General features: G+C 34.7%; 4 protein-coding genes across 7 annotated transcripts; 2 read left to right on the top strand and 2 right to left on the bottom strand.

The window, feature by feature from the left end:
* Positions 1-17,891: 17,891 nt before the first annotated feature.
* On the top strand, positions 17,892-23,993 carry LOC141666758 (26S proteasome regulatory subunit 7 homolog A-like). The gene is made up of 10 exons (XM_074472933.1): positions 17,892-18,080; positions 18,797-18,878; positions 18,961-19,052; positions 19,128-19,205; positions 19,761-19,822; positions 21,392-21,536; positions 21,635-21,853; positions 21,940-22,121; positions 22,600-22,775; positions 23,678-23,993. Exons 1-10 carry the CDS (start codon positions 17,982-17,984, stop codon positions 23,833-23,835), a joined length of 1,293 nt encoding a protein of 430 aa, XP_074329034.1. The 5' UTR covers positions 17,892-17,981; the 3' UTR covers positions 23,836-23,993.
* A 2,258-nt stretch (positions 23,994-26,251) lies between these two features.
* LOC141667679 (uncharacterized protein C630.12) lies at positions 26,252-36,373 on the bottom strand. 4 transcript variants are annotated; one of them, XM_074474257.1, is made up of 13 exons: positions 36,139-36,368; positions 33,019-33,078; positions 32,742-32,920; positions 32,227-32,362; positions 30,671-30,767; positions 29,346-29,405; positions 29,156-29,256; positions 28,791-28,825; positions 28,612-28,693; positions 27,703-27,777; positions 27,475-27,632; positions 27,129-27,383; positions 26,252-26,915 (listed from the first exon to the last, which is right to left on the bottom strand). In XM_074474257.1, the coding sequence occupies exons 1-13, from the start codon at positions 36,259-36,261 to the stop codon at positions 26,666-26,668; spliced, it is 1,611 nt and encodes a 536-aa protein (XP_074330358.1). In that variant the 5' UTR covers positions 36,262-36,368; the 3' UTR covers positions 26,252-26,665. The 4 variants fall into 4 exon arrangements, with proteins under 4 accessions (XP_074330358.1, XP_074330361.1, XP_074330362.1 ...); XM_074474260.1 differs by having other exon boundaries at positions 28,636-28,693; positions 36,139-36,367; XM_074474261.1 differs by having other exon boundaries at positions 33,000-33,078; positions 36,139-36,195.
* Positions 36,374-45,752: 9,379 nt separating this feature from the next.
* Positions 45,753-48,370, bottom strand: LOC141668959 (DNA-dependent metalloprotease WSS1-like). Its single transcript, XM_074476026.1, has 5 exons — positions 48,210-48,370; positions 47,807-47,971; positions 47,518-47,713; positions 46,311-46,748; positions 45,753-46,197 (listed from the first exon to the last, which is right to left on the bottom strand). Exons 2-5 carry the CDS (start codon positions 47,959-47,961, stop codon positions 46,003-46,005), a joined length of 984 nt encoding a protein of 327 aa, XP_074332127.1. The 5' UTR covers positions 47,962-47,971; positions 48,210-48,370; the 3' UTR covers positions 45,753-46,002.
* Positions 48,371-65,787: 17,417 nt separating this feature from the next.
* Positions 65,788-66,882, top strand: LOC141665192 (uncharacterized). Its single transcript, XM_074471173.1, has one exon. The coding sequence runs from the start codon at positions 65,788-65,790 to the stop codon at positions 66,880-66,882; it is 1,095 nt and encodes a 364-aa protein (XP_074327274.1).
* Positions 66,883-72,089: the final 5,207 nt, after the last annotated feature.

Raw genomic sequence — 72,089 nt, 5'->3', positions numbered from 1 at the left:
ATGCTCTTTTCAAGATAAGCTCAAAATTAATTTTATGTAGTGAAAATATTAATGATGCTGAAATGATTGAAAATACCCTCTCAACCTTTCACCCCAACACTATGATCCTAGCTCAACAATATAGGGAGCATAATTTTCAGAAATATGGCGAGCTGATATCTCTCCTTCTTGTGGCTAAAAAGAATAATGAGTTGCTACTGAAAAATCATTAGATACGTCCCACAGGCTCTGCCCAGTTACCTGAAGTACATAACACGTCATTCCTGAAGAATGAACGTAGGAAAGGGCATAGAGGAGAACGGGGTTATGGACGAAACCATGGACGTGGAAATTTCCGTGTTCAGTTTCGTAATCAATATAATTTTGGACACCTAAAGTGGAAACGTGATGGTTACAAATCTGGCCACCAGAAATGGCAACGTGAAGTGCCAAATAAAAGAAAGGCACTCCAAGAAGGAGAGAACCGAGGCATCTGTCATAGGTGCGGATCTGAGGGGCACTGGCAACGTACTTGTCGCACACCCAAACATCTTGTTGACCTCTACGAGTCATCCAAAAGGAATAATAAAAAGAGAGTAGAAACCAACTTTGCTAATCATAATCTAGTTAATGAACCAATCAATAAGGCCTCAAATAAAATAGACACTGGTGTTAATCTTTATTATGGTTTAGACGACTAGACTTCATTTGTATTGTCTTACTTTACTTATTTCCTTTGTGTTTTACTTATTTCCATTATGTACTCATTTTATGTACTTGTTTCATGTTGTTGTTCTATGTACTCGGTGTGTTTTTAATAAAGATGTTTTTCGTTTATATATGTATAGACATGGAAGATATATGCATTGTTGACTGTGCAACCACACACACTATTTGTTAGGAATATATGTGCATTAGTTTGATGATATGTTTAACAAAACACTTAAGTAGAAATTTAGTGTCTGTAGCCTCAACGGATAAGACCACTTTGGCTATCCGTTGATGGTGTAGCTTTACTTAGAAATAAGTCTAGTATTGTAGCATATTTCAGTCTCTGTATTTAAAATTGTAATTCTTAGAAGTTGAGAGAAACTATGAGTCATGTTGACTACTAGATGATATGCAGATAGGAAGGCCAATTGTAAATATTTCATGCCTTGTAATTTTGTATAAATGAAGTGGTATCAACGGATGATTTAAAAGACCTTCAACGGATGAGAAGCTAAGCTTCAACGGATGTCTCTAAAGCTTCAACGGATAACATCCTTCAACGGATGAGAGCATCAACGGATGAAAGCTTCAACGGATAACATCCTTCAACGGATGAAGTCATCAACGGATGAAAGCTTCAACGGATGTTCTGCTAATCAGCCGTTGATAAGTGGTAGTTGTACCTACAAGCAGAGGCACGTGGGTTGACAGAGAAAACTGAGATGTGGTAGCCGAATTTCAGGATCAACAGAAAAAGCAGCCGTTCTTCTTTTGTACAAAGTTGCAATAGTCAACAAAGTACTTGAGTGAACAGGAAAAGAAGCAAGTGAAGAACTTATTTTACTATTGTAATTTTATATTGTTTTTCACTTGTACACTTGGTAATATATATGAACCAAGAAGAAGCTAGTAATTAGATAGATTTTTCCAGAGCTGTTAAGAAATATCTTGAGAGAAAATTCATCTAGTTTGTACTAGGATGCAGCTGTGATCAACATTGTTGAACACAGATTTTCTAATACACCATCTCTGGTGGAACAACAAATCCACCAGAAAAGTTTTTAAGGTCTGTTGTGTTCTTTACATTTGTGCTTGAATATATATCTGTCTGTATTAGCTTAAAGCAATTCACACACTTGTTCTTCTTGAACACACAACTTTATAAACTGCTCAAAACTTGAAAAAGTTTTGAGATTTACATTCAACCCCCCTTCTGTAAATCTCATTGTTAGTCTTCTAGGAATAACAATTGGTATCAGAGCAGGCTCTTGACACACAAAGAGTTTAAAGATCTTGGAATCTAACAAAGATGAGTAAGAAGGATATTGGAGTAAAGATCCCAGTTCTTGACAAAGACAGTTATCACCACTGGAAGGTGAAAATGCACCTTCATCTACTCTCCCAAGATGAAGGTTATGTCAACTGCATTGTGAATGGTCCTCACATTCCCCACAAAGTAGCCACAGTTGCTACGGCCACAATTGCTGTTGGTCAATCCATTCCAAAACCTAGAGCAGAATGGACAATGGAAGACACAGAAGAAGTCCACAAGGATAAGAAGGCTATGAACATTTTGTTTAATGGTCTTGACAAGGATATGTTTGATAATGTGATAAATTGTTCAACTGCCAAAGAGGTTTGGGACACAGTTCAGCTGCTGTGTGAAGGTACAGAACAAGTAAGAGAGAACAAAATGCAGCTTCTCATTCAACAGTATGAGCACTTTCATTTTGAAGAAAATGAATCTTTAAATGACACATTCAATAGATTCCAAAAACTGTTGAATGGACTGAAGCTGTATGGTAGAGTGTACCAGGTGAAGGATTCAAATCTTAAATTTTTGAGATCCTTACCAAAGGAATGGAAACCCATGACTGTTTCCTTAAGAAACTCTCAAGATTATAAGGACTTTACTCTTGAAAGATTATATGGAATCTTGAAGACTTATGAACTAGAGTTGGAACAGGATGAGGTATTGGAGAGGGGGAGAAAGAAAGGAGGTTCAGTTGCATTGGTAGCTGAAAATGAGAAAGAATGCAGAAAAGAAACTGTGAGATCTACATCAAGCTCCAAAGATGGTGTAAGAAATCCAGAATCAGACAAGGGTAAAGGGCAAGTTGCTGAAAATGAAGACAACTCCAGTCAAGATGACTCTGATGGTATTGATGAGCATCTTGCATTTCTGTCCAGGAGATTTGCAAAGATGAAGTTCAGGAAAAACACTAGAGCCACTAAACCCCATAAGAACATGGTGGACAAATCCAAGTTCAAGTGTTTTAATTGTGGTATGAGTGGACACTTTGCAAGTGAGTGCAGAAAGCCAACCTCTGAAAAGAAGAAATTTGAACAAGTAGATTACAAAAAGAAATATTTTGATCTGCTCAAACAGAAGGAAAGGGCTTTCATTACTCAAGAAAGAGACTGGGCAGCTGATGGAGAAGAAGAGGATGAAGACATGGAATATGTTAACTTGGCTCTCATGGCTGATTCTGAGGAGAATGAAGTTAGTTCATCAAGCAACCAGGTAATTACTACTGATATAACACAGCTTACTAAAGAAGAGTGCAATGATGCTTTTAATGACATGTCTACTGAACTGTATCATTTGCGTGTATCTCTTAAATCTCTTGCTAAAGAAAATAGTAGGATTAAAGAGAACAATCTGTTTTTAAGTAATAGAAATGCTGTGTTAGAAGATAAGTTAATTGACCTAGAAAAGACTAAGCTGCATTGTGTATCTGTTGAAAATGAACTAGCTGAATCTATTAAGAAAGTAGAAATACTTTCCAATCAATTAGAGAAAGAGCAAGAGGTGATTAAAGCCTGGAAAACATCTAGGGATGTAAGTGCTCAAATTGCCAAAGTCCAAGGAATTGAATCATTCTGTGAAACTGCCTGGGATAAAAATAAAAAGAAACTGGAATTAATTGATGGACTGTCAACGGATGTGGAATCAACGGATGATGAAAGTTATCCGTTGAAGGAAGAAAAGGAACATCCGTTGAAGGTTCCTCAATTAAAACAGGCAGATGTTTCTAAAAGAGAAAATCTAAAGAAACTCAACAAAAAGTTTGGTTCAACTTCAAAGAACTTTGTCAAAGAAGGAGCAAGCACATCCAAAGATGTCAGAAAGGTGAATGTAGGGCACATGACCTTAGAACAGTTAAACAATAGGCTCAAGATGGTTGAGGATAAAAAGGAATCCAAAAGGAAATCCAACAGAAATGGGAAGGTAGGAGTTAACAAACATAACAATTACACACCTGACAAGTATGCTCCTAGAAAAAGCTGTGTGCATTGTAGTAGTGTTAATCATCTATCTGCTAACTGTAAATCTATTAAGAAATCTCCCATAACTGTACCCTCTTCCATGCCTAACATGTCTGTATCACCTCTACATGCTCTGCCTGTTATGTCTCAACAAAATCCTTATGCACATTTTGCAAACATGCCATATTTTAACAATTCTTATCTTGCTGCATTCAGTATGCCTCAATTGCCATACAATATGCCAATGTGGAATAACATGTATGCACAATCCATGCCTAATAATACTATAAATGTGCTGGATAATGTTGTGACTAACCCTACACCTCAACCAACCACATCTAAGACCAAGGTTGACTCAAACTCACCTAAGTCTAAAGATGCAGGAGGAATGAAGTCTAGGAGAAAGGCTAACAAGAATGGACCCAAGGAAACTTGGGTACCAAAATCAAATTGATTGATTTTGTGGTGTGCAGGAAAATAGAAGAAATCTATGGTACTTGGACAGTGGCTGTTCAAGACACATGACTGGAGATTTCTCCCTGCTCACAGAGTTTAAAGAGAGAGCTGGCCCCAGCATAACCTTTGGAGATGACAGCAAAGGGTTTACTATGGGATATGGCTTGATTTCAACAAGGAATGTCATCATTGAAGAAGTTGCATTAGTTGATGGTCTCAAGCACAACTTACTGAGTATCAGTCAACTATGTGATAGAGGGAATACAGTTTCCTTCAATTCTGAAGCCTGTGTTGTCACTAGTAAGAAAGACAACAAAGTGGTTCTAACTGGAGTTAGAAAAGGAAATGTGTACTTAGCTGACTTCAACTCTACAGATGCAGAATCTATTACTTGTCTTTTCAGCAAAGCAAGTTCAGTTGAGAGTTGGCTATGGCACAAGAAGCTATCCCATTTGAATTTCAAGACAATGAATGAACTAGTCAAAAAGGACTTAGTAAGAGGAATTCCTCTTGTTGAATTCTCAAGGGATGGTCTGTGTGATGCTTGTCAGAAAGGCAAACAAAGGAAAGCATCATTTCAGAAGAAGCTTGAAACAACAATTGATGAACCATTACAGCTGCTACATATGGATTTGTTTGGACCAGTCAATGTATTGTCAATAGCAAGAAAAAGATATTGCCTAGTGATTGTAGATGATTTCTCAAAGTTCTCATGGGTCTATTTTCTTGGATCAAAGGATGAGGCAAGTGAAATCATTATCAATCACATCAGGCAAGTCAATAATCATCCTGACTTGAAAGTAAGAAACATCAGGAGTGACAATGGAACTGAGTTCAAGAATTTGACATTAAGGCTGTTCTGTGAAGAAAATGGAATCATGCATGAGTTCTCAGCTCCAAGAACACCTCAGCAAAATGGGGTAGTTGAAAGAAAGAACAGATCTTTAATTGAGGCTGCCAGAACAATGCTTGAAGAATCAAAGTTACCAACATATTTTTGGGCTGAAGCTGTTAATTGTGCCTGTTTCACTCAAAATATTTCTCTGATCAATCAAGCTAAAGGCATGACTCCTTATCAGTTGTTCAAGAAAAGAAAACCAACTCTAAACTTTCTTCATGTCTTTGGATGTAAATGTTTTATACTAAGGAATCAATCTGACCATAAAGGGAAGTTTGATGCAAAGGCTGATGAAGGAATATTTGTTGGTTATTCAGCTGGAAAATCTTATAGGGTCTACAATCTAAGAACCAACATTGTTATGGAATCTGTGCATGTTGTGTTTGATGATAAAAAGATTGATGGACTAACAGATGAGGAACATTATGAGAGACTCAAATTTGACAATATTGAAATATATTGTGATGATAGTGAAGAAGAGATTGATGGAGACGACACTTCAAAAGGAATACAAAATTTGCTCCTGGATAATGCACAAAATTCAGCATCCGTTGAAAGACATTGTGCATCATCCGTTGAAGTACTTAATGAAGCATCCGTTGATCATAGCTCATCAACTGATAATCAATTTACATCATTAATTGATGGAACTCCAAGTTCCCTGCAAAGGACCAACAACTCAGGGGGAGTTTCAACTAATCAAAACTCTATCTCACATCATGACAATACTGAGATCACCTCATCTAGAGCTCATCTTCCACCTCAAAGGAAATGGACCAAGAATCATCCCTTTGAACTGATCATTGGTGATGCATCATCTAAAGTGCAAACAAGAAGAGCTACTCAAGATGAATGTCTGTATAGTAGTTTTCTATCTCAGGAGGAACCTAAGAAAGTGGAAGAAGCCTTATTGGATCCAGATTGGATATTAGCTATGCAGGAAGAGCTAAACCAATTTGAGAGAAACCAAGTTTGGAAGCTGGTACCCAAACCAAAGAACAAGAGTCCTATTGATACAAAATGGGTATTCAGAAATAAGATGGATGAAAATGGCATTATCATAAGGAACAAAGCCAGATTGGTTGCTAAAGGCTATTCTCAGCAAGAGGGAATAGATTTTGATGAGACATATGCTCCTGTTGCAAGACTTGAAGCTATCAGAATCTTTCTAGCCTATGCAGCCCATGCCAATTTCAAAGTCTATCAAATGGATGTCAAGAGTGCATTTCTAAATGGGAAATTAGAGGAAGAAGTCTATGTAAGTCAACCTCCAGGATTTGAAGATCCAAATTTTCCAGACTATGTGTATTATCTGTTGAAAGCACTCTATGGACTGAAGCAAGCACCTAGAGCCTGGTATGAAACATTATCAAAATTTCTTTTGGAGAATCACTTCACTAGAGGTACTGTTGATAAAACTCTCTTCTTTAGAAATGTTAATGGCTCTAGTATACTTGTTCAAATTTATGTAGATGACATAATATTTGGTTCTAAAGATAATAATCTTTGTAAGAAGTTTGCTAAGCTAATGCAAAGTAATTATGAAATGAGCCTAATGGGAGAACTAACCTATTTTCTTGGTTTACAAATTAAACAAGTTAGTAATGGAATTTTCATTAGTCAAACTAAATATATTCATGATCTTTTAAAGAAGTTTGACTTAATGGAATGTTCATCTGCAAAAACTCCCATGGCCACTGCCACCAAACTTGAATTAAATAAGACTGAAAGGTCTGTGGACATTACAAGTTATAGAGGCATGGTTGGTTCACTTTTATATTTAACTGCTAGCAGACCAGATATAATGTTTGCTACATGTCTGTGTGCAAGATTTCAAGCTGATCCTAGGGAGTCTCACTTAATTGCTATCAAGAGAATTTTCAGATATCTCAAGGGTACACCAAATTTAGGAATTTGGTATCCTAGAGAATCTGGCTTTGATCTAATTGGTTATTCAGATGCAGACTATGCAGGTTGCAAAATAGACAGGAAAAGTACAACAGGCTCCTGTCAATTCCTGGGAAACAAGCTTGTATCATGGTTTAGCAAAAAGCAAAATTCAGTCTCTACTTCTACAGCTGAGGCTGAATACATTGCTGCTGGAAGTTGCTGTTCTCAAATGTTATGGATGAGGAATCAACTCCTTGATTATGGACTTCATGTTGATAGAATACCTATCTTTTGTGACAACACAAGTGCCATAGCCATAACCGAGAATCCTGTGCAGCACTCAAGGACCAAGCACATTGATATTAAGTACCACTTCATCAGGGAGCATGTCATGAATGGTACAGTGGAACTACATTTTGTTCCAAGTGAACAACAAATTGCTGACATATTTACCAAGCCACTTGATGAATCAACATTCACAAGATTGGTAAGTGAGCTAGGTATGCTTAATTACTCTTAAAATTCATGTCTTCTTTGCAATTTGATGTGGAGCCTGAAATATATTAGTTGCTAGAACAAATTTGACTTTTAACAAAGTTTATTCCATCAACGGATGTTCCCTATCCGTTGAAAGTCAAAATTGCTCTATCAACGGATATTCATTATCCGTTGAAAGACAAGTATATCTCTGGAACTTTTATCCGTCAACGGATAAAGCTGAAGTACCTTTCAACGGATGACAATTTACATTATCCGTTGAAATGTCACATCAGACGTTTGAGGTGTTTCACAGCCGTTGATTCTATTTTCTTAACCGTTGATACCATACATACATCTGTATGTATTGGTTTTAAAGGTAGTTATTAGAATACTTACAGTTTATTCTTAAACGGCTGAAATTCACTAACACCTATTTATTGATTAATCCTTTATTTATTTTTTTTTCTTTGAAAGCATATAAGCCCTTCTGATTGTTCATTATTACTTTACGCTTTCTTAGAATTTCAAGCATTTACCATTTTCTCTCTGCAAAACCCTCAAGTTATTCTCTGCAATTTCTACTCACAACAATGGCACCAGTCGTGAAGATTATGTCTCAATCTGGGTTCATCTACGAGAAGAATAATTTCATAGCTCTGGTAGAGAAGAATGAAGCCCACTCAGATTATCACAAAATGATGGACTTCATCAAAAACTGTAAACTTAGCTATGCAATGCTGGAAGCCCCAACGATTTTCTGTGAAGTAGTTGAGGAAATTTGGACAACTGCTGAGTTCAACTCCATGGATATGACTATCTCCTTCACTCTCAAAGGTAAAAATCACTGTATTAACTGTGATGACTTACAAGCATGTTTTAAATTACCTGAGAACAATGCCATGACACCACACACTGATAGTGATGTATCCAGCATGTTAGATTCCATAGGTTACTCTCTTAACTCTGCTAATTTAGGGGGTATTAGACGAAAAGGCCTTAGGAAAGAATGGAGTTTTCTTGGGGATGCCTTCATAAAGGTTTTCTCTGGGAAAATTAGTAATTTTGATGCCATAACTTCATCTCTTGTTAACATGTTCTATATGCTTGTTTCTGATAGGTACTTTAACTTTAGCAACTATGTGATGCTAGAATTAGGTACTAGATTAGGTAACAAAGCTAATAGACCTAATAACATCTATTATGCTAGATTCTTTATGTTATTGGCTAACCATGTTGCTGAAGGTTTAGTCATAATCAATGAGAATAATAAACTCAAGTGCTGGGCACAAGAGAAAAGAGTTCTTGCAGACTTGAAGAGAATGGATCTTAACAGCAGTGTGCAATTGGTATATTTACCAATCATGAATGCACCCCAGGTAGGTGAGGTAATTGCTTCTACAACTCCTACTTCTTCCAACCCCTCTATTTCTTTATCTTCTAGTGTGGCCATGAAATCTGTGTCAATGCCCCAACAGATTTCTACCAAGGTCACCAAATCTAAACTTTCAAAATCCAAGACAAAGAAAACCACCTCTGTTGTTTCTCAAAAGACAACAGTTGTAACAACAACCATTAACCCTGAGGGAAGTGAACAGGGTGTGAGTGGTGAGGGGAGGGGTGAACATCAAAGAAACCCCCAGGATAAGGAAGGAGAGTTGAGTGCTTCCCAAGCTAGCCAAGCCCCAGTTTCTCAAAAAGCTGTGGTGGTTGAAAAGGTTTTTAGCACATCCCTAGTAGCATCCTCCCAAAAGGATGTTACTATTGAAAAGAGTTCCCAACCAGGAACACAGAACAAAAGAGGGAGGGACACTAAAGCCAAACACTCACCTACAAAAGCCTTTATTAGAAGAAAGAAGGCTAGAACCCAATCTTCTACACAGGGTGCACGCACTGCACAGATACATCCATCTGTCTCTGTGCCTTCTCAAACTCAGTTTGATGTGACTCCAATAAATGTGGAGTCACAGCCCCATTCTCTCACAATAACTACACATCAATCACCAAATACTTCTTCACCATCTCTGGATGTGGATATGCTATTCCCATCAATTCCTGATTCTCCCTCTTTACAACTCAGGGAGGAGCCCCACTCAAATACAGGTGATCATCATCTTTTAGATGATTTGTTGGATCACCCGCAAATTCTTTCAGATATAATTGAAGGATCTGTATCAACACATATCAAATCAATCTATACAGATTCAACAGTTATATCACTTTCAATTTCATCTTCTTTTCCTTCTTCAATGGATATCACTCATCCGTTGACAAGTGGTTGCTCTTCAACGGATAAGCTTAACAGCAGTTATCCGTTGATAACAACAGTTTCAACTTCAACGGATATTCCACATCCGTTGATAGTCTCTACACAAACAACTGAAATGATTCCAAGTGTAGAAGACATGAATACTGTGCAATCACTTTTAGGATTGAGGGCAGGGAGTGAAAATTTGAGTGAGAGGCTGGGTTGCTCCCAGGCAAAAGGAGAGATTGAGAGCACAAAAATGCATGCTATTTCTTCCAGCATGGCAAAAGTCAGTGAGTGGAGTACCACCTTAGAAGGTGAAGGTGAGGGAGTGAGATGTGTGAGCCAGGGGGAGCCCCTGATGCAAGAACATAGAGAAAAAGAGAGAAAAGCAGGTACAGTTGATACAAGGGTGGAACCAGCCATTGCTCATGAGTCAATGATTGTGGATGATGCTGAAAAGGAAAGACAATTTCAGCAACATTACAAAGCTGTAATTGATAACATTTCCTTGGATGCTGACACTTTTACTCATCCTGTGACAGCCTATCAACTGTTGGCTGCTCAGGGCAATGAGGAGGCAGAGAGGACACTACATCTAGTGCACTCAACAGAATCTCTTCAAAGGGATAAAGCTGCTATTAACAGGATGCCTTCTACAGCTGGTGAGCCATCTGAGGAATTTGGAGTAAATTCTGATGATGATGACTCTATTTCTTCTGATGGAAGCATGAACATAGGGGGAGATGAAGACCCTAGTTCCATTCCTAATCTACCTGAATGGGCCCTGACTAAGGAGCATAGAACAGGTGAATTCAATGTCCACCTGGTCAAACAAATCATCACTATTCAACAGGCCATTCAGAACACTTCAAATGCAAATATCAAGGCTATCCTCCAAGCTCACCTGGACTCACTGCATCTCATGAAGTTGCAGAAAGTAAAGCAAGATATGAGTCTAAATGATCTCAGGAAAGATATTGCTGACTTGAAATCCTTCACTTCAGAAAAATTGGATTCAGTCATGCCCTATGGTACTTTGCAGGACTTGGTTTCGAGATTGAAAAAGGAATCAGTTACTGAACAAAGGCTGGCCAAGTTGGAAGACAGAGTTCAAGGAATTGAAGATTCTGTGGCCACCCTTCTTCTCAACCAACAATCTCAAACCAATCTCCTAATGCAGCTGGCAAAAGCACAAGGCTTGACCCCTCTCCTTGATGATAACAAAAAGGGGGAGAATAAAAGGGAAGGGGAAGGAGAGCCCTCTACAAAGATTCAGATATCTAAAGTGCTAGTTCCTGCCATCACTACCTCTCCAATCATTCAAATCAAGGGAAAATCTGATGGAATTGATTTGATTCAGCTAGCAGCAGCTGAAATACAAATGAAAGAACAATGGAGGAGAATTGATGAAAGGTTGCAATTGGTGTTTGGTTCTACACAAAATAAATCAACATCTGTGAAATTTAGCACAAAGATTGAACCAATCAACATGGAGCTCATGCCAGTAGGGAGTCTTAAGGATGGAGAAGCTTCTTCCAAAGAGCTACAAGCTATAATCCTCAAGCCCAATGAAAGATCCAATAAGGACTCAACAAAGAATCCTTTAAAAGAAGTGGACTTTCCTCCTTCAAAAGATGATGAGAACAAGATCTTAGGCAGGAGTATTGCCTATCTCAAAAAGTCCATGGATGAGGCTGTAAGGAGAAATAGAGCTATTATCATTAGAGAGGGAAAGAGCATATGTGTGATGCAAGGACATCCCAAATTCTCAATAGCTAAGAAAGAAGAAGCCAAGCAATTAAAGGCTGACAAAAGAGCACAAGCAAAGCTTGAAAAACAGCTAAAGTCAAGCCAAGTTGAAGAAATGAAAGGAATTGAAGTCAGGGGTGAAGAAAAGATTGCTAACTTAGATGAGGTTCTTGGGAGCATATTTGGTGAAAATATGGAGGAAAGAGAGGAATGGCAGAAGGGAAACAGAAGAAAGGCCAAGGCACACAGAAGGAGTGAAGATAACCCTGAAGATACCAAATCTATATCTAAACCACTACCTTCCATACCTGAACCTTTTGTTACTGATCCCTCTATAAATATCCATGGTGAACCAATCATTCCAAAAGAGGAACCTATTGATTGGGACAACATCACATTGCCTACCTTTCTAACCACTCTTCCACCACCAAAGAAACAGAAAAGAAAACCAAAATCTACACCTCCCACAACCTCTAAGAAATTCACTCAAAAACAAAAACCTAAGCCTAAGTCACCCATTTCTAAAGATGATTATGTTCACATTTGTGACATAAAAGAAATTTCAGACATTGAACTCTATCTGGATGAGCTGGAGGATGTAAGGGGAATAGCTGCCTACAGACAGTTACCAGAAAGATTAGTGTTCAGATATAAAGGAGCTGGGGAAAGAACATGGCCTCTCCACAGGATTCTAAATGAAGGCTACTCTACCTTGATCAGAGTCTTTTCAGCCATCAAAAAGGATTCTGGCTTTACCAGAACAGCCAAGACTGAAATTCTCAACAAGATTGCCAACATAAGGAAGACTTGGAGGGAACCAAATGCTTTGCCCAGAACCTTACTCATACAAGAAAGGGGAACTAAAATTCACAAATCACCTCATTGGTTGATGGAATTTAGAGATGACAAAGGAGTCAGAAGATTTTTCAGACTTGAAGACCAACTCAAGATTGCCAGCAATGAAACTCTCAAGGAAATGCAATCTAAGTTGGATATCAGTGATGAAGATGAAGCTGAATTCTTCAGAAAACTCCAACTCCAAATTGAGGGAAATGACAAAGGGCTAGGAAAGAAAACCAGGGAACAAAGAAGAAAATGATGATTTGCTCAGGCTAGAGGAGCACCCTTGGAAATACTGTAAATCTTCAATTACCTCCTAGTACATACACTTTTGCAGCACTTTTTATATTTCTACTTAGTTTCAATTCAAATATTTGTTAAGTGTTTTGTTATCATCAAGTTAACCCTGAATTTATGCCTACAGTTCTTATAGACATAAATAGGGGGAGATTGTTAGGAATATATGTGCATTAGTTTGATGATATGTTTAACAAAACACTTAAGTAGAAATTTAGTGTCTGTAGCCTCAACGGATAAGACCACTTTGGCTATCCGTTGATGGTGTAGCTTTACTTAGAAATAAGTCTAGTATTGTAGCATATTTCAGTCTCTGTATTTAAAATTGTAATTCTTAGAAGTTGAGAGAAACTATGAGTCATGTTGACTACTAGATGATATGCAGATAGGAAGGCCAATTGTAAATATTTCATGCCTTGTAATTTTGTATAAATGAAGTGGTATCAACGGATGATTTAAAAGACCTTCAACGGATGAGAAGCTAAGCTTCAACGGATGTCTCTAAAGCTTCAACGGATAACATCCTTCAACGGATGAGAGCATCAACGGATGAAAGCTTCAACGGATAACATCCTTCAACGGATGAAGTCATCAACGGATGAAAGCTTCAACGGATGTTCTGCTAATCAGCCGTTGATAAGTGGTAGTTGTACCTACAAGCAGAGGCACGTGGGTTGACAGAGAAAACTGAGATGTGGTAGCCGAATTTCAGGATCAACAGAAAAAGCAGCCGTTCTTCTTTTGTACAAAGTTGCAATAGTCAACAAAGTACTTGAGTGAACAGGAAAAGAAGCAAGTGAAGAACTTATTTTACTATTGTAATTTTATATTGTTTTTCACTTGTACACTTGGTAATATATATGAACCAAGAAGAAGCTAGTAATTAGATAGATTTTTCCAGAGCTGTTAAGAAATATCTTGAGAGAAAATTCATCTAGTTTGTACTAGGATGCAGCTGTGATCAACATTGTTGAACACAGATTTTCTAATACACCATCTCTGGTGGAACAACAAATCCACCAGAAAAGTTTTTAAGGTCTGTTGTGTTCTTTACATTTGTGCTTGAATATATATCTGTCTGTATTAGCTTAAAGCAATTCACACACTTGTTCTTCTTGAACACACAACTTTATAAACTGCTCAAAACTTGAAAAAGTTTTGAGATTTACATTCAACCCCCCTTCTGTAAATCTCATTGTTAGTCTTCTAGGAATAACACTATTTTACAGAGACGGAAATACTTCTCACAGTTGACTAAAACTAACTCACATGTCTGGATGGTATCAGGTACATCAAATATAATAGAAGATTTTGGGAAAGCTAGTTTTCTTCTGCCAAATAAGACACACATACACATACAAGAGGCTCTATAGTCTAGCAAGTCAACTAGAAACCTACTAAGTTTTAAAGATATCCGTCTTAATGGGTTTCACGTTAAAACTACTAATGAAAATGGAAAAGAATACCTTCTCATCACCTCAAACATCGTTGACAATAAAAGGGTCTTAGAAAAATTCCATTCGGTTTTTTCAGGATTATATATTACGAGTATACGAGTTCTTGAATCTCATAATGTCAACATCCCCAAAGTTATAGACCCAAAACTACTTTCCCTTTGGCACGAAAGACTCGGTCATCCAAGAGTATTCATGATGCGTCGTATCGTTGAAAATTCTGTGGGACATCCTCTTAAAACTCAAAAGATGATATCCCAAGATGAAATTCATTGTTCAGCATGTTCCTTAGGAAAATTGATTATCCGACCATCCCCAATTAAGCTTCAAACCGAGTCCCCGAAATTCTTAGAAAGAATTCAAGGTGACATTTGTGGTCCTATTCATCCATCTTCTGGCCCATTTACGTACTTTATGGTTTTAATTGATGCGTCAACTCGATGGTCTCATGTATGTCTACTTACAACCCGAAATACAGCCTTTGCCAAATTACTTGCCCATATAATTAAACTCCGAGCTCAATTTCCTGACCATCCCATTAAATCAATCCGACTAGATAATGCTGCTGAATTTACATCTGCGACTTTTAATGATTATTGTATGTCAGTAGGAATCTTAGTCGAACACCCGGTAGCTCACGTACATACACACAATGGTTTAACAGAATCCTTAATTAAAAGACTTCAACTTATTGCCCGCCCCTTACTCCTAAGAGCAAAGTTACCTATATCTGTTTGGGGTCATGCAATACTTCATGCTGCAAATATAATTAGAATAAGGCCTTCTGCTTACCACAAACAATCCCCTCATGAATTAGTTCTTGGTCAAGTACCTAATATATCTCATTTAAAAGCATTTGGTTGTGTTGTGTATGTTCCTATATCACCACCACAAAGAACTAAAATGAGACCTCAAAGAAGAATTGGTATATATGTTGGTTTTGATTCTCCGTCTATTATAAGGTATCTGGAACCATTAACTGGTGATGTTTTTACTGCTCACTATGTTGATTGTCATTTTGATGAATCCATGTTCCCTAATTTAGGGGAGATAATGATTTGCATAAATTAAATTCCGAAATATCATGGAATGCATCAGGATTAAATTCTATTGATTCACGTACTAATCAATGTGAATCTGAAGTTCAAAAAATTATTCATATGCAAAATATTGCTAATCAAATGCCGGATGCTTTTAGTGACTCTAGACATATTATAAGATCACATATACCTACTGTTAATGCTCCGGCACGAGTTGAAATCCCTACTAAGAAATCAATTCCTGAAGAATTGATTGGTGATTCAAAGCCACGCCAGAAGCGTGGTAGACCTATTGGTGCAAAAGATATTGTACCACGAAAACAGAAATTGATTGGAATTGCCCCAGAACTGGCAAAACTTTCAGAAAATACCCCAGAAGTGGTATTGCCTCTTGAAGAGGTTCAAGCCCCTGAAGTGGCTATAACAAAACTCCCAGACGTGAGATTGCCTCCGGAAGAGAATGTTGCCCCAGAAGTGGCACATGCCCCAGAAGTGGCAAATGCTTCCACAGAAGCAAAGGTACCTGAAAACTATGAAATCACAATGAATTATGTCCATAACGCGAAATTACTGGATTGTGGGAGTATTGAGGTTGATGATGTATATGCTTTTTCCGTGGTATATGATATTATTATGAACTCCGATCCTGAACCACAAAGTGTGGAAGAGTGTCGACACCGAGATGATTGGCCAAAATGAAAAATTGTGATTCAAGAAGAATTGCAATCCTTGCGCAAGAGAAATGTATTTGGACCTGCAGTCCAAACACCAGCTGGTGTAGTCCCCGTCGGGAATATATGGGTATTTGTACGAAAATGAAATGAGAAAAATGAAATTGTGAGATATAAAGCCCGGCTTGTAGCCCATGAATTTTCTCAAATACCTGGTTTTGATTACCAGGAAACGTACTCTCCTATGATGGATGAAGTTACTTTTCGTTTTCTAATGGGTATGGCTTGTATGGAAAAACTAGAAACACATTTGATGGACGTTGTGACAGCATACCTATATGGATCACTTGATAGTGATATTTATGTGAAAATTCTTAAAGGATTAAATATTGAGGACACTAAGTCTCGACATTTATATTCTGTTAAATTACAACGATCATTGTATGCTTTGAAACAATCTGGTCGTATGTGGTACAACAGACTTAGTGAATACTTATTGAATGATGGATATGTTAATAATCAAGTGTGTCCTTGTATTTTCATTAAACGATCATCAACTGGTTTTGTTATTATTGTTGTATATGTGGATGATTTGAATATTATCGGTACTACTGAAGATATTACTAATGCTGCTAACTATTTGAAAAATGAGTTTAAAATGAAAGATCTTGGAAGGACAAGATTTTGTTTAGGTATACAGGTGGAGCACTTATCTTCGGGAATATTTGTTCATCAATCAAACTACACTGAAAAGATTCTTGATCGGTTCTACATGGACAAAGCTCATCCACTAACCACACCAATGGTTGTTCGATCACTCGAGGTTGAAAAGGATCCTTTCCGTCCTAGAAAACAAGATGAAGAGGCTCTTGGACCTGAAGTTCCATATCTCAATGCAATTGGCGCTCTCATATATCTTCCAAACAATACACGACCTGATATTGCATTTGCAGTGAACCTGTTGGCAAGATTTAGTTCTGACCCTACTAAAAGGCATTGGGATGGAATCAAACATATATTCAGATATCTTCGAGGGACAATCGATCTTGGACTATTCTTCCCAAATAATTCAAGATCACGGCTAGTTGGATATGCAGATGCGGGATACATGTCAGATCCTCACTTTGGGCGATCACAAACAAGTTACCTATTTACATATTGTGATACTGCTATCTCTAAGAAGTCTACAAAATAAACTATGGCTGCAACTTCATCAAACCACGCAGAGTTACTAGCAATTCATGAAGCAAGCAGAGAATGTACTTGGCTAAGGTCGGTCATTCAACATATTCGAGAATCATGTGGATTATCAAGTATTTCGGACAGTCCTACAGTTTTATTCGAGGATAACTCGACCTGCATCAACCAACTTAAGGAAGGATATATTAAAGGGGATCAAACAAAACACATATTGCCAAAATTATTCCATACTCATGAACGTCAAGAAAATGGTGATATTGATGTCCAACAAGTTCGCTCAAGCGATAATCTGGCGGATATACTTACAAAGTCACTACCTACATCAACATTTGAGAAGCTGAGAAATAATATGGGTATGCGGAGGTTAAAAAGTTTGCTACATCAAAATGTCAAAATGTGAGACATTTTATTCAGGGGAGGCTATACTCTTTTCCCTTCGGTTATTGAAATCAGACACACTGAAAAACATATTGAAATACAATTCTCCCTTCAACTTCTATTCTCTCTATATGCGTATTTATTAAGTCATACATTATCCAGTAATTCAAGATTTACAACACGTTTTCTTTTCTTCTGTTTTCGTTTTGATTTTATACATTTTAAAATTGGAATGTTTTTAAAATAGAAAGGGAGTTTGGATATCTGGTGCATTGCACGTGATGTACGTCCACATAAGTTCACAACAGTAAAGTAATTCCGACTCGATTCTATTCTGGTTTGTTTTGCAAGATACCTATATACAAAAATAATTGAAGAGAGACGAAGTGAGAGAAGAGAGATATATTTACAGAGAGAGAGATGGCACCACCGGAAGCAGAGTCAATTGAAGATGAAATTAGGAATGAGAAAAACCCTAGGCCTCTCGATGAAGATGACATCGCTCTCCTCAAAACTTATGTATACTCCTCTCTCTCTCTCTCTCTCTCTCTCCCCCCTCTGTCTGTATACATCTCTTTACTCTTACAGTAATTACTATTGTTATGTTCCCGTTCTCGCGTTCTGGATCTTACGCCCTTTGGGATTGAGCTATTTCAGATCCATATTCTTATTAATTTCTCCTTTATATTGTTTTGTGGATTAATTTTTGCTGATATATAATTAGATGAATGCTGTTTACTTCTATTAGCTTGTGGTTATATTGATAAATGGAGTGGAATTGTGTTTTTTACTTGTTTATTTATTAGTATGGCTCAAGAGTTCTTGTTAGGTAAACACTATTTGTTACAACACATTTGTTGTTTCTGATGGTAAAGTAAGTATTTGAATTTGATTTGTTGTTTTAAAAATAGAAAATAGGAAAAGTAAGCATATATGGGAAGTGAAAGGTTTATGTTGGTGATTTTAGAACAGGCTCATTCGTAAGTACCAAGTTTGATATCCTTGGATTATATAAGTAAAGGCTACCTTTTTGATACTAAAATTTTTAATCGGGTTATCTCAGCAAAGTGGAAAATCATTATGAATTTGTATAGTTGCAACAGTAAAATGATTAATTAGCACCGTTTGCTAATAGGTTGTGAACAATACCTGGCATCTGTCGTATCTTAGACATACTGGTTGTTTCTATGTTTTGGTGTGTGAGCTATATTGAACATTTTAATTATCTTCTGCAGGGATTGGGACCTTACTCCAATACCATAAAAAATGCAGAGAAAGAAATCAAAGAAATGGCAAAAAAGATCAATGATCTATGTGGTATGTATCTAATATGCATGCTCCACCCCTGATGCTAATCATTCATTTATTGTTATGTTTAGTCGGTATCATTGTTGCACAGGTATTAAGGAGTCTGACACTGGTTTGGCCGCACCCAGTCAGTGGGATCTTGTTTCTGATAAACAAATGATGCAGGAAGAGCAACCTCTGCAGGTCTGGTTTCTTACAGCCCGACCCCCTTTCAATTCATAAATTTGTTATGAAGAGCTGACTTGTTTTTGCAAGCAGGTAGCAAGATGCACAAAGATAATTAACCCAAACACGGAAGATGCGAAATATGTTATTAACGTTAAACAGATTGCGAAGGTTTGCTTTTGTCCACTATGTAATTTCTTCATTCTTGTTGTGGTAATTTGATGATTGTGGATGTTTCATCTGATCAAACCTGTAAGAAATACTATAAATATATAGTTGCTGCATATATACTCAAAATGCAAACAGATATTAACAAACCAGCTAGATGAGCTATGCCCTCTCTCTTTCTTTGATTCATGTTAACTGTGTCTCTGGCTGTGCTGTGTTAGCTCCTGTAACATATAACTATTGTTGCCTTTGTATTTTCTTGTGGGAACATGCAAATTGGCAATATACCCATAGGAAATGCTCTGTTAGAACATTTGTTCCTAATTTGTAACATCATTGTTGGTAACTCCTGCAACTTTTAAGGACATTTGAATTAAGAAAAATGTAGATATCCCTATATAGTTGATCTTATATAACATTTAATTATTTCAGATGATTGTATGCATTTCTGAATATAACTAATTTCTATTGTATGTTCTGTGTAATTTGACTCTACCAAAATTTAAATCTGTGCGAATCTCTTTGTGTATATTTGTTACATTATTTTTTTGATTGCAGTTTGTCGTTGGGCTGGGTGACAAAGTTTCACCTACTGATATTGAGGAAGGCATGCGTGTTGGGTAATTTACTTATCTTATATTGCTGTTTGATATAACCATTTTAACTATTAAACAGCTTTATGCATGTCCTTATCTTGTGAGACCTGACATGCTAATTTTTCTACTTCTACACGATTTGTAACATGTATGGGTGGATATATTATTGCACTGCTGTAAAGGGCCAATAGAATTTTGAAATTTAGTTTAGTAATGAAGTTAGTCCAAGGTGATAGAAGTTTTTTAGTTGCTTTGTGACTTGCGATGTATTTTCAAAGAAGTATTATTTGAGACTACCTTCGAGTTCGAACAAATGCAGGGGCAATTTTTCAAACTTTATAACTGAAGTGTTTTTCGTTGATTGAAGTTATGGCATTTGGGTGGTGCAATGTTGCAGATGGATTTAGGAAGAGATAAATATATGATATAAAAATGATAAGAAGATAACGTTGCATGGATTAAATGCCATAAATCCATTATCCCAAGGATTTCTCAACCGCAAAAGGTAGAGAAGTTATGGATTGCAACCCACAAAACAGAGACTCAAATCATTCATTGATACTAGCTTATAACCCGTGCGTGCGATGCACGGACTGATTATAATATTTGTAATTTTATTATTTTATTATTTTATAAAAATAAATTTTAAAAGATAATAATTATATATTATTGAGATTAATGAATTTAAAATATTTATGTATTATTTTGTATGTATTATATTATTGAAGAATTCAAAATTAAATAGTTAAAATTTTAAAAAGTTCTCCTACTACAGCGTATCGGTCGCAGGTGCAGAACTTATAAAAAAATGGGAGTCTTGGATAGAAGTGATGTATCTGAATGTTTTGGTATTGTTTTTTAATATTATTTTTCTACTTTTTCTCGGTTTGTTAATTATTTTGTTATATTTTAATTTGAATTACTAAAATTAATTTTGGAAGTGTTTGGTTCTCTACAAAGTTGAGTATAATTAGAAATTAATTTGGCTAATAATTCATAGAGTTTGTAGTAATCTTAAATACATGTTTTAATTTTTTTAATATAAATTATATTTGCTTAAACTTTATTATGGAGGGTGTTAACAAACTTTTTAGGAAGATGTTAACCAACCGACCAAACGAAACCATGTTTCGCTTATAATAGTATAGCATAGATTCCAATAATCAAGCCTTCTATAATATGTGGGGATTATATGACTTATCTAGGGTATATTTCCGTACTAGCATAACCTGATGGATTAAAGCCTAAAAGAATTGGGCTTCGTATAAATAAGCTACAAATTTAATAAACTAATAGCCAGTATATAAAATGTATAAATAAATACATTTATTTCTTCCTACACTAAATAATTATAAACTAAATAATAACATATGTAAAATTTCGCCTCAGTGATCACATCCATTCCCCATCGTGCAACAGTGTATGTACCACTCATCACAATTTTATTTTCTGAACTCCGTTTGTCACAGTAGTGTAGTAAAAAGTACCATATCAACTGACTTTGAGAAGTGCTTAGAATAGTGTTTTTGTGGGGTAGATCAATTTCTTTAGATTTTTGACCTTGACATATTTGTTGTGATACTCCTTTTTCAGTGTTGATCGGAACAAATATCAAATTCAGATTCCTCTGCCTCCAAAAATCGATCCAAGTGTAACCATGATGACAGTAGAAGAGAAGCCTGATGTTACATATAATGATGTAGGTGGATGTAAGGAGCAGATAGAAAAGATGCGAGAGGTACCTAGAATGTTGATATTGATTTTGTCTTTGTGGTCCTCTGCAATGCATGTATTGCAGTTCTGTGATATTACACGGTTCATTTAATTTTGGTTTAGGTCGTTGAGCTCCCTATGCTTCACCCTGAGAAGTTTGTAAAGCTTGGAATCGACCCTCCTAAAGGAGTACTCTGCTATGGTCCTCCCGGAACTGGCAAAACGCTGTTAGCAAGAGCAGTAGCTAATAGAACGGATGCCTGTTTTATTCGTGTTATTGGAAGTGAGCTTGTTCAAAAGTACGTTGGTGAGGGAGCTCGTATGGTTCGCGAACTTTTTCAGGTCAACAATTGTGAGCTGTTACTGTTATCAAAAACCTTTTTTGTGCTTTAGATATATTGGATCTCACTAAAGTTTTTAAATGGCAGATGGCACGATCTAAAAAGGCTTGCATAGTGTTTTTTGATGAAATTGATGCCATCGGAGGTGCACGTTTCGATGATGGTGCAGGTGGAGATAATGAAGTTCAACGCACAATGCTTGAAATTGTAAATCAGCTTGATGGTTTTGATGCTCGTGGAAATATCAAGGTCTTGATGGCAACAAACAGGTTAAGTTTTGCTATTTTGTTCAAGTGTTTGTAACTTATTTCTGTGTAGCTAGTTTCTATTCCAGTTCGACTGATAATGACAACAAATTGTGTGGCTGGGATTTGTTTAGCATGTACCATTATGTGCATAAAGATGTACGTAATACGGTGTTCCATTTTCTAAATGCTTTTGAAAGAAAAAATAGTCGTGGACTCATTTGCTTTCTTATTGACCTCGTATTTTGCCTATATATATATATATTGTTGTTCATTATATGTACCTTGTTTTTTTTCTTCATATATGGTGTTTTGCACTGCTGTATTTAAAGATGCATTATTGTGGTAGGGGTGAGGGCATATTTTCGTTTAGATATTCATGTACTGAAGTTGTCTAAAAATGTTTTTGCCTTGAACCAGAACATAAAATGGTGTAAACGCTGCTGCTGTTACAATTTGCTAACTACTTCCATGTTTTCTGTTGGTTGCATATCTTTTTCAGGCCCGACACACTTGATCCAGCACTGCTACGCCCTGGGAGGTTAGATCGTAAAGTTGAGTTCGGGCTGCCTGATCTGGAAAGTAGAACACAGATATTTAAGATCCATACTCGAACTATGAACTGTGAAAGGGACATTCGATTTGAACTATTAGCTCGACTCTGCCCCAATGCCACTGGTATGTCTTTGCAGTTGGGCCTTTTTATTTCCACATCCAACAACTCCTACACTATGAGATAATAACTGTAATTAAGTCTACTTCTTAGTTTCGTTTTTCTCCCAAGTACGTATAAGTCATACTCTTTATCACTTGGAAAAAAATGGTTGTATAGGCTGCTACTTGAATCACAGAACATGTTTTTTTTAGCAGTCTGCTATTTTATAAATATAGTCAGAATTGGTGAAGAGGGTTCTTAGTTCCGAATTCTTGAAAGAAGTCGCAAAATTCATTAGTCAAGATAGTTTTTTCCCTTTCTTGCCATGCCTGCCATTTTAGTTTTGTGGAAAAGATCTGCATGATAGATTGATTTGTCTAACAACTTATCCAAATTTCCTTGGCACATGCTCCCTTTTTTATTTGCATGTACCATAGTACCTAAGTTCCTTATTTTATATCAGTTGTTTCCTCTTGGTGGGTTCTTAGACGATGCCTGCAATTGTTGTGCCTTTTTTGAGTTGGTGGATGGGGTTTGAGTTCAGACAAATAAAATGTATAATTGTTGAAAGGAGACTAGGGCCAGTAATATTTACAGTTCTGTCTTGGCCCATAAGTTAATGAATTTTATTGTGGGAATATGTTGCACAAGGATTGCAGTGGCATCATAACTTTACTAGTCAGAAAAAAAAACTAAGATGGAGAGGGTTCGCCTTTTTTGTTTTAAAAAGCAATTCATTGTGTCAGTCTGGCATTTAAGAAGTGTCATGTATATCCGCTTTTTATTGTTTTTTTCTCACCATGTATTTGGGTTTTTGTAGTAGAGCGTGGCATTGTTGTCTTAAATTGTAGCGCATAGTTTCTTGATGAAAAAATTTGATTCTGATTTCTTAACAAAGTTATTTTTTCATTTTTCTTAAATTTAGGAGCTGACATAAGAAGTGTATGTACTGAAGCCGGTATGTATGCCATTCGTGCAAGAAGAAAAACTGTTACCGAGAAGGATTTCCTTGATGCTGTCAACAAAGTTATCAAAGGGTATCAAAAGTTTAGTGCCACTCCGAAGTATATGGTGTACAATTGAGTGAGGTTTTTAGAAGGCTTGATGCTGTCTTGACATTTGCTTCTTAGAACTTTAAATTGCTTCCTTTCTTGGTTTTCTCTTTTTTATTCTACCTTTATGTAATCAGTATTAAAGAATCACAGTCATCTGGTTCTATGATATTTTCCTTATCTTTTCAATTGTTTTTATGAACCAAAAAGGTTGTCATGCCAGTAGAAGCAGGTGGACTGTGGAATTTTAAGGTTATTTTGATTAATCTAGTTAAGGTATGTTAGGAAGGAATAAGGATAGATGTGCACAATTTTATACTAAATGTTTGATATCAGAGGTATAATTACAATATCTGGTGCAGGGTGAAAAGACCAGCGAGGTAGACATTATTGGTTGTGTGTGTAGTAACTGTAGTTTGTGTACCCAAGGTGTTTAAACTAAATACTTTCTAGCTAATGAATGGTTATGGCGAGGTAAATAATATTGGTTAATATTTGTTATGCCTTTTGAGTTTTGTATGGTGTGCAGAGAATTAACTGGTAATATGTAGGCTTTGGGAATGCTGATCAAAAAGAAAAATCATAATCATTATTTGGTAATATATTTTCTTATTGGTGCATGTTTTGATGCAAAATATGAAAACACAAGATTTTTGGTGAGGTTTTATTTTGAATTCAGCAGTTTCCGGAAAATTTGTAAAACACTTTTTCCTTAAAAGCATGGGGTTAATTTAATTCATTTTTTTAATATTTTTAAAACCCAAATAAGGAAATTGTTGATCCCTGTAATATAAAAAAGGACGACGCTTAGATTAGGATTTAGAGAGGTCTTAAACTTTTTAATCTTTTTTTTTTCAAATATTCAAGAATATAATCAGCGAAATGTTGAATTCTATAATATTAGAAATTATCGAATTAGGATCAACCCTTAAATTAGGGTTTATATATTTTGCAGATTGCTGCAGTCATTACAACTAGACCCGGCAATTCGGATAATCAGTTCGGTTTCGGATCGGATCAATTTCGGACCGAATCTACTTTCAGATTATGATATATTTGAAGACCATTTGGATCGGATCGGATCGGTTCGGGTCTAATTCGGATTAAAATCGGATAAAATTCGGATTAAGATCGGACAAAATTCTGTTCGGATTAAATTCGGTTCATATATTTTTGGATCATAACTTATTTATATTTTCAATTTTTGAGATTTAAAAATATATTTTTTTATTTAATTTAGTATTTTTAATATAATATATATTTTTTTACAAAAGAAAATAATTAAATAAGTATGCTATCATAAACATAAAAATTTTTAAAGTATAAATTTTGCTTATTTCGGGTCATATTCGGTTCAGGTAATATATTATTCGGTTTTAATCGGTTCGAAGTTATAATCGGATCTTGTATTTCGGATCATTTTCGGTTATATTTTCGGTTCGGGTATTTTTCGGATCGGTTTAAATCATTTTTCAAATAACTATCGGATTGTATGATTTGGATCTCAGATCGAATCTCGATTTCATGAATTTTGGTTCGATTATTCGGATTCAGACTCATTTTATCACTTCAAATTACAACTCATGTGTTGGTATCACATGACGGAGTGATATATAGTTAAACCTATATTAGTAATATCCCATAAAATAATAATTTCACTTAACTAATAAATTTTGTCCGTTCTAATTTGGGCTAGTGTTGTAAAGAAATATTTTTGTTAAAATTATAAGATAATGAAAAATTAGAAAATTATTAAGAGCCTAAGTAATATTAAGAGTAAAATTTTCAAAATTATATATATATATATATACATATATAAACTCAATTCTTTTTAAAGTATAATTATATGGTAGGTTTTTCTACTTTGCACCAAAACTAAAATTAACCTCGTACTTGACTTTAGATAAAGTATAAATAACTTGTAATATGTTTTGTTCATGTTGTAACAACGAGTAATTGCGCTAAAGTGTTAATTACTGAAATACTTCTTTGATGACACGTTTAAATTTATCCGGTTAATGATTAGTCATTCATCAGTGTTAATTACCGACTCAATGATTTTTTTGTTTGTAGGTGATTTCATAACCGCATCATTCTCGGTTGTTTAATTTAAGTGATGATTAACATCCATCACATTCCTATATCGTAATTAGATAACTTCATTTAAACTTTCGATACCTTGATTTATTCCAAGTTTTTGTTTATCATTTTCTTCCGAACAAATCTTGCAATGCCGAAAATAATTTGCTATTGTGATTATTTTCACATCAATATTTAAAGGCATGACAGAAATATACTATAATATCAAGATATTAGTTCGGTAAAGTAATAAAATATTACTTTTTCTATAAAGTAATAAAATATTATTAAATTGATAAAGTAATAAATTCAGTAAAATAATATTTTTTTTCCCCGGTCTCAAGGGTATTATTTTAAAGAGGTTTAAGTGTAGTTTATACTTTTTGAATTTTCTGTAACAATTTGTTAAATCAAACATTCGTTGTAAACTATTTGTACAAGAGGAACCATCACCGGAAGGAGTATTTAGGATTATATCATATTATACAAAATACTGACAAGAAAAAAAGAAAAAGCGGAAAGCAGGAGCATGCCAGAACTTTGAAAACGTACGGAAGGAGTCGAAACTAATTTATGCAGAGGACCAGGCAGAGTCTACAACCAGGAGATGGTTGCAATCTATGTAGCTCACACTCTTTATCGAACAAATGGACTGCACACCAATCTCTTTTACAGGAGGTGGTTGCAATTTATATAGCTCACACTTGGTATAAAAAGAATGGGATTCCACAGGAAGCCCGATCTCCTTCACCATATAGATATCTGGGTCACTTGTGTTGGCATCATTTGTCAATCCAGTCCTTAAACAGCAAAAACATGTAGATAGGTAGGTTCACTGCAGCTACTACTGTGATCACTCGAAGAGTTCTAAAAATTCTCCTGATCGCCATATCTGTCTTTGACTTGTTTGGTCTGGATGCTATCTTTGTTGATGCATCTATCGGCACATATACACTCGCATCTGAAGGTATCAAGACATCTTCATCCTGTATCAACTGTTTTTTGGCTGCTAACCGCATGACAGCATTGCCCCTGTAACCAGATAAGTTTTTTTAGGCAAAACAAAGAAAAGAAAAGTAGATGTATCAACTGCAACCTGAGCAGACTAAGTTTAAAGCTGAACAGGAGGTTACTCATCAGTCATTCCAGAATTTAACCATCGCAGTGGCCAATTTACTCCATGGTAATCTATTTAACCTATTAGGATTCTACCCTATAAAACATAAATTAACATTTGGCACTAACCTTTCCGCTGTACCTTTTTCATTTGATGAAACAACAGCCTTTACGGTTCTCTTGACAAGATGCATTGAACCTTCTGCATCCCAAACCATATCGTACTCACAATTTTCTTCATCAACTTTTTCTTTGGAACCTTTGAAGATATTGAAGTTTAAACTTCTAACGTATACCATGCAATCAACATGTGTCAAGATAGATACACCACTTGTTGGCCAAAATAGGGCAAGAAGTAGGGTAAGAACAAACTGACACAGATACCTGGCAATTTCAGTGAAGGTTTTTTTTATGTTAGAATGCAAGGCATATTTATATATTCAGAATTTATAACATTTACCAATGTAAAAATCACCATATGTAAATGTATGTTTGTACAGGAAGAAAGCACAGTTGAGTTAGAACTGCATCTTTTCCGATTGTTGCATTAGGAAATGAATGGTTCCATGCAGATAATAGCATAAAAGATGGATACAAGTTTCCCTGCTGCCAGCTTATTGTCCCCAGAGTTTGCTGCAAATATATTGTCTATTAAAGTTCACATAAGTAAGAGCAGGATATGCTAATATGGTAAGATTCATACCTCTGTTACTGGCCCGTACTTGGACGTGTGAGCAACTGTACACTGATCATGGTCATGACCAGAAAGAACAAGTACCTGCTCAAACAGATAATTAGTTATATAACAGTGAGTCCACAAAATTTTAAGGTTACCGTTAGGGCTGAGCATTCGGTCGGTTCGGTAGAAACCAAACCGAACCGAATTAACCGAAAACCGAATAGCAAATTTTTTTGTAACCAAACCGAACCGAACTTACTTAAACCGAACTGGAAACCGAACCGAAATATTTTGGTTTATTCGGTTTGGTTTCTAAAATCGAAATGTTTAAAAAACATATATTAACAATTACAAATAAATTTGAAAAATTAAAATAAAAAGATGCAAGGTAGTAATAAAACCTTCCGTACAAATTAAAATATCATTGGCCACAAATTAAACACAAAAGTTAGCTCTTGCACAATGCATTTAGTATTCAGTTGCTTAAGATAAAAAATGTATTACATAATTAGATGAAGAAAAGAATTTAGAATAAGAGTCAATAATAGCTAATTATTGGATGAACTCATGAAAAATCTTTAATATTAAGAATAGATTGCAGGTTGAAAGTCGGATGGACAAGAGAACAAGTATTACAATATTAGTATTAATTAAACTAATAATGTTATTCATATAATAAAAATATATTTGTTTTTAAAATATAATTTAAAAATATATATAAATATAATTCGGTTAAAAACCAAACCGATATACGGAAAACCGAACCAAATCAAATTTATTTCGCTTTAAACTGAAAAACCGAAATAACCCAAATTTCAGGAAAATTCAAATCAAACCGAACCGAAATTAACCGGTTCGGTTCGGTTTTTCGGTTTCGGATCGGTTTTGCTCACCCCTAGTTACCGTGAGAAGAATTTAAGCTTCATGCATTACTGGCGGATGGAAGTATGAACATACAGGTCTGAGAGAATCCAGTAATGTTTCTGTTTTTTCTTCAGTAATATAATTTTGATATCTGTTCACGTCAAACATTAAAATTGTCTATATTAGCAGAAAGATGGTACCAAATTAAATATTGTTAAGAAAGTTATAGAAAGAGATGGAAAATTTACAATATATCCTCATCAAGGTCATCACGACGGACTCTCTGAAGAAAAAACAAATGTATGCATAAGTTCGACTACTGATACAAACATTTTCATCAAGATTCAGAACCCAAAATAACTGACAAGGGTACTACAGAGACCAGCACGTGATCAACATATCTGACATATACGAAATCAAAATCCAATGTTTAATATCATGTAATTTAGAACTTGGAACTCATGGATTTCTGGGCCAGCCATTGTAGGTGATGTGGCATTAGGTTCTGATAAGCCCACGGCTCGGGAGCATTTTAAGATTTATGACTTTTCAGAATAATCCTAATAATTACCCCACAACTGACACAAAGGAAAAAAAATGTGAAAGCGTTTACCTGGTCAATAATTTGTGATGAACGATTTGGACCACAAGAAGTCCCATTTTTCCGATACAGTGGGATGTGAGTCAATAGAACTCTTGGTGTCGAGCTAGAATCTACACATGTAGCAAGGATTTTACGATTACAAAATGATGCAGTGCAAGTACCCACTTAGCAACTTGTTATCAAAGTTAGTATCAGATACCCGTGGAGACATTTTGTACAAAATTCCAGGTAGCAGATGTCAGGTCTCGTTGTGGATGCCCTGCCAATAGAAAAAATATCTTTTTTCAGTTATCAAGTTGTGATACTACTCAAGATTCCTTTGTCAGTAAAACCAGTACAGTTATTACATGCACTAAGAGATGACAGAACATTTGTTTATCATTCTATAGTCTATGACAGGATCATGATTTTGACAAGATCAGGAATACAAGGAATTTTTAAATCTTATAGCTGGTGCAATCCAACTTTAAGAAGACATAGGGAAAACAAAATATATCCAAAGCCAAAGCCAATGGCAATAAATACTAGTCCCTCTCTTCCACAAAAAGTTCCCAACATAGAACTTATAAATTATTTTCGGTTTCCACAAAAAGTTCCCAACATAGAACTTACAAATTATTTTCGGTTACAAAACACAACACAAATATGCTACAAATTATTATCTGTTGATTGTAGTACAAGAAACCATCTCAAGTTTCAAATCAACATGAACTATGCTACAAAACACTACAGAACATAATTTTAGATTAATAATATATGATAATGTCCCTGCTACAGAAATAGTGGCTCAATATCTATAATAAGTATAAAATAAAAGGTCAGAACTTATATTGTAAGAAAAAACATTATACATGTGCAATCTTATAATATAGGATACTCTAACTCGACAATATTACAGCTAAATATGTATAACTGAAGATACTAGGTGGACAAAAGAGAACTACGTCTTCGGAAAGAATCTTGGGTGAGCATGTATGAATGACTATGTTCAAAAAAACTATACTTAGGTGTATGCATTTCTCATTGTATAAGCCAGACGGAGAAGTCACTTAATACATCTCTGAAGTTCGAAATAATGTACATATACATACTTGGGAGTGTATGGTGTTTGTTCCTCTCACTCCTAATAGTACTTGGTAAAAATTGGACTTTTACTATTTAATACCTGCTTCCTGTTTCTTATACCTATCAAGCTAAAGAACTAGTTTTCTTCATTAGAAGGAGGATTCATCCGATATAAATTCATTTAAATTTAGCGGCTAATTCCTCTTTTTGGTATGGGCATAATATACTATTACTCTGTTTGGTTGGGTGGACTGGAATGGAAGTGGGACTGAACTGAAGAAAAATAGAGGTGGAAGAGAGGTGGAAGAGAGGGCGCAGAAGCTGATATTGAAGGGACTGAGAGTGAAGATCACAAACGTTATGTTGTGGGAGACAATAATGAGCATCCATTCGAGTTTTGACCTATCAAAAAATTGGTCACAAGGCAACATAGGGTAAAGATTCGGATATAAAACTGACCATCCAACGTCTGGGCATCAATGGCAATAAAATCAAGTCCTCCAACTTTAAATCGATAATTTCTTGTACCAAATGCATTTTCATATCGTCTGAAAACCTGTACAATATTAAGATATTGTATATAAGAATTAGTAGCTGAGTGAAACTACAAGACAAAAGATTTGCCCACTGTTTGCATGCATTCATATACATATATTATAACATTATTTATTTGAATCCTTTCAACTTCTTAAGTTTTCATGCAAAGGTATTCAAAGCACTACTATATGGATGGATTTACACTGTTCTGAAAGAGCAATCACTCGTAGCATCTAAAAGTGCATTAAGAATGTTAGTCACCAACGCTCCCAAAACTTTAAGGTGTCGGTCGGAGGGCTTTACGCAAATAAATCTGTAACATTTCCCCTCACTCGAGAGACCATTTTGGGATTAACGAGTGGAACACAGGGAGACCATCTTTAGGGAAAGAATCAACCTTACTGTCCAAGTGTCCATATCAGATATTTGAGAATATTGGAGTTTACCAAGGTTCAAATTCTAGACCTGCACTCCATTACCATTTTAAATTACCTAATACAAGAGCCCAATCCGATAGCACTAATATAATTTCATTTTATATATTATGAAAATCGAGTCTAGTTTGAGCCAAATCGAATGGTCACAATCAATCTCATCAAAAACTTGAATTGACTCGGGTTGCTTATTGAATAATACTTGTTCCACTTTAAACCTAGAAAAGAGTTTGAATTAAGTTTATCGAGTTAAGCCTGGTCCCTGCTTCTTTCGCATTACCATCCTATACACATTAGATTTGGGTCATTGGGAGTGTACCCGCTCAAGTACAAACTTAATTGGTTTTTTTCTATCTTCATGTACTTCTATATCTTACTATGACTAAGTTTGAAAGAAACATATTAACTTGTTTAAAGTGACATGGATCTAAAATTCGTAATGCACCATTTCATGATTTTTGTAAATACCATAAAATGCAATTTTGTTTCTCTTATTCTCATACTTCTTCACAAAATGGGAAGGCTAAAAATGATATGCCAACTCAACAATGTTATTTGCAGTCTTCTTACTTGTGCCTCCATGCATCTACCTTATTAGGTTGATGCACTACAAACGGCCACCTCCGAAATATTCTTCCTACCATATCCTTTGACTATAACACACCCATTCTATTAAAAAATATAATATAACATAACAAATGAATCTTCTACAAATGTACATTGGTTATGTATAACTACGTTCTGCTGTACATATCTTGTTGACTCTGTACACACTTTCATGTTGTAATTGTTTGGATGCATATTATGAACAATACACAAGCCCTGTTCAAGGGCTTTACCATTACCTAGCAGTACATGGTTCTAGATCTTAGAAAAGATCAACTGATTATGCACACGATTATTCTTTTCTTGTACTGTTCAACAAATCATGCCAGTGTCATCACCTAAGTAGTAGCTAATTTCTAATCAGCGTCATATCAAAAGATAAATAAGGAGAATTATAAGTAGCTCCATATTTGAAGAATGGAAATCATGATCATGTACCTGCGGTATACGAGAATGGAAAGCTGAGTAGCCAACGTCATGGTTTCCAGGCATATGGTATACTTTGATGTGTTTAACACTATCAAGTGTATCCAGATCAAAAATATGTCTGAGCCGACTTAAAGATTCTTGCCACCTTTTTGATAAAACAAATTATTAATTCCGCTTCAGGGAAAAAAAGTAAACAAAATCGCAAACTTAAACTATAAGAGAAAATTACAAGTAAAAAAAAAATCAACCATATATAATATAAGGACGTAGAAAATGACTACGGAAAGCCGATATTACGAATCCGACAAGTAAACAGATGACCAGCCAACGATTTACAAAGTACTGCCAGCTGTAAACTAGAAATAATAAAACAATATCACTAGTGTAATGAGCTACCGTGTTTTAATTCGTATGTTGTATAATATTGGTTGGTCTTAACTTTCAAGTATAGATAATCATAATTAAGTGGACTTTGTAGAAAACAACTATTTTAACTTTCAAGCATATATATTTCTTGCACTTACTCTTCATCAGATAGATCAGGACCTCCATCAAAATAATCTCCAAGAAACAAAATTACATCAGGTTCGAATGGCAAGACGGATGATAGAAATGCTCTGCGCATGAATACATCTGTATAGAATTGTGCAATCTCAAGAGCTAGCGAATTTGGAGCAACACTAAGGGATGTTCTATCCATGAGCTGTTAAGAATGTGGTATGGCAATACAGAGTTACAGAAATGACAAGACCAATGGTACAGTGTATTACTAAAGAAAATACCTCAGAAAGAAACCAAAACCTGAGGATCAGCCAGAACTGCCACTTTCACAAAGTCATCTGGATACAGTACTCCGTTCATCTGATTTCCATGTACACAGATCGTCAGTAATATTTTTTACAAAATGATTTGGTCCACATACACAGATAGAGTCCATGAGTATGACCTTAAATTTTCCTTCCTCGTAATATGGTCAGTATTGAAAATCATTCTCTTTTACATCCATTTAAACGTTTGTATTAATTTTTTTTACATAATTTATTTTGATGGATAATCAATTAATAATAGAAATTTCGTTCTTGGTTTGTCGATAATGAAAGTTTTATCCATCACAAAGACCTTATTAATCATTATCAAGAAACACACAACTCAAGTTTATAGGAATGCAGTTAAAGCAGGTCTTTAAAGACAGCTTTCTACATCAGGATGTTTGGAGGTAAAAACACAATGTATTTATGTGGGAACGCACACCCCTTTAATCTTCTAATAAATTTTTTAATGCTATGTAATTGTGGCACCTTTTTTGCAGCACCCTTACTCTTTGAAATTATATAAATAAATTGTGGAAGAGATTAAGGATAAAAAGTAAAATAAGAAGTAATTGCCATAACTCAATCATCTATTTCATTACATTTAACCAAGTAAAACCAGAGTTTGTACAATTAACTTTATTTTTTTATTTTATGAAATCTCATTTGCTTTTAATGCAATGTAGATATCTGGAAAATATTATGTGCAGTACCGAGAGTATAAGTTGGGTTTTTGTCATTCAAAAAATAATATAAGTTGGGATTTTGGACTAGTAAATATGTTTTGCACATGCATGCGTATGCATTTTCTCAACTTCTAGACTTGCAGCTAGAGGTGGCCAGTAGTGTGGGCCGTGCGGTCCGGGCCGGGCTGAGAGCGGGTTGGACCCGAAAATAACGAACACTGAACCGGCACGTTAATTAAACGAATCGGGCCGGGCCGGGCTTGAACCGACAGAAGCAAACTCGTACCCGACACTGAGCTCGTGAGCGAGCTGTGCGGGCCACGGGTTGAAGGGTTCGGGCTCCGGGTTTAAATAATCTGTTTGTGAGTCATGGACCCATGTATTAAGTTTGCATGCAAACGTTGTTTGTGAGGTTGACACGTGTTGTTTGTGTAAAGTCTAGAGGCTTATTGGAGTGACACCAGAGGAAAGCTGGGACAGGTGTCAAATGAACAAATACAGGAGAAATATATGTTGTCTTATGTACAGTAAACTCGGCAATACTTACATCACCAAATACAAAAGTGGTTATCATACTTAGATACGAATTAACATACATATCAATTAATATGCTTTAATAAAAAAAATGTAAGACTTTGCCACAAGATTATCAACAGAATTGAAAAAACAAAATTTTATGTTATACTCCTATATATCCTCGTCATCAAACTAGCTATCAATTGATTTAAGCATTAGAACCAAGATGAGAGAAAGAAATATATTGAAGTTGTAGTTGTCCACACTTCATAAATTGTAAAATATAGATACAAGTGGACAGTCTATATTGCTTGCCTGAACTCGTTGTATTACTCATTTGCTTTTCATTGCCAAGTAAACCACACATAATCAATAAAATGTTTAGAATATTAACATATTTAATTGAGAATTGAGATTCAAGCCCGCACACCCGCGAGCCTGTGCGGGTCTGTAACCACGTGCAACTCTCCCGGGTTTCGTGTGGACGGGTTAGTGCGGGCCGGTCCCGGTCCCGGTCCCGGTTCTCCAGTATTACATTCGTAACCGGCTCGATTGATTTAACGAATTGTGCGGGTTTGAACCGGTCCGGTTTGGGCCGAATAATTACGGGTTTCCGTACGAACCGGTCCCGAATGTGCGGTTCAAACCCGCACATTTGGCCAGCTCTACTTGCAGCGGAGTGTTTGCACAAAAGCTATAGACCCTTCTTGACAATTTGGCATGATTGTGCACACTTGTAGCTATGCAATTTTTCAAAGGTGTTGGCAATTTATATTAGAAGTTATTTTCAGTTTTCGATGGTTATTTTTTGATTTTTTGTAAATCTTTTGCATTTATAACATCACTGCATGCATAAGATGGCTAATAAGGATACAGAGGGTTTAAATCTCTAGTCGGAAACAAACATAAGAATGCTTTAATACTGTAAACAAAAATGCATTAGCCTCGGTAGTTGAAGGGAATGCCGAATGCGCAATACAAGCTGGAGTACTTGGATTTGAATCTTGACTACTGTATTCGTTTTTATTAGGCGTAACGATGCAAGCTGAAGAGCACTGAAGGCATATGTGAGTTGTGCGCTAACACATTATTCTTATGTGTTCTGTTAACACTATAAGCATGTATTGCACCAGCTAATGTTGCGGACATAACAGAATAAACATAATTATGTTATATGTGTTAATGTAATGCAGCACGTAAATGTGTTATAGTTGTGGTAAAATGGGAGAATTTTTTAAAAATTGCTCTTCTGGGCTAAAATTGTGCCAAAAGGGAAAACACCTTCAAAAATATTTCTGCCATTATGAACTACTTACGTTACGGGTCAATTCTTTTATAGGGCTTAACCCGATTAATGTGAATCTACGACTACACCTCATTCTTAAACATTTACGTTCGATTGAATACTTATTAGTTGGAATAGAGCAAGAATCTCTGGCTTTCCATAGGTGTTTACTTGTTTATAAGTCATATTAATCCCGCTAATCAGCCACAATGATATGATATGAGGTCAACAAATTCTAATTTAATTTAAATAAAACGGAATAACTTTTTTGTTTAAAGTTCTCATTTGGGTGGTATGAAATGTGAACTGTGCCAAAAGAAAACAACTTCAAAATCATAATGTAACTTTAAATTCCGATTCTGAACTTGTTGGATAGGTTTCAACCTACTAGATAGAAATCAAAATCGGATTCTAGTATATCAGTGTCGACATTAAAAATTGACTTGGTTTTAGTTGGTTAGAAGTTAGAAGAAAGGCGGAATCGGACTCATATCCCACAAATCAACCACATCCATATCAAATAAACACAATTGAACTTAAATTATAAAATTTACTAAGAATGACTTAAACGAGAAGATAAAGGAAGAAAGAATAGTAGTAGTAGGAGTAGGAGTAGGAGTAGTACCTGGGAAGAAAGATGGGGCCAAGAACAAGAGAAAAGAGAAGGAAGACGAAAAGCGAGCATCTCGCCGTAAAGAAGAGTCAATGCCCATATCAAACATAACATCGCCGTTAGATTCCACGTCATCCTTGCCTATTGCCTCACACTAAATCAACACCTGCACTCTCCCCCCCGCCCTCTTATTGTTTGCTCTTGTTTCTTTTATTTTATTTATTCACCACCCAGGTCATGTAATAGTCTCTACCAGATCTCTGCATACATTACCCGGGTCACAACCGATAAAAACACAAAAATAGCCCATTTTTTAAAAATTTACCCAAAATGTCCAGACGTGCGCAAACTGTTCAAAATATCCACGGATGGGTATTCAGCTTTCTAAAATTTAACAAAGAACATGCATGTTACACATGCATATTTATTTTATTTTTTTACAAGAATATGCATGTTCAACATGCGTATTGATAAAAAAACAAAAACTAAATAAGCATGTTGAACATATATGTTCTTTGTTAGATTTTCTAAATCTGTATTCGCATATTCCCTATGCGTATGCAGTGGGTAAAAGAGGCAGAACATCCCGCCAAATTGTATTTTGGGCATTTACCTCTAAACGGTGGGTATTTTGATTTTTCACCCGATAATTTTACTTGTTTCACTGGTTAAACACCCCATTGTTTTTCACATGATACAAAAATATATCTGATAATTTTTTTCCGAATACAAAACCAACACGTAGTGTTTGTTTTGTGTTTAAACTTTGGACATGATAAAATAAATATATTTATAATTAAATATTAATATTTATAATTAAATATTAATATTTATTATATATATTATATTCTATATATAATTGGAATAAGGGAATTTTGGTGGTAAGACTTGGTCGTTAGATAGGGTGGGCTGCACGTGCTAATTAACTATACCTATAATATAGATTATATTTATTTCATTTATTTTATTATTCTACTATAATATCTAATAATTTATATAACAAACACATTAGACAATTAATCAAGAAATTGAACTATAATTATATATTGCTAAATGATATAAAATGATATTGAAAGTATTTATAATATTTTTGAATAGATAATTTTCATTTGTATCTTATAAAATAACGAAAGCATTTATATTATATTTAGGTATAAATATTACATTATTTTGTTTTATTTAGTAAAAAGGAAAAATTACGAATTACCATTTAAAAAGTTTAGAGCATGTGAATCCTCAAAAACATAAAAAAGAGGAATACATATAATAATAATAAATCTATTAAAAGTCAACATTGAAATATAGATATAATAAAATACAATATAGATTATATTTATTTCATTTATTTTATTATAATAATTAATAATAATTGAACTATAATTATATATTCTTTTTTCTGAGAAAGAAGATGCAGTATTAATTGTAACGCCCGGGAAATATTATGTATTTATTTTTATCAATAAATAATTATTATGTGATTTTATGTGAATTTGGTGAATTATTTGATGATGGATAATAATATTTGGATGATTATTTCTGATAAAATTGAGATATTTTAATTTCCAATTATCCAGAATTAAATCTAGATAATTTTGGTATTTTTCTGGTAATTGTTGGATTATTATATGATTTTATGAGAATTTATAGGATTAATAATGATTATTCTTACATAATTATAAAATTTATTTTTGGAATTAGAAATCATCTCACTTTAATCATTTTTGCGTTTTTACAACCCGAAACTCTTCCGAAAACTCCTTCCTAACCTAATCTGATAATTCTGAACACTTTATGTATTTTGACTTTTTCGATCCGGGGTACGGTTTGACCTGTACAAGTCCCGGTGTGAAATTTTCGATACGCAAATCATTTTATATATCGATAAGAATCCATATTCTCAAAAGGCGAGACATTATCACCTTAATTTCGTATAAAGTATTTTATAGGGAGCTTTGTTTTGATAATTATCCAAATTCGGTATTAAAATCGTATCGTCTTTTTTAGTTACTTAGCGGCTAAGTAACCCATTTTCGGATCAGATATGTGAATGTAATTATCAAATTATTAAATAAATAAAATATGTGATGGTCTTGTCAGTTATGTGTTGCTGTGTTATTAATCGTTTGTGAATTATTAGACGCAAAGGTTAATTTTATAATTAATTATTGAGCTGTATAAACTTAATTCACTTTTAAAGTGATTTTATTGAATATTTATTCTTAAAAATGCTAAAATTGTTTCTAAAATTATTTATATTATTTTATAATTTTATTTATTTAAATTTTAATTACTACGATAAATTTTAAATATTATTTTGGGAAAATTTCGGAATTATGATACTCGTAATTACTCGTCAGATATTCCAAATTTTGAGTATCGTGTTGTTCGTTAATTCAATAAGTAATAAAACGAAATAAAGAAGGGGGCAGATTATTTATCGGGTATAACCCGTTTGTTCATTGCAGTTCATGTATTTCCTTAATCAATCACTCATCTCTCTTCGATCCTCTCTCATCTCGATTTATCTCCCTCGTTCTCTATCTCTGAACTCTCTCTACCTCTCTTAATTAATCTCTCCCGGTGTCTCCCCCATACTCTTCTTCCCCTGCCCTCTGTTTTTGTGGTTCCTCTTCCATCGCCGGTAAGCCGCCGCCTGAACTACGGTGGGTTTGGTGGCTTCGGTTCTGTTCTCGTTCGATTATGCATGTATACATATATTTATGTATTTGTGTATATCTGTGGTATGGGATTGTGCTGTGTGTGAGAATTGTGTGTGTGCCCTGTGTGTGTGTGTGTGTGTGTTTGTGCTGGGTGTCTGGTGGTGGTCGCCGGCCTTCAATGGCTGTCCGGCCGTACTTGTGTTGTTTCCAGTTGGCGCGTAAGGCGCGTGCGTGTTGTTGTTTGTGTGGTTCGAATATGCCTTGTTCAACTGTTAATTCGATTCTGAATTATTGTGCAGATATTAATTTGGGAATTATTGGATATATTGAATGCAGGAAAATATTTGATTGGAATTTGTGAAATAAAAATATATTCGTGCGGTAAATTTTAATAATTAATCGGTGAGATTCGTGTTGGACGCCCGTTATAAACAAGAACCCGCGAATTTTACCGCCGTCGGCAATGAGCCTCGGCGAGCCGACGGTGGACTATGATGATATAATCTGAGTCCTACGAATAAAAACATAAAAATACGGATAATAATAATAATTAATAATTGAATTGTAATGGTGATTGGGACTGGCGTATGGATTGTAAATTGAATGATTGGTTGTTGTTATGTTGTGATTGACGTCGATTTGATCTCGACGGGTAGGCTGATAAACGAAGGAGGCGCTGCCCGATTTTCAGGAAATTAATTCCGAAATATTGGGAACGTAACCTATAATTATTGGAAACGTCGAATAATCATATACAATTATATTATATGAACTGGACTGCGATTGAGACAAGATATTTTGTGAATAATCGATTACCCTATTTTTCAAAATGACAAACATACGTATTTTCCGAAATTAAATACCGAACCGATTTTCGAAGATGTGAACCGTAATTGCTATGTGTATTTCGATAATACATATAAATATGAATTCGGTTAGGAAATCGTACGGGTAAAATAGAATAGTGATTTGATGTAAGCTTAAGCGATTATCTGAATTAGGGTATTTCAACCCTGTAGGTTTTAGACGGAAGACCCGAGACATGACATCGGACTAGGAACGATCTAGAGATTAGACATCGAGATCAACGAAGTTCCAACCAAAGGGTCTGAATGTTGGGATCGTATCGAGAATAGGATAGTAGGTGGACGATAAAGCCGAAAGGTCAAAGTCGAACCAAAGTCAACCAGTAATAACGGTTAAAGCTTATTGAGGCAAGTATTCTGGATTTTTCTTTTAAAATACTGCAAGTACTCTTGGATTTCTTTTAAATACTGCAAATATTATTCGCTACTATTCTAAGTTCAGAATAGTTAAATGTTTTACATTTCGCTGCAATTACTAATATTATGCTTGTTCATTTATTCTTGTTCCTATAATTCAATTGCTCTCTTGAGCAAATACCCATTCGTTCGGGTTATTTGCGAACCCTAATTTGGGATATTTTGAAATCAAAATGATTTGATATCAAAATACTCTACGGGCTGGATTGTTACTATACAGGCTGGGTTTTACCCAGACCATTAATTATTAGGCCATAGTTGCCTGGGTGCCCCATATGTTGGTTGGGTCTATGCAGTTGGGTATAGATCCGCACAATCTCCTGACTGATCAACAGATTATAGTGCATATGTTGGTTTCTAGTGTCCAATCTAATTTATTATTGTTCGCCATTAATGGCATTCCCTCTTGAAATAAAATGTGATTATGGTTTAAAGTTATTCTTTCTTAGCACTCAGTTTCGGGAAATTACAATGTTTCTAAATATATTCAAGGTTCAGATTGTTGCTGCAACATTAGTTGCTCAGTGATAGTTAGGATCTTGAATGAATTGAGATCTTCTTAATTATTCAACCCGTCCTTATCAGGCTGGTTTAGCAGGCTAAGTCTATGGAAACTTAGTCGATAATGATGGATACTGAATAGTTAGGAATTTCTTGAACGTCGTTTTATGAATAGTTATTGCATTCATTGCTCAATTATGAAATGATACCAGAAGCTATTTTGAAAACACGCGATCTCTAAAGCTCTTACAAAAATGTCATTATGTCCCATGTGATTCATAGCAATGCAAATCAAATTGATTTTTAAGATAACGAGGTATATCCTTTAAATGATTTCGTGTTTCGCCCTTCAGAATATTTCAGAGATTTTGTCTGGAAGTTTTCTTTAAAATTAATGTTTGAAACTCAAATTATATACTTGCTGGGCATTTTTGGCTCACTCTTACTTTGTCAATTCTTATTTCTGCCAGAAACAGATAAGGATAAAAATGAATAGCTTAGATAGACAGCAGAAGTTCGAGAAATCTCCGCTGCGAGAGGTTGAAGAAGTTAGAAGAATATGATTCGAGCATTAATTCAGAGGTATTTACAATTGTATTTTAGTTGTTGTAAGTTGTAGAAGATCAGATTCTTGTTTCATACCATAACCTGTAAACGATCCGGATTCAAGGGGTTATTTATTTATTTCTTTATTCTATGTAAGGATTGTTTAGTGACACCAAATCTTGACCCCGGATTTGGGGTGTTACATTAATCATTACTCAAATCTGCTAACAATATAGCAGCTAAATCAGCAGGGACAGACTCCCCACTTGATCGACGACCTGAATAAGAACAAGCTGTCCTTGCCAACCAATTGACAGCCTTGTTCGCAGATCGTTTGACATAGAGAATAGAAACATTGTTTAAAGAAGCTAGTAGTCTCCTACAATCTGAGACAATCAAACCAAACGGAGAGCTCATATGCAATGCTTGACAAATAGCTTTGACAACTACTTGACAATCTGATTCAATAACAACTCCGTTTTTTCCATTTTGCTTAACCCAGCTAAGGACCTCTTTCACACCAACTGCTTCCGCCATGCTCGGATGCACATTCCCCAGAATCAACCTAGAGTTACACTCAACTACATTACCGCTATGGCCTCGCGCAATCCAGCCAATTCCAAAGCTATCATTCCCACTAACGACAGATGCATCTACATTGACCTTCATCGTATTAACCATTGGTAGCGTCCAGTGCTCCACAGAAGTACAAGACTCTTCTGCTCCGTAATCATCAGACTGAGCACGACTCCATTGATGAAGGTACACAATAGCAGACCTAACTACCCCATTAGCTACAGAACTTTTGCTTTGCCAAACTACTCCATTCCGGGCACGCCAGAGAGACCAGCAAATCATGGTTATTTGACAAACTTTATCCCTTCTATATCGATTCAGAACATCCAAAAACCAGTTGTAAAAATCTGAAGCTTGAATCCCCATAACCTCAACATCAAATCGATGCCAACAGAGGGACGCAAACGGACATTCCACCAAGCTGTGCATAATAGACTCCTCGTCCCCTCTACAGACTTGACATTCTACAGTAACATCCACGTGTTTCTGTCTTAACTGAGTCGAAGTAGGTAATATCCCCATACATGCCCGCCATAGAAGATGTTTTACATTAGCAGGAATTTTAAGATTCCACAACGACCTCCAAAAACCAAAGTTATTAGACTCATTCCATCTACCATGCATTCTTTGCAAGAAATTATAAGCACTCTTGACAGTATAGTTACCTGAAGCTTCCATGTTCCAGTAATGTTGATCAGGTCCTACCTCGTCACTGAGCATAACATTTTGAATAAGCTGCTTATCACAATCATTTAACAGATCATCAAGAATCTCACCATCCCAGACTCTCTCCCCCGTACACATTAATTGGTTAACTTTAGCTCCTACTAAGCCTGGGTGAGTAGAAGTGATGTAAGGATTATCTACGCAAGGAAGCCAATGTTGATTTAAAACCTCGACAGAAGCTCCATCAACAATGCTCCATCTACACCCTTCCTTAACTAAAGACTGTGCCTCCAATATAGATCTCCAGACAAAACTAGGATTATGTCCTAATGACGCTGTCAGAAACGAGCCATTAGGATAATATTTGGCCTTAAACACCCTGTTCATAAGACTAGAATCGTTAGCCATCAAGCGCCACCCCTGCTTGCCTAACATAGCGAGATTAAAATTTCGTAAACTTCGAAACCCCATGCCTCCTTTGTCTTTATGAATAACCAACTTATCTCGGGACAACCAATTAATACCCTTCCTTTGAGCTCCCGACGCTTGCCACCAGTACCTGCACATAATTTGTTCCATATCTTGGCAAAGTTTCATAGGAAGAAGAAAAACATTCATTGCATAACTAGGTAAGGTCTGGGCAACAGATTTAATCAGAACTTCTTTACCCGCTTTTACCATCCATCTCCCACTCCAACTCTCCACTTTACTCCTCATTTTTTCCTTCAGAAAACCCAGAACAGCCGTTTTATTACGACCCATGGTGCTAGGCAATCCAAGATATCTGTTGTGTTCAGTAGCAGTCTGCATTCCCAGAATTTCCACCACCCTTCCCCTCTCACTCACATCAGTGTTCGTACTAAAGAAAATAGACGATTTGCTGGCATTAACCTTTTGCCCCGATGTTCCTTCAAAAACTGAAAGCAATTTCTTAATGTTTCTAGCTTCCATCTCATTAGCTCGGCAATATAGATATGAATCGTCTGCAAACAACATATGAGAAATCACCGGAGCCCCTCTAACAATTTTACATCCACGAATCCAACGCTTTTCCTCAAACTTTTTGATTAGACTAAATAGTCCCTCAGCACACATAATAAAAAGATAAGGGGACAAAAATGTCCCATTCATTTCTATACACTTTTCTTTTTTGGATGTCTCATTCAATTTTATACCTTTCAAACTTACAAAAAATAGTAAAAATTTAATAATATAAAAATCAACCACATCCACTACTTTCTCCCACTACACTCACTTTATTCTCACCACTTTACCTAACTTTATATATTTTCTCATTAAATTTTTTTTTCTCTCTGGTACCACTACCTTACCAAAACTAATATTGTTTTAATGAAGGCCAAAGCATTTGTATAGAAATAGTTGGGACGGAGGAAGTATAAAATAACGCTAGAAGTATTATATTAATATAATACAAACAACAATTATATTTATAAAAAAAATATAATTAACAATTAAGAAATCATTTATTAGCGGGTTAAAGTAGTATCATTTTCTTAAAAACTTTGGAATGAGTAAGTTTGATTTAAAATATTGTTGAATAGATAATTTTAATTTTTATCTTATAAAGTTAGGAACACATGAGGAACGCATTTAGATTGAATTTAGGTATAAAATATAACATAAGTTTTGTTTGATTTTGTAAAATAAAAAATTACTGATTTTTTAAAAAAAAATAGAGTACGTGAATCTTATGAAACATAAAAACTAGAAAGAAATATAATAATAATAAAAACCTATTACAATTCAAAATTGAAGTACTAATATAAAAGAATACATTTAAAAGTACTTTGACAATTGATTGATAAAAAAAAGTACTATTACAAGTAGATGTAAAGTATTTTTTTCAAAATCATTACTAGGATAAAATTTTTTTATAAAATTTCATGAAAAAAATATATAAATAAAAGAAAAATAATTACGTAAATATATTATGTGATATGATTAAAATATTTTCCGTACAAGTTTACAAATTTATATTATGAAAAATCAGACAACAGAAAAATAAAATAAATTATAACGTATATGTTATATTAATATTTAGGCTTTGAAGGTCAAATATAAAAATATAATAATAACTAAATATATAAGTACAAAGTACAATTTTTTGAAAAAATTATTATTTTCGAAAAATATAAAACTTGTTTAGGAAATAAAATTATTATATTAACCTTTCATTAAAATAAATATTCAAAAAAAATAATGTAAAAAAATGATAATCATCCCGTACTTCGCACGGGTACAAAACTAGTATTTATAATAAATATATGTAAATATAAATATGTATATTTATAACAAATAATTTTAAAATATTGCATAGTATTATAATATTGTAAGTATAAATGATTTAAATGTATATATTTCAAATAATTTTGTAAATTTTTTACCTAAAAATTCAATATTTATATTTGTTTATTTATTTAATAATACTATATTAATATTCATTTTACAAGAAACACTACACAAGAACTACACAAATGAAACGGAGATATACTAACACCAACCTAAATGGGTTAATTTTGTATTTGGTCTTTTAAGTACACACAAAAATATAAGATACAAACAAATTGATTATGTTTAACAATTTAACGGAAGAATGGAGATGAAAAATTTATAAATTTATATTTATGAAAATTTATAAATTTTAAATTTACGGTTCGGAAAAAAGTATTTATGGTACAATAAGTATAACGTTAGAATTAATTTATCTTTATTTATTTAATTAAAATATAATATACGGTTAAATCAAAGTGTCAAAAAGTCAAATAATTATACCCATGTTTAATTATTATAACTTAATATTAATTTTATCTCTACTACTCAATAGTATCACAAAAGGTCAGGATAATTAGTTTGGAACTTAAATAGTACTACTACATTTTATAAAAATAATTCACAAAATGTGTATATAAAAATAAAATATTGTCTGAATAATAGATTAAAATATCATAATGTAAATACATAAAAATTCTACATTTGTCATTTTGTTACCTTTTAATGAAAAGTTTTAATAAATTTCTCAAAGAAAATAATTGTGATGAAAGTAAAATATAATGATTCGGATTCAAAAAAGAATATTACCTCAATGTTTTAGTTAATTAATAAATTATTTAGCCTTGCCAATCCATTCAAGTTCTAAAAAAATTTAACTCACTAGATCTTGCAAGTAATTTTATCTCTTTTTAATTGTCTCAAACAGCCATCGCCTAAAACCAAAAAAACAAATGCTGGTTATAAGAACTTTAAAAAAAAATATTTTTTTGTTGATGGAATTGGGATCTCGCTTTGTGTGTTTATGCTGTATAAAAAAGTAAAAGAGGGCTTCAAAGAAGCAGCACAAAGAGTAATACAATCAAGTCAATAATAGAAGAGGAAGAACTGCAAAGGCATAATAAAATACATGTTATGTGATTGCACGGTAAACATTTGAGCGCCAACAGGCAATATTTCAATCAGACTTGCACCTTACATTTTTGTTTCATGAGAACTATAAATACAAAAAAAGTGAACATTTATATCCTCAACCAAGGAAGTGAACATTTACATTGCAAAAGGAATCTCTGTCTCAATTTGGTTACCTTGAATAATGCAAGCAAAAATCTCCTCCTGTCTTTGGACTTCATGATTTAAGTACCAACATAAGGTCCACGCGAAAATGCAGGTGCGCCATATGAATATCTCCACTCTCCACATGCAAGACATTTTTCAACTTCAGTACTGTTATTCAGGGTGCAAAACTTGCAAGACCATACGTTTTGTTTCTTCGTTGTACGACTTTCATGCTTTGCATTTCCACAAGCTTCACATATCAGAGCTAGCGGCTATATGTACGAACATAACATTGTTAAAACTAGATGCTGATAATGGGATTAAAGTTACATTAATAAGTTTTCTCATTGTAATAGTAGTTTTTAAAGGAAAGCACTTGAGTTACCTGATTTGACAAAGTACATACACCACACTGCCACATTACTGCAGCATCTCTAGCTTCCTGACTACTTGTTGGTGCAACTGATGTTTCAGGCAATCTCTCTGCTATTGTAATAGAAGGTTTAATGGTTTCGGGAACTCCCTCGCTCTCTGAGGACTTCGATGTTTCAGTAACTCCATTGCTCTCCGAGGACCTTGATGCGCACCACAAATCATCCTTCATTCTCCTTTCTGCAGCCATAGCAGCAGCCTGAATTGGACTAAGTGCTGACTTAATGTTGCTATCACCACCAATACGCCTTGGCCCAGATGGCATCAGAGATCCACGATTGGCTCTGTTTTCTGCAGCAGCTAGGGCACTCTGTCTTAAGGATGATAGAGGGGGTTGTCGAGTATAACCACCCAATCGTCTCCCAGGAAGATCAAATCCCTGTTCACATTCCTAATAATGAAAAGAGAATAATGCTGATGAGTACTTAATATTTGGTGACAAATTAAGTGAATAACTACACATTTGAGAAGAATATAACTCTTACTAAACAACCACTTAAAAATGTGCACAGCAGGCTTCTAGCCTTCTAGCAAAACTAAAATGGAAATCACGCATTAGAGTAAATAAAAATATTATGTTCAGCATAAGCAAATTATGTATGTTTTATTCTAGCATTAAAAGTGACATGTTAGCCCATTCCAGGAGTGAGTCAAAGAACTCCTGATATTCTTCAGCAGTGTGCAGATAAGTGCATCCCAAGTGCTGGCTGACGTAATTTAGCAAGTCGGCAGCCTTACCTCGTGATTAATTAGCAAAAACTAACAGGAGTGTCTTTCAACTCTTTTTTTCATCATCAAGAACATTGGTTTCTTAGTAAAAAAAATTTTAAAAAAATCTAGTGTCAGGACAATGGCATACAGAGCATAAAACCCGCAAAAACCAAGCATTGTTCTTTTGTCGTTTTGAGTCTGGAATTATACCACTCAAAATTTTTACATTTAACAAAGACAAAACTAAACCTGATTTAAGCTCTAATAATTCGATGTGGTGTAGATGACATAAAATGAACTGGTTAACAGTTTTGAAAATCTTTATCCTGCGGTAAATCAGTTCTGAAACTCAAACTAGATTTTACGCATAACAAACTTTCGCTAAAAATAATTGTCTAGAACAGGTGCTGCTCAACCTATAAATTACTCAATATAAAGCTAAGGCTCACCTTTCTAATTTCATCCAAAAGATTATAGAAGTCGGCATTGTGAGGACCATGTACATTGTGGCAAAGTTCATGAAGCATCGTGTCAAGAATCTGATTGTAAGGGAGAAATTCCAGTTCATTAAATGGACTGCGCAACCTTATTTTAACTTCAGCACCTCCACCTACATTTAGCCCTAAAAGACCCGGATTCGCAGGGCTGCACATGGAAACATCAACTTTATATGTATTAAAATATAAGAATATTATTAAGACAATAGGACACCCAACACAAAAACACAAGTTTAGTTACCAAAATTCACAAAGGACATGAACTTTCCATCTGCGTTTGCGCATAATAGGCTCCACTTGTTTAGCAACCTTTTCGAGTATATCCTTGGCCTCGTTTTCTCTAACTTTCTTGAGAGTTTTAATTTCCCAAACTTTGTTAAGATCATTAAGATTCATTTCGGGGATTCTGCTTAAATTTAAAAACAGTTGCATGTCATTTCGAAACAAGTAAATAATATATGCTCATGAATAAATTTTGGGTAAATTAAACACAACGTGCTCATATGTTAGTAAATAATAGCTTGACATTTGCAATAATCTCATTATGATTGAAGTTGTATAATCCTACTATATATGACGATGATGATCAAGTGGATGAAGCAGAATTTGTGTAAGTAAATACGAGATATAGAATTATAACTGACCTGGGGGGATTAGAGTGATCAACTAGTTGAAAATGTAGGGGTAATTGGAAACTTTAAGTATATATATACGGAAGAAACAACGAATTAGGCGACTTCCTGTGCAAGAATATGCTGGGGGATGGGTCAGCAATGACGTGCGTGCGAGAGGACCAAGACCTGCAACCCAGAATAAACGAAAAGGGGGTGAGTATTAAATACTCCATAGCTTTTGGCTTGGGCTGTAATTCGAGCTGAGTTCGAGTTTTTTATAGTCGAGTTTTTTATAGTCGAGTTTGAACTTTTTTTTATAGAGTTGAGTAGAGTCTGAAAATAATCGAGCCTGAATTGTGTGTTCGAGCTCGGCTCGGGTAATACACGAGCCGAGTTCGAGCAGTTCGCGAGTTTTCAAACTTAACGAGTTTTTTAACGAGTTTTCGAGTCTAACGATTTTTTAACGAGTTTTCGAGTTTATCGAGTTTTTTCACATATTTTCGAGTTATCGAGTCCTTATCGAGTTTATCGAGCCTACAAATTTATCGAGTTTTTAACATGTTTTCGAGTTATCGGGTTCTTATCGAGTTATTCGAGTTTTATTTTACCTTCGTAAAAATATTTCTTTTTTGAAATTTTGACTTATAATTTAAAAACATTAGTTTCACTATTAATAACAATAAATAAATGTTCAAAATAACATACATGTGTTCTGAGGTAAATCTAACAACATATTCAAATATATGTATAAACTAGAAAACAAATAACAACACATTTGTTAGTATAATTTTTCAAATCATCTATTTTATTAATTTTGTTTAACTCTATCTTCATATTTCTTAAAAATGTACTTAGTTTTCTATATTGTATATTGTATATCTTATATATATGATAAATAAAGTAAAATGATAATTTTATTATTGTCGGGACTCGGGAGAGAAAAGTAATTTTTATCTTTTTTAAAACAAAAGTACGCAATAGACATTAAATCATTGATAAATAACAATTATAAAAATAATAATTTTAATTAATAGCAATTCATTATAATAAAACTTTTTTTGGTGTAATTTATATCATAGTTGTAATATATAATAGATGATGTCAAAGATTACTGGAGCTAACAATGTCATTAGCAATCAGTTAAGCTTGGGGGATTACGGGAGCTAACAATGTCATTAATCTTCAATGATCTGATGTCAAAACTTACTGGAGCTAACAATGTTATTAATCTTCAATGATCTGATGTCAAAACTTATTGGAGCTAACAATGTCATTAATCTGCAATGATCTAATGTCAAAGATTACTGGAGCTAACAATGTCATTAACATGATGATGTCAAAGATTACTGATGCTGACAATGCCATTAGCAATCAGTTATATAATAGATGATGTCAAAGATTACTGATGCTGACAATGTCATTAGCAATCAGTTAAGCTTGGGGCCTACCCTAAGATTAGTTGTATTGTAATCTTATCTGTAATTTATACTTGTAACACTTAATGTCTGTAAAATGTAAATGGAGCAGACTGGAGCATTTTTCCCTAAACAGTGTCAAGCCTAAGAATTCTATCTGGAAGAAGATCAAGAAGGTCATGCCTCAGAAGAATTATGAAGAAGCTTGGAGTTGAATAATTCTGTTTGTTGAAAAACATTCTAAGTCAAGATCTCTACAAGTCACAGAATTAGTGTTATAGAGAAGTCATTCGAGAACTCAGAAAGACCTATCGAGAACTCAGGAACTGTCTATCGAGAACTCAGGAAATGCTATTGGAGATATTGATAAGTCAGATACCCATTCGAGAACTCAGAGATATCGACGAGTATACATTCATTAGAGAACTCTGAGTTATCGATAAACCAAAATTCACTAGAGAACTCTGAGTTATCGATAAACCAAAATTCACTAGAGAACTCAGAGTTGTCGATAAGTCAAGTCAACAATGAAGTTTCAGAGATATCGACAAGCCAACATGCCTATTGAGATGTCGAGTTCTCTACAGCTTAATTGGAGATCTCGAAGTGAAGAAATTTCTCTAAGTACAGAATTGCAGAACAGTTCAATATCCAAGGTTGCAAATCAACAAACAATTCATACAGCTGGATTGACAAGTCTACAAAAAGCAGCTTGAGAGATGTGCAAGATCAATGGCAAAGATTAACTGACACAGGAAGATTAAAGTAAACACGGGATGCTAAAGATATGCTAAGTCAGAAATGGGAGATTTGCTTTTCTATAATTAGAAATGACAAGTGACAGTTTAGAAAAGCTAATAGCATGTTTATTACACACTATGTAAACCAGCAGTTAACTGAGTTATAAAGTTAACACTGGTCCTTAGTCAGTTGTAACAATCTAGAAAAAAAATCTTGTATTCTCTCTCAAGAAAGAAGCTAAGTTCTAAATCAAGAACTTAGAGATTTTGTAGCAAAACACTGCTTGATTTTTAATATAAAATTAAGTGAGTTTTGAAGATCTTTGTTTTACATATTTGCATTGTTATTTATGTTTAACATCTATTCTACCAAATCATTGATAACAACCAACTGCTAAAGCCAAAGTCGATCAAAAAGTAAACATTTAAGCCAAAACACATTCACCCCCCTCTGTGTTTAATTCATACCTAACAAGTGGTATCAGAGCAAAATCTGAAAGTAAATATATTAGATCTTGGAAAAATAAATACACAGAAAATCAGTAGTATCAAGATTCCTCCCTTTGATAAGGCCAACTACACTTTATGGAAAAAGAAAATGTTGCTGTTTATAAGAATGACCAATCACCTTTACATTCAGATCCTCAAGAATGGCCCCTTCACTCCTATGGTTAGAGTTGATAAAACCACAGATGGTGACATGGTTATTCCAGCCCATTTTACTCCCAAGGATCCCTCTGACTATACTGATATTGAAAGAGAGAAAATTTCCCTAGACAGTGCTTTACAACTGATACTAATTGAGTCACTTGACAATGTAATGTATAATAACATTATCAACTGTGACACTGCTAAACAGATCTGGGAAAAGATTGAGATACTCTGTGAAGGAACTGAGGAGGTTAGGTCAAATCAAAGAAGGATATTGATTTCTCAGTATGAGGGTTTCATGGCTAAACCAAAGGAAGGTATTACTGATATGTTTGAAAGGTTTAATAAGTTGATAAATGACTTACAGCTTCATGATAAATTTTATGATGTTGAAGAAGTGAATTTGAAGTTCTTGCTTACTCTCCTTGATCATTTGGAACAAAAGATCTCTGCAATCAGAGAAGGAAGGGATTTGAGTAGAATCATACTGGAAGTACTCTATGGGGTTCTGAAAACTTATGAACTTGAAATGATTCAAAAGAAATCATTAAGGACTGGTCAAGGATATGTAATGGATGACTCAAGTGCACTGATTGTGAATGATGGCCAGACCTCTAATGATGAGCAAAGAGTCAATGACACTAAAGAGAAAGTCATACTGTAATTGGATGAAGAAGATGAGTTCTATACTCTCGATGAGCTTGATGAGCTAGACAAATCTATGGCTTACTTGGCCAGAAAATTCTCTAACATTAGAGTGAAGAAACCAAGATTTTTCAAGAGCAATGGACAGTCTTTCAACAAAGACAGCAACTGGAAAGGAAAAGGGAAGTACACTCCTGATAGCAAAACTGGCTACAAAACTGGATCTGTTGATAGATCAAAAATAAGGTGCTTTAACTGTGATGAGTTGGGCTATTTTGCTACAGAATGTAGGAAACCCAAGAAGGCAAAGAAAGACAAAGCCTATCTTGAATTGGAAGCAAAGTATGATGCTCTTCTAAAGAAGCAACAAGGGAAAGCTTATATTGCTGAGGGTAAAAGCTGGGATGATTCAGATAATGATGAAGATGAAGAAGTTGGAAACTATGCACTCATGGCCTTGGAGCAAGGAGATTCTTCATCATCTAAATCACAGGGCAAAGGAACGAAGGTCATATGGATCATTGATAGTGGATGTTCCAGGCATATGACAGGTGATAAGGCCCTGCTATCACAATTTGAGGAGATGGCTGGCCCTTTGGTGACCTTTGGAGACAACAGCAAAGGATTCACAATGGGATATGGCAAGATTGTTTCTGGAAATGTTGTCATTGAAGATGTAGCACTAGTTGCTGGATTAGAAGTAAATCTTCTAAGTGTTAGTCAATTTGCAGACAGAGGTTTTCAAGTTGTTTTCAACAAAGAAGATTGTGCTTTTATTAGTAAAAAGACTGGTGAAATTGCTCTTAAAGGAGTAAGAAAGGGAAGCTTGTTTGTTGCAGACTTAGACTCAATAAATAAGGATGGAGTGTGTTGTTTCTACACCAAGGCATCAGAAGAGCAAAGCAAATTGTGGCATAAGAAGCTATCTCACTTGAATTTCAAAGCAATCAACACCTTAGTCAAGAAGGAGCTTGTGAGAGACATGCCTAGTCTGGAATTTGCTCAACTGGAAGTTTGTGAAGCTTGTCAGAAAAGAAAAATGAAAAGATCAAGTCACAAGTCAAAATCTGTGAATTCTATAAGTGCACCTCTGCAACTTATTCACATGGACTTGTTTGGGCCATTAAATGTCTTGTCCATTTCAAGGAACAAATATGCCCTTGTCATGGTTGATGATTTTTCAAGATACACTTGGGTTGAGTTCATGTACTCTAAAGATGAAACTTCAAACATTATAATTGAGCACATCAAGAAAATTGAGAAGCAAGCTGAAGGAAAAATTAGTGTGAAAAGATTGAGGAGTGATAATGGAACAGAATACAGAAACTCAACATTAAGTGAATTCTGCAAAAACAAAGGCATTGTTCAAGAATTTTCAGCAGCTAGAACACCTCAACAGAATGGAGTAGTTGAGAGGAAAAATAGAACATTGGTTGAAGCTGCTAGAACCTTGCTACAAGATGCTCAGTTGCCAACTAGCTTTTGGGAAGAGGCTGTTAATACTGCATGCTACACTCAAAACAGATATCTCATCAACAAAGCTCATGGCAAATCATCTTACTCAATCATGTCTAACAAGAAGCCTACAGTGAAGCATCTACATGTGTTTGGAAGCAAGTATTATATTATAAAAGACAACTCTGAATATGTGGGAAAATTTGACTCTAAATTTTTGAAGCAATTCTTATGGGATATTCATTGGAAAGAACAGCCTACAAAGTTTATGTGATTGATCAAAAGAAAATTATGGAAAGCACAGATGTGACTTTTGATGATGACAAGTGTCCAGGCTTGGAATGCCTTGATGTAAATGATGCTGAAGCCCTTGTATTTGAAAATCTAACCATTGATAGTAATTCTGATGAGGAAGATGAAGTTGTGGCACAACAAATGACAAATGAAGAGACCTCTGAACAAAATCATGGGAATCAAAACTCTCTTCAGACACCTGAATTTGATGGCACAAACTCAGGGGGAGAAGGAGAGAATGGAAATGACAGTCATGGTAATACTGAAGAAAATGATGAAGGCGCTAGTCAACAGACACATACTAGAAAGTGGGATATGAGTCATACAGTAGAAGATATTATTGGTGATCCCTCAGCTGGTGTGAGAACTAGAAGTGCAACTGCTAATGAATGCCTATATGCATGTTTTATATCTCAAGTAGAGCCCAAGAAAACTGAAGAAGCCCTATTGGATCCTGATTGGATATGTGCTATGCAGGAGGAGCTGAATCAGTTTAAGAGAAACAAAGTTTGGAAATTAGTCCCTGCACCAAAGAACAGAAGCATAATTGGAACTAAGTGGGTGTACAGGAACAAAATGGATGAAAATGGAATTGTTACTAGAAACAAAGCAAGGCTGGTTGCTAAAGGCTACTCACAAGAAGGGGGAATTGACTATGATGAGACTTTTGCTCCTGTTGCAAGACTAGAAGCAATAAGAATTTTTCTGGCATTTGCTACACACTCAAATTTCAAGGTGTATCAAATGGATGTCAAGAGTGCTTTTCTTAATGATGAACTAGAAGAAGAAGTTTATGTGCAACAACCACCTAGCTTTGAAGATCCAGAATTTCCTAACTTTGTTTACAAATTACTCAAGGCTCTATATGGATTGAAATAAGCACCTAGAGCCTGGTATGACACACTGTCAGAATTTCTACTCAAACATGGTTTTACCAGAGGTACTATTGATAAGACTCTCTTCTACAAGAAGCATGGTGAAGATATGATCCTAGTTAAAATCTATGTGGATGATATCATCTTTGGATCTACAAATGAAAAGCTTTGTCAAAGATTCTCTAGGCTAATGCAGAGTGAGTATGCAATGAGCATGATGGGAGAATTGAGTTACTTCCTTGGCCTTCAAGTTAGTCAAAGAAGTGATGGTATTTTCATCAGCCAAACCAAATATGTGAATGAATTATTGAAGAAATTTGGTATGGTGGATAGCTCACCTGCATCTACACCAATGTCTACTGCAACCAAGTTGGATGAAGACAAGAAAGGCAAGAGTGTGGATATTTCAAGCTACAGAGGGATGATTGGATCATTGCTTTATTTGACTGCTAGTAGACCAGACATCATGTTTGCTACTTGTCTATGTGCTAGATTTCAATCCAATCCAAATGAATCACATTTGATGGCTGTGAAAAGGATTTTCAGATACTTAAAGGGAACTCCAAACTTGGGATTATGGTATCCTAAGGGAACTGGTTTTGAAGCTGTTGGATACACAGATGTAAATTTTGTTGGATGCAGGTTTGATAGGAAAATTACTAGTGGAAGCTGTCAATTTCTTGGTCAAAGACTTGTATCCTGGTATAGTAAGAAACAACAATCTGTGTCAACTTCCACAGCTGAGGCTGAATATATAGCTGCTGGAAGTTGTTGTGCTCAGGTGCTTTGGATTAGAAATCAGCTAATGGACTATGGTCTAGTGTTACACAAAATTCCTATTATGTGTGACAATACTAGTGCCATATCTATAGTAGCTAATCCAGTTAATCATTCTAGAACAAAGCACATTGATGTTAGGTACCATTTTATCAGGAAACATGTTGTAAATGGTACCATTGAGCTCATTTTTGTTCCAACCGAGAAACAATTAGCTGACATTTTTACTAAACCTTTGGATGAAGCAACCTTCACTAGACTTGTGAGTGAAATTGGAATGCTCAATTCTTCATCCTAAGGCAAGAACTCATCTAATGTGTTGCAGCAAATTAACTTCTAATAAATCAACATAGTTTGATTTAATTGGAAATTAACTGAAATATGAATTATAAATATTTCAGAATCTCTGTATATTTATTTTTCTTAAAAAACTCAAAAAAAAATAACTTAGAATATTTCAAATTCTAAGTAAACTGCTTAGTTGTTAATTTACATCTTAAATGTGTAAAATTAACACAAGGCAGAATAACAGTACTCAAAGGTATAGAGAACTGAGTTCTCGATAAGTCAAAATGACTTATCGACAAGTCATTTTAGAGTTCTCGAGTGAGTCCTCGATAAATCTATTTACAGACTTCTCGAATGACTTCTCGATAAGCGCTATTATGACTTATCGATAAGACCATGTAGAGTTCTCTAATAGTGTAAATTCAGAGAGTTCTCGACAAGGATATTTTGAGACTTATCAATAACTCAGAACTAGAATAATTTAATTCAATGAATTATTTTAGACAAATACTTTTGGAAAATTTATTCTGATTTTAATTTGATTCAATTCAAATAAATTAGAATCCCTTTTAGTCCATTTTGGACAAACTGGGCATTTATCAGAGTTCTCGATAAATCATTTCTTAGTTCTCAAAAAGAATTAATAAAATGACTTATCAAATGTACCTTTTTCAAATTCAAAATTACTTCTCGATAAGTTTAATATCAACCGTTTATTTGACTTCTCGATAAGTATTTTACTTTTTCTATAAATACCCATACTTCTCGATTCAATTTGAACTTGAAATTTTTCAAAATTCTAAGTAAACTGAATATTTATTACTTCATATCTTCAGTATATGAACTTAATAAATAACAGATCAAAAGAAGCAAAAATTATGAAAAACTGAACAAATTTAATTCATAAATTCTGTTCATAAAAATACTTTTGACATACTTTGTCTCTAATTTCTCTGACTTATTGACACATTTACTTGCTTATATGATTTCTTGTTTACGTGAAAATAAGTTAGTCCAATGTTAGTAGACTGGTACATTATTTGTATTGTTTTGAGTATGCTGATAGTGGTGAATTTATTTGACTGATTGCTTATAGGATGAGTTACTTTTTGTGTAGGGAGTACGTGCATATTTGCATGGGAATAGTCACTCTTTAAAGTAAACTAATATTCTTGAGTACTTGCATGGGGAATAGTAACTAGTCATTTCTACCTGTCAAGTATGCTTATGTGATTATTACTCTTATTATCCGGGCAACTCAAGAGTCTATTGGTTTCTATCTTTACTCTCTTTATAAATTAAAACGCTTCACTCTTTATCATTTATCACTACTCTCCTATTCTCAACAAACATCCAATTTCAAACTCACCTCCTGTTCATCTCTCTCTCTCTCTCTCTCTCACTCAAATGGATGCCCCAGTCTTTTACAGACTTATTCATGGATCTTACCAACTGGTCCATCATTTGGATGATGATCTAGTTTATTTTGATCCTATCGGACTTCGTGTCCGTCTCAAGGGGGTTGTTTACAGCCACTTTGATATTCCACTTGAGGTCTTTTACGAACTCTCGTGGAATGATCAAATCAGCATTCTTTTCTTTGAGATGGAAGTCTCTTTCGAGCAGGAGAGACGTGCAAGGGTGGCTGAGCAGCAACGCCTTGCTGCTTTGGAGTTGCAGGAGAGGATCATCTCTCTTGCACACGCCATGTCCAGAGCTTACCAGCGCAGGGCAAGGAGGTTGGAGGCCGAGAAGAAGGAGTCTGAATTAGAGTAGTTAGGATTAGGATTTACTTGTTAAATCTATGTCTTAATGTACTATGTTTCCATTTTTAATGAAAGTTCTGATTCTTGTCTTGCAATCTATTGTTTGTGTAATAATTACTATGTGCTTATACTTAAATTAAATTTTGTCTTCTCTGCAATAATGCTTGCAACTAAAATATCTTACAATGTATTTGTCTAATGAAACTCCAAAAAGATACATTTGTTCAATACATTACAGGTCTAATACAAGACATCAACAGAGAATTCAAATAATCAATTCACAGGTATTAGTGCTATAACTGCAGCTAAAACATTTCAAAACCAAACTGTGGTTTACCCAGGCACAGCAACACAAACACAAACTCAAACACAATCCCACTCAAGTGACTCTCAAAAGCCACCTGTTTTACAAAAGGACAAAAATTTCATGATGTTCTTCAGATTGTTCTGTTGTTTGAGAAAAGAATCCACCAAACATGAAAATTTATCAGTTTACTGAATATTTCATGAGTATTCTTTATGCACCTTCATGTGCAAAATAGTCTTCACAGACTGAAAGGCTTGAAGGTAGTACTCCTGAGGGGGAGCTATCTAAATCCTCTCCAATTCAATTGGAGGTTCCTCAAGAAGGAACAACTCCCCTCATAACTCTAGCAGAAGCTGTCTTAGCAGTCAAATCTAGAAGAACAATTGCCTATGACAATGTCATAAGAAGGGAAATCTTAGCACATTCAAGTGCCAGTGTGTTGCAAGACACACAAGGGTTTGAGGCTGGTGCACATGGCAGTAACCCAGTCAAATCCCCTCCAATTCAATTGGAGGTTCCCACTACAAGTGGAGGACAACACACTGTCACAACCACATAGCAATCTGTGAGTCAAACTGTGACCCCAGTCATAGATGCTTATGCACTCATTTTTCTAGTGAAATGAGTATGATTAGCCCTATATGGTCTTCCTCTAATCATATGATCACAGATTAACTCTTCTCAGCCACCTCTTATTTTTGTAGGTCAAACAACATTTGAGCCTTTCATGTGAGAATAAGAGAAAAGATTGAGTGAAAAACAAAGCATAAGAGAGGCAGAATCCTTCCTGGAAAAATGAGAGGTAGATGAGTGTATGGATTTAGTAATCCTTGTGAGGGAACTCTGACTCTCAAAAGTCATGAGACTAGTGCAGTGATAATTGGTGAGACTACTTAATTAAAAGAACAGAGAGCTTAGGACTTTTAGCACTGACAAACTTTTTCTGCAGATCTAAGTGAAACTTCTATTCTTTTTGATAAACTCATCACCATGAATCTTAATGAAGCTTGAAGCTGCAGACAGTGTTCCAAATGGACAATGACATCAGCTTGAACAATGTGCATTTATCTGGATCTTTCTTCCTGGAGATAATGTCAAAAAGGGGTAGAATATATATCTAAATGGCAAAAAAGCTAATGGATGTTGAATAAATCTAAATGCAACTCAACAAAAGAAGACCTGATGGGAAGATTGGTTTTGGTTTCTGCGTTTAGTTAAAGTTTTGACATCATCAATCAGAACTTGTGCATAATTTCATAATGAACAAGTTGGGGGAGATTGTAATATATAATAGATGATGTCAAAGATTACTGAAGCTAACAATGTCATTAGCAATCAGTTAAGCTTGGGGGAATACTGGAGCTAACAATGTCATTAATCTTCAATGATCTGATGTCAAAACTTACTGGAGCTAACAATGTCATTAATCTTCAATGATCTGATGTCAAAACTTACTGGAGCTAACAATGTCATTAATCTTCAATGATCTGATGTCAAAGATTACTGGAGCTAACAATATTATTAACATGATGATGTCAAAGATTACTGATGCTGACAATGTCATTAGCAATCAGTTATATAATAGATGATGTCAAAGATTACTGATGCTGACAATGTCATTAGCAATCAGTTAAGCTTGGGGCCAACCCTAAGATTAGTTGTATTGTAACCTTAATCTGTAATTTATACTTGTAACACTTAATGTCTGTAAACTGTAAATGGAGCAGACTGGAGCATTTTTCCCTAAACAGTGTCAAACCTAAGAATTCTAACTGGAAGAAGATCAAGAAGGTCATGCCTCAGAAGAATTATGAAGAAGCTTGGAGTTGAATAATTCTGTTTGGTGAAATACATTCTAAGTCAATATCTCTACAAGTCACAGAATTAGTGTTATAGAGAAGTCATTCGAGAACTCAGAAAGACCTATCGAGAACTCAGGAACTGTCTATCGAGAACTCAAGAAATGCTATTGGAGATATCGATAAGTCAGATATCCATTCGAGAACTCAGAGATATCGACAAGTATACATTCATTAGAGAACTCTGAGTTATCGATAGACCAAAATTCACTAGAGAACTCTGAGTTATCGATAAACCAAAATTCACTAGAGAACTCAGAGTTGTCGATAAGTCAAGTCAACAATGAAGTTTCAGAGATATCGACAAGCCAACATGCCTATTGAGATGTCGAGTTCTCTACAACTTAATTGGAGATCTCGAAGTGAAGAAATTTCTCTAAGTACAGAATTGCAGAACAGTTCAATATCCAAGGTTGCAAATCAACAAACAATTCACACAACTGGATTGAAAAGTCTACAAAAAGCAGCTTGAGAGATGTGCAAGATCAATGGCAAAGATTAACTGACAGAGGAAGATTAAAGTAAACACGGGATGCTAAAGTTATGCTAAGCCAGAAATGGGAGATTTGCTTTTCTATAAATAGAAATGACAAGTGACAGTTTAGAAAAGCTAATAGCATGTTTATTACATACTATGTAAACCAGCAGTTAACTGAGCCATAAAGTTAACACTGGTCCTTAGTCAGTTGTAACAATCTAGAAAGAAAATCTTGTATTCTCTCTCAAGAAAGAAGCTAAGTTCTAAACCAAGAACTTAGAGATTTTGTAGCAAAACACTGCTTGATTTTTAATATAAAATTAAGTGAGTTTTGAAGATCTTTGTTTTACATATTTGCATTGTTATTTATGTTTAACATCTATTCTACCAAATCATTGATAACAACCAACTGCTAAAGCCAAAGTCGATCAAAAAATGAACATTTAAGCCAAAACACATTCACCCCCCCTGTGTTGTATTCATATCTAATAATAGTTGTATAATATACCTATTAACTTATCACTAAATTATAAATTTAGATCCAATTAGTTGACATCTCAATTAGAATTTAGACAATTATCAAAAGTATGAATCAAATTTATAATAAAATATCAATATAGTAGTAATACATTATTACTATAAATGACCGTTAGATTTTGAAATAAATGATAACTTTTGAATCTAAAATAAAGGAATATTCTATAGATACATGATTTAAACAAAAAAAATAGAAACCCTATATTGAATAGATTATTTGATGTAAAATTCATAGCTATCCTTTTTATTTTAAAATAAAATCAAACGAAACTCGATGACAATTTTATTTTCTTCAACTCCAACTTAATTCTTTTTTGTTTTACTCTTTCAAATTAATAAATTTTTATTTTTCTATAAAATCTATACTATACTATAATAGCCGGAATGGGGTATAATTTGTAGTTTGATTAACCCTTTATTTTGGTTATCCCTTTCCATCACGACCGTCAGATCTTCTTCATCAAATAATCACATCCGTTAGATCCAAATACTAAAAAAAATACACTCCACAAGTTCTCAGGTTCGAATCCCGTCAACAACAAACATTTATATTATTATTTATAAAGATACATATAAGTTCTCAGGTTCGAATCCCGTCAACAACAAAATTTATATTATTATTTATAAAGTTACATATAAGTTCTCAGGTTCGAATCATGTTAACAACAAACATATATACTATTTATAAAGATATATAAGTTTTCATATTCGAATCTCACTCACCAAGAACAAACATTTACATTATTATTTATGAATAATATTGCATCAATCATATAATATATACATTATTTAAACCTAACTTGAAATTATAATTATATAATCATTATTTAGTATTTAATTATTTATATAGAATTTTAATAAAATATACAAAATAGAGTTTAAAATATATAAATATTGTCAAGACCCGTGCATCGCACGGGGCGTAAGCTAGTATTAATAATTGATGCAATACAAATCTAATTCAGTTCAAAATAAAATTAGTTTTGAAACAAAATAAATGTTACATGAAAAATTGATAGACTAAAAATAGGACTAGAAATTTTTACTTAAAAAAATTAGTATGACAATAAATCTGAGTCAACAAGTATTTATAAATGATACGCTAGAATGAAATTAAAATATTTTTTTGATAATCATATTAACCCTATTTTGTGTACAATAGCAATAAAGACTACCAATATACACAAAGTGACAAAGGACTACCAATATACACAAAGTGACAAATGACTACCAATATAAAATATATATACATATCCAGAAAAAATTATCAATCATATAAATAACAAATAGAGAAAGACATAAGTCATATTAATGATATAAGTAAAATAAAATATCACTAATCATGTAAATAACAAATAAAAATAGCATCAAGTTATATTAATGGAAAAAAAATAAAAATATAGAAAAACATAAGTAATATTAATAACATAAGTAATAACATATATAAAAAATAAAAATATTAATAAAATATAAAAAAATTAACCGAGTTCGAGTCGAGTTCGAGTTTATCGAGTCAAACTCGAGTCGAGTTCAAAAAAACTCGGCTCGGCTCGAGTTTTTAATCGAGCCTTAAATCTTGTTCGAGCTTGAGCTCGATAACGAGTTCGAGTCGAGTCGAGCCGAGTTAATCGAGTCGAGTTCGAGTCGAGCTCGAAAAAGCTCGGCTCGAATTACAGCCTAGGCTTGACTTATGTCATTTCCAAAATTTATTATAATACATTCATTTTTTTAATTTATAAGGTTATAATATATATTTGTCAAAAAAAATCAATGTTCGTATTGTTAGAAGGATTGTTGCAACTGCTTGATGCTCTTTGCTAATGGTATTAGTATTTTGTATGACGCTCTTTGCTAATGGTACTAGTGCTATGTATTGAACATAGTATGTGTAGTCTATTTGTCATGTCTAGTAGTGTTAGGTCTGTAATCAACTGTAGAGGAGGGGGTGAATACAGTTTATGCAAATAATTCGATAAAACTTTAAACAATCAACAATTTTTATATTAATCTGATAAAAATTGTTACACAAGTACTCTCTCAAAGGATGAACAATTATCCTTGAGAGCTGCTGGGTTATATGAAAGATATAACAATTTGTAACAACACATATAGTGTAAACCTAATATGTGCTACACAATCAATAAGGAATCCTATTCTATTACAATAAGGAAACCTAATACATATCCATGTATGATTGTTTCTAATATAAAGTCCTTCACCGCCTTGAATTCTGCAATCCTTTTCTTTCTTGAATATCTACTAAAGTGATTAAGTCCTGATGAGATCAACTACTGATCATCAAGTACTGATAGACAAGTATTGATGATGTCACATTCAGTAAGTCCTGATATTAAGTCCTGATAGTTTATCTCATGATATCATCAATTATATCTAACAATCTCCCCTACTTGTGCATTTTATAATTATGTACAAGTTCTAATTGATGATGTCAAAACTATCTTAATGCAGAAATTAAATAAACATATACAATCTTACAGACAGTGATTATCAGACTTTATTCTTTATTCTGAACTCTAACACAATCCCGAGATTCTTCAAGAAACTTCCTCAACAGATTTTCTTCCATTACATCTAAGTACCATTGCATCATTTATTTATGTTCTTTTAGCTCATATATTGATTCATCATTATGATAGATGGCAGCCCTGAGATCATGTAGCTTTGAGTTTCCAAGAGATAGATCATCCAGTTCCAGAAATCCGATCTTCTTTCCATCAGGAGTAAAAGTTATGACTTCCCTTCCTAGACCCACTTCTATCTAAGCTCCTCAAACATGCATATCAACAACATATTCAGTTTAATCAATGTACTGCGGAATGTAGTTAGATTTGTAAGGCATCCCTCTCTGCTTCAACTGTATTAGGTTCTTTATAAAAGCAGACCATCTGGCAGTTACAGGATTGGTTACCTTAAGAATTATAGCAATAAGTTCTAATTCCTGCCATGGTTTGTCTCTCAACTGTTCTTGAGTCAACCTTAATCTTCTCCCAGACTCCAAAAAATAAATCATATTCTCTCCAATAAGATCAATAGCAATGTGTACTGATATGACTGTCTTTTCATACACAACTCCTCATTTTCTCAAATATTTTGTCCAAAACTTCAAAACACTCATAAAAAATGGCTCAACCCCAATTATATAAACACAACGGTGGATGCTTCATGCCAATCATCAACCCAAGTGATGAGAAGATGCACTTCGATCTATACGGACTTCTGGTTCATATTGGTGGTGAAATCTATCACCCAACTGATGTTCCAGACTCAATCTATGATCATCTCTCTTGGGATGATCAGTTGGAACTGCATTTATTCACGAGCGAAGTTCTTCTTAAGGAAGAACTACGTGCTGAGTTGGCGGAACGTTTTCGTCAGGCAGCTCTTGAGCTGCAAGAAAATATCATTTTTCTTGCAGGACAATAGACAATGAGTAGGATTTATCATCACCGGGCGATAAGGGCGGACCAGGCTGCAAAGAGGCAGAAAAATAATGAGTAGTTTAGATTAAGTTAGGTTTTTATATTTAAAAATCTAAGTTTTGTACTCATCTTCTTAAATATTAATGAAATATCATTTGCCTTCTTTGATTCCTTAATTGAATGAATGTTTATTGTCTTGTTTGTGCTTGACTTATTATGATTGTTCATATTCAAATTAGTACTGCATGCTTAATTTCAGAAATTTTTCAATAGTGCATGTGAGGGACTAATCTCTGTTTGAGTTCATATGTTCACTACAGTACAGATTGAGCACATTACAAGAAGAAACTGTTTTCACAGAAGAAATTTATGAAAGATTTAATTCTGATCTCATGAGAATTATAATATTTGAGTGTTATTTTCTATAAAAATTCTTTGAAACTTTCTTTTTCTCTCCAAGGAAGTTGTCCACACTCAATCTCAAAATCATAAATCTTATATCTCAAAATTCTTCTTACAAATGAAATACTTGAATCTGTTATATATTTGAATGACTTTTAACCTTACAACTTACCCCATTAATTCTCACACCCTTTGGCTTTTCATTTTACTTGTAACCTACAAACTCTAGCCCTATATAAACCATTGTAAGATATGTGATTTTGATATATGAAATTGAAAATCTTCTCTATTCTCTTAGTCATTTTGTTCTTGTAATGCTCTCTATATAATATATTCTATATTAGTTTGTAATACGTTATCAGCACGATAGTAAAAAAAAGAGGAGGTGGATTTCTAGTTTGCGGCAATTCTCGGAACAACACTAGTAGGCCTATTAAATCAGCATAGATCTCGAAATTTACGCATCCCAATCTTGTGTACCAGCTTCTCGAAGGAAGATGTAGGAAGTGCTTTTGTGAACAAGTCTGCTGGATTTTCACATGATCGAATCTGACAAACATTAATTCTCACACCCTTTGGCTTTTCATTTTACTTGTAACCTACAAACTCTAGCCCTATATAAACCATTGTAAGATATGTGATTTTGATATATGAAATGAAAATCTTCTCTATTCTCTTAGTCATTTTGTTCTTGTAATGCTCTCTATATAATATATTCTATATTAGTTTGTAATACGTTATCAGCACGATAGTAAAAAAAAGAGGAGGTGGATTTCTAGTTTGCGGCAATTCTCGGAACAACACTAGTAGGCCTTCTATTCAAGCTTAATCATCTGAAGACAAAAACTATACGGTAAAAACTCTTCCCACTTATTCTTTCTGCCTATGAAAATTGTGTGTATAGATAAAGCATTTTGCATCTAGTCTGTCCAAGTACAAGTGTTGGCCTTGGCTGCGGAAAGTTTTAAGTCTTGGCCAACCTGATCTATTGTTTTTATTTATATACCCTACACAGCGCACCACTCCACAATCACATGTACACATATTTATATATTTCCATGTGGCTGTAAGTTCCAGTCTATATTTAAGCTAATCTTATTAAAAATCATACATGTGCAACGGAATTAAGTGAATATAGTATTAGTTAAGTGAAGATTGAGAGCCCATTTTTGTACCTCATGACTTTGCATGGCCTTGTTTCCGTGTTTATTTTATCATTTTTGATTTAATATTACATAATGTGTATACATGTTTAAGATCTCTTGAGAATTCTTACGGACAATGCATTAAAGTGCATGTGTGTGTTTTGAACTTCTACTGTCTTATCTGCTGTCACATGGACTTTGGTTGGTCTTTGCTTAACTCCGTAAAAGAAATAAGTTCACTGTATTGATATTACTAGATGAATATGTACTTATAGGTTTCAGAAAGATGGCTTAAAAAAAAAAACTAGTGCCTTGGTAAATTATTGCATGCAATTCTTACAAATCTGTTACCCCTTTATATTTGGAATTTTATGTCATCTTTGTTCTGTTTATTTTTATCTTATTCCTGCTTTCATGCCCTTTTGAATTATCATTAAATAAAAATTCATGGATGTGTATATTTGTTATAAGATCATCTTTATGTGAATATTTTCTCACTTATAATTCATTTATATTTTTGTTTCTTTAGTCATAATGTCGAATCTTACGAAACTTGAGTTCAACGCACTTGATGTCACCGGCAAAAATTATTTGACATGGATTCTTGATGCGGAAATCCATCTAAGTGCTATGGGCCTCGGTGACACAATCAAAGAGGGCAATAAGGCCTCTGAACAAGATAAGGCAAAGGCCATGATATTTCTTCGCCATCACCTTGATGAAGGATTGAAAACTGAATATCTGACTATTAAAGATCCATCAACTCTTTGGAAGGATCTCAAAGAAAGATATGACCACCAGAAAACGGTGATACTCCCTAAAGCTCGCTATGATTGGCTACACTTGCGATTGCAAGATTATAAAAGTGTGAGCGAGTATAACTCTGCCATGTTCAAAATTACATCTCAATTGAAATTATGTGGCGAGAATATCACCGATAAAGATATGTTGGAAAAAACATATTCGACTTTCCATGCCAATAATATGCTCTTGCAGCAACAATATCGTGAACGTGGGTTCACAAAATATTCTGAGCTGATTTCTGTTTTGCTCCTTGCTGAACAAAATAATGAAATTTTGTTGAAAAATCATCAAGCACGTCCAACTGGCTCAACACCATTCCCTGAAGTGAATGCGGTGACTAATAATGAATATAGAGATAATAAATCATTTGGACGTGGACGTGGGCATGGATATAGACGTGGGCGTGGACGTGCCCGTGGTCATGGTTTTGGGCGTGGTAGAGGCCGTAATCAACAAAATCCCCCCAACTTTAAAAGGAAGCCTTACTATCAGAAACGGGCAACAAATGAGGGGCAACCCGAGGGAAGTACGATGGTTAAAAGGGGTGAAAGTACTTGTAGTCGTTGTGGTATGAAAGGTCATTGGAGAAGTACATGTCGTACTTCCAAGCACTTTGCTGACCTATATCAAGCATCTTTAAAGAATGTTGAAACTAATTTCACCGAACAGAATGATCCCTTGGGGCTCTCCCATCTTGAAGCACACCTTGGAAGTGATACTCAAGTTGATCCTCCGGCCTTTACTCACATGGAAGTCGGTGATTTCTTTGAAGATGTTGATATGAATATGCCTAAATTTGGTGGTGATGAGCCTAAGAATAATTAAGAAAGCCCTTACATTGTTTGTTGAACGTTTTCCTTATTTACTTTGGATTGTTAGTACTTAATTTTTAAACTATGATAATCATCCTTATCAATTGCTTATGTAATTTTCCTTAATGAACTACTTGAGATGTTTTACCTCTACTTCTAATTTTATTTTATTTTTCGTGAAGAAATATGGCCAGCAACCTCTCATCATGTGCTATAAAAGATGAGGAATCTTTTTGTTTGGCAGATAGTGCAACCACACATACAATTTTAAAAGATCAAAAATATTTTTCGCATCTAACATTAGCCAAAGCTAATGTAAATACAATATCGGGTGCATCAAATATAATTGAAGGCTCCGGAAGAGCAAGTATAGTGTTACCTAATGGTACATGTTTGTTGATTGAAAATGCACTATTCTCCACCCGATCAAAAAGAAATCTTTTGAGTTTTAAAGATATACGCCACAATGGCTATCATATTGAGACAACAAATGAACTTGAAAGTGAATATTTGTGTATCACGACTACTGTCTCAGGGAGGAAACATGTGATAGAAAAACTCCCATCATATAATTCTGGATTATATTATACTTTCATAAATCCAGTTGAGTCACACATGACTATTAATACAAGATCTGTTGACCCGACAAATTTTATTATATGGCATGATCGTTTAGGCCATCTGGGTTCAACAATGATGCGAAGAATTATTGAAAATTCAAATGGACATCCACTCAAAAACAAAATTGTTCCATTGTCCAAAGATTTTTCATGTGTTGCTTGTTTTGAAGGAAAATTGATAACAAAACCATCCCTTGTGAAAGTTGCAATCGAATGCCCAAAATTTTTGGAGCGAATTCAAGGAGATATATGTGGACCAATTACCCCATCTAGTGGGCCATTTCAGTACTTTATGGTACTCATTGATGCATCAACAAGATGGTCACATGTTAGTTTATTGTCCACTCGTAATGTTGCTTTTGCACGAATCCTTGCTCAAATAATTTGATTACGAGCACAATTTCCTGATTATAATATAAAGAAAATACGATTGGACAATGCAGGAGAATTTACATCCCAATCTTTTAAAGATTATTGTATGTCTATTGGGATTGAAGTGGAGCATTCTGTTGCCCACACACACACTCAAAATGGTCTTGCCGAGTCTTTCATTAAAAGGCTACAACTAATTGCGAGACCATTACTTATGAGAACAAATTTACCAACTACTTCCTGGGGACATGCAACATTACATGCGGCTTCTTTAGTTCGGTTAAGACCGACTTCTTATCATCAATATTCCCCCATGCAACTTGTAAATGGTAAAGAACCAAATATCTCTCATTTAAGAGTTTTTGGTTGTGCAGTTTACGTTCCAATATCTCCTCCCCAACGAACAAAAATGGGACCCCAAAGAAGATTAGGGGTATATATTGGATTTGATTCTCCCTCGATTATTAAATATTTGGAGCCCAAGACTGGTGATTTATTCACGGCAAGATTTGCCGATTGTCAATTTGATGAGACAGTTTTTCCTGCATTAGGGGGAGATAAGACAAAATTTGAAAAAGAAAAGCAAGAAATTTTGTGGAATGCAGCATCCCTGTCTCATTATGATCCTCGTACAAATCAATGTGAACTTGAAGTTCAAAAGATTATCCACCTACAAGAAGTCGCAAATAGATTGCCTGATGCATTTACTGATGTCAAAAATGTGACAAAGTCACATATACCAGCTGTTAATGTTCCTTGTAAGATTAAACTTCCTGAAGAAGATAATAAAATCATGCTAGCAAATGAGTCTAAAGCACGCCAGAAGCGTGGTAGACCTATTGGATCCAAGGATAAAACTCCAAGAAAAACAAGGAGACTTGATAATAAAGCTGGAACATCAAATGACATCGTAGAATTGATGATCACTGAAGAGACGTCTTCCAAAAATGATCAAACACCTGAAATTGTTGACAATGAAGAGATCTCGATAAATTATGTCATTTCAGGAAAGAGGTGGAATAGAAAAGAAATTGTCATGGATGATATATTTGCATATGCAGCTGCACTTGACATTTCTGAGGAAATCGAGGATCATGAACCTAGATCGATCTATGAATGTAAAAGAAGAAATGATTGGCCAAAATGGAAAGAAGCTATTGAAGCTGAACTGAAATCACTTGAAAAACGCCAAGTTTTTGGACCTACTGTCCAAACACCTGCAGGTATAAAACCCGTCGGATATAGATGGGTATTTGTGCGTAAAAGAAATGAGAAAAATGAAATTGTGAGATACAAGGCACGCCTTGTTGCTCAAGGTTTCTCACAAAGACCGGGAATCGATTACGAAGAAACTTATTCCCCGGTAATGGATGCAACAACATTCAGATTTTTAATAAGTTTATCAATTCTAGAAGGGCTCCGAATGAATTTAATGGATGTTGTAACTGCCTACTTGTATGGATCACTCGATAGTGACATTTACATGAAAATCCCTGATGGGTTAAAAATGCCTGAAGCATATAGTTCAAGACCCCGAGAGATATACTCAATTAAATTACAGAGATCATTATACGGATTGAAACAGTCGGGTCGTATGTGGTACAATCGTCTCAGTGAATATCTTTTGAAAGATGGATATACCAATAATATCATATGTCCATGTGTTTTTATTAAAAGGACAAAATTGGGGTTTACTATCATTGCAGTATATGTTGATGATTTAAACATCATTGGAACCCCAGATGAACTTAATGAGACGATTGAATATTTGAAAAAAGAGTTTGAAATGAACGACTTGGGTAAAACAAAACTCTGCCTTGGTTTTCAAGTTGAACATTTATCTACTGGAATCTTTGTCCACCAGTCTTCGTACATTAAAAAGATTCTTAAACGGTTTATTATGGATAAGGCATATCCTGTGAGTACACCCATGGTTGTACGATCATTAGAAAAGAATAAGGATCCATTCCGCCCAAGAGAAAAGGGAGAAGAACTTCTTGGTCCTGAAGTACCATATCTTAGTGCTATTGGTGCACTAATGTATCTTGCCAATTGTACACGTCCTGATATTGCATTTTCTGTCAACCTTTTGGCAAGACATAGTTCTGCTCCAACTCGAAGACATTGGACTGGTGTGAAACAAATATTTAGATATCTTCGAGGAACAATGGATATGGGTTTATTTTATTCTAAAGACTCAAAAGTAGAATTAGTTGGCTATGCAGATGCAGGATATCGGTCTGATCCACACAAAGGAAGATCACAAACAGGTTATGTATTCACATATGGTGATACCGCAATATCTTGGCGGTCTACAAAGCAGACTCTTGCAGCAACTTCTTCGAATCATGCTGAGTTATTGGCGCTACATGAAGCTAGTCGAGAATGTGTTTGGCTAAGGTCTTTGGTCCATCATATTCGAGAATCATGCGGTCTGTTAGTCAATAAAGGAAGCCCTACTATTTTATTTGAAGATAATGAAGCATGCATCACTCAGACTCGAGAAGGTTACATTAAAGGTGATAGGACAAAGCACATCGATCCAAAGTTCTTCTTTACCCATGAACTTCAACAAAGGGGTGAAATTGATGTTTGTCAGATTCGATCATGTGAAAATCCAGCAGACTTGTTCACAAAAGCACTTCCTACATCTTCCTTCGAGAAGCTGGTACACAAGATTGGGATGCGTAAATTTCGAGATCTATGCTGATTTTCATAGTCATGTTAAAATGAGGGGGAGATATAATACACTCTTTATTACACGTGTAACACATGTACTCTTTTTCCTTCACTAGGGTTTTTCCCACAGGGTTTTTCCTAGTAAGGTTTTAATGAGGCATGTTGTTTATACGAGTCATTCAAGGGGGAGTGTTATATATTTGAATGACTTTTAACCTTACAACTTACCCCATTAATTCTCACACCCTTTGGCTTTTCATTTTACTTGTAACCTACAAACTCTAGCCCTATATAAACCATTGTAAGATATGTGATTTTGATATATGAAATGAAAATCTTCTCTATTCTCTTAGTCATTTTGTTCTTGTAATGCTCTCTATATAATATATTCTATATTAGTTTGTAATAGAATCCATTTCTCAAATGTTCCTAAAATCAAGTGACATAGTTCTTGAAACTATGCTCACCACTCAGAAATAACATTAAATTGGTTAGAGACTACATGTTGAGATAGATCTTAATGACACTAACAGAGACACAGGGGTTATCAGTTTTTACTGAAGATCTTGTGAAAGCTTTCAATAACACATTCAAGTGTCAGTTCTTTGCAAGAAAAACAAGGTTTGAGATCATGGTACATGACAGTAACCTGATCAAATCCTCTCCAATTCAAATGAAGGTTCCCATAATTAGTGAACAATAACTGTCATAACCACAGCTTGTGACTTCAGCTTCACAAGGTATACATATTGTTATTACTTTATCAGCATTTATTCTAAATACTGATTTGGTATTGTTAGTATTTATTATGCGTGTTTAAAATCCTGTTGGTATGATTATTTCTAGACCTTATTCAAGGACTACCTCTAGTTATATGACCACATACCACCCTTCTTTAGCCACCTCTTATTTTTGTAGGACAATTTATCTGAGTTTTTCTGTGAGTTGTGTGAAAAGATTTAGAGGAAAATTAAATCAAAGAGAGGCAGGATCCTTCCTGGAAAAAGGAGAGGTATATGAGGGATAGGATTTAGTAATCCTTGTGAGGAAACTCTGACTATTTAAAGTCATGAGTTGTGTGATGTGAGGAGTAGTGAGACTACTTTAAAAGAATATAGAGATTAAGTGATACTTGTTAAATTTTGCAGGTGCATAGAGTACACATAAAATAGATGCTGACCAACAATCTGTTGACACTTTGATAAACTCTGATGTACCAAGTGTTGTTAATCTCCCTACAGGTCTAAATACTGATACTTTCTTGTAGTCCATCCAATGTACTATTCCACCACATGTAGCAATCCCTATTTTTGCTGAAAAATAGTCCATTCACTCTACTATTCCACCACCTGAAGTAATCCATGTTGTTGCTGAAGATGTAGTAGCACAACAATCCATTCATAAAGGTTCATCCATTTCAGGGTCACCACAACACTCTACAGGAACTGAGGTTGTGGAAGTAAATTTAGAAGCTCCGGTTCATTTATCTATAATTCTTGAAGATGTGGAGTTTACTGCTGCTGGTATTGAAGCTTCTGAAGCTGCTGGA

The sequence above is a fragment of the Apium graveolens genome, chromosome 6, assembly GCF_009905375.1.
Source record: "Apium graveolens cultivar Ventura chromosome 6, ASM990537v1, whole genome shotgun sequence".
In the NCBI taxonomy this organism is placed as follows: domain Eukaryota; kingdom Viridiplantae; phylum Streptophyta; class Magnoliopsida; order Apiales; family Apiaceae; genus Apium; species Apium graveolens.
The sequence above is the reverse complement of the archived record's forward strand: the minus strand, read 5'-3'. Positions and strand labels throughout refer to the sequence as shown.

Bases quoted from the DNA above. Each gene is read 5' to 3' on its own strand.
- LOC141667679 (XM_074474257.1), bottom strand. From the start codon at position 36,261: ATGACGTGGAATCTAACGGCGATGTTATGTTTGATATGGGCATTGACT. The intron at 33,079-36,138 runs GTACTACTCCTA...CATGGAAATCAG, and splicing joins GGCCCCATCTTTCTTCCCAG to ATGAACGGAGTACTGTATCC. The intron at 32,363-32,741 runs GTAAGTGCAAGA...TTTATCAAAAAG, and splicing joins CCTGATCTATCTGATGAAGA to GTGGCAAGAATCTTTAAGTC.
- LOC141666758 (XM_074472933.1), top strand. From the start codon at position 17,982: ATGGCACCACCGGAAGCAGAGTCAATTGAAGATGAAATTAGGAATGAG. The intron at 18,879-18,960 runs GTATGTATCTAA...ATTGTTGCACAG, and splicing joins AAAGATCAATGATCTATGTG to GTATTAAGGAGTCTGACACT. The intron at 19,206-19,760 runs GTTTGCTTTTGT...TTTTGATTGCAG, and splicing joins ACGTTAAACAGATTGCGAAG to TTTGTCGTTGGGCTGGGTGA.
- LOC141665192 (XM_074471173.1), top strand. From the start codon at position 65,788: ATGTCGAATCTTACGAAACTTGAGTTCAACGCACTTGATGTCACCGGC.
- LOC141668959 (XM_074476026.1), bottom strand. From the start codon at position 47,961: ATGAATCTTAATGATCTTAACAAAGTTTGGGAAATTAAAACTCTCAAG. The intron at 47,714-47,806 runs GTAACTAAACTT...TTCCATGTGCAG, and splicing joins CATGTCCTTTGTGAATTTTG to CCCTGCGAATCCGGGTCTTT. The intron at 46,198-46,310 runs GTAACTCAAGTG...TCGTACATATAG, and splicing joins TATGTACTTTGTCAAATCAG to CCGCTAGCTCTGATATGTGA.